This window comes from Pleurodeles waltl, chromosome 11, assembly GCF_031143425.1.
Source record: "Pleurodeles waltl isolate 20211129_DDA chromosome 11, aPleWal1.hap1.20221129, whole genome shotgun sequence".
NCBI lineage: Eukaryota > Metazoa > Chordata > Amphibia > Caudata > Salamandridae > Pleurodeles > Pleurodeles waltl.
In genome coordinates this window covers 980,270,494-980,342,582 of record NC_090450.1, presented here as the reverse complement: position 1 = coordinate 980,342,582, position 72,089 = coordinate 980,270,494, and the positions used below count along the sequence as shown (strand labels likewise).

The following is a 72,089-nucleotide window of genomic DNA, read 5'->3' as shown; positions in this document are numbered from 1 at the left end:
CGCCTGGTGGTGTCTTGAGACCACGGAACGCACCTTCCCCCGTAGGTCGTTCCACCTCTTCCTGATGTCGTCCCGATTTCTTGGGTGTTGTCCCACTGCGTTGACCCTGTCAACTATTCTTCGCCTTAGCTCCATCTTCCTTGCAATTGTGGTGTGCTGCACCTGTGCTCCAAATAGCTGTGGCTCTACCCGGACGATTTCCTCCACCATGACCCTGAGCTCTTCCTCCGAAAACCTGGGGTGTCGTTGCTGTGCCATGGGGTGGTGTAGGTGATGTGTGGGGTGGTGTGTGTGGTGATAAGTGTGGTGATATGTAGTGGTGTGTGGTGTTTTGTGCGTGGAAGTTGTGTGGGTGATGGTGTTGAGTGCCTGTGGACGCTAGTTTGTGGATGGTGGTGTCTCTCTCTGGCCTTTCAGAATTTTTTGTCGTGGGGGTTTGTGGGTGATGTGGGTGTGTGTTTTATATTGTAATGGGTGTGTGGGAGTGGTGTGTGTATGTGTATCAGGTGTGTGTATTTCGAATTGTCCAATGTGGCGGTGTTTTGTAGAAGTGTGTGTATTTTGAGCGCGGCGGTGTGTACCGCCAATGGAATACCGCGGTTGAAAGACCGCCGCGTAAATTCGTGTGTCGTGATAGTGTGTGCGTATTTCTGTTGCCGTGACAGTGTCGGTTTTGTTTTCGCCAGTTTATCACTGACCTTTGGTGTGGCGGACTTGTGTGGGTGTCTGAATTTTGTCGGATTTCGAGATGTGGGTCATAATAGCTGTGGCGGAATTCTGCGGCTGCGGCGGTGTGTTGGCGGTCTTCTGCACGGCGGTAAGCGGCTTATACCGCCAGCGTTGTAATGACCCCCTAAGTTCCTTCATGTGTTTTCTGTGTGTTTGTGTGTGTGTGGGGGGGGGCGTGATGTGATGGGCCTTAGTTCCTTTATGTGTCCACTGTGTGGTTGTGAAGGAGTCAGATGTGTTTGATCGAGGTTATCTCATGTGTCCTCTGTGTTGTTATACAGGAGGGAGATGTGCAGGGCCTTGGTTCCCTCATGTGTTGTCTGTGTTGCTATACAGGGGGGAGATGTGCAGGCTCTTGGTTCCCTCATGTGTCCTCTGTGTTGCTATACAGGAGGGAGATGTGCAGGGCCTTGGTTCTCTCATGTGTCCTCTGTGTTGCTATACAGGAGGGAGATGTGCAGGGCCTTGGTTCTCTCATGTGTCCTCTGTGTTGCTATACAGGTGAGAGATGTGTAGGGTCTTGGTTCACTTGTGTGTCCTCTGTGTTGCTATAGAGGAGGGAGATGTGCAGGGTCTTGGTTCCCTCATGTGTCCTCTGTGTTGCTCTACAGGAGGGAGATGTGCAGGGTCTTGGTTCCCTCATGTGTCCTCTGTGTTGTTATACAGGAGGGAGATGTGCAGGGCCTTGGTTCCCTCATGTGTCCTCTGTGTTGTTATACAGGAGGGAGATGTGCAAGGCCTTGGTTCCCTCATGTGTCCTCTATGTTGTTATTCGGGAGGGAGATGTGCAGGGCCTTGGTTATCTCATGTGTCCTCTGTGTTGTTGTACAGGAGGGAGATGTGCAGGGCCTTGGTTATCCCATGTGTTCTCTGTGTTGCTGTACAGGAGGGAGATGTGCAGGGTCTTGGTTATGCCATGTGTCCTCTGTGTTGCTGTACAGGAGGGAGATGTGCAGGGCCTTGGTTACCTCACGTGTCCTCTGTGTTGCTATAAAGGAGGGAGATGTGCAGGGCCCTGCTTATCTCATCTGTCCTTTGTGTTGCTATACAGGTGAGAGAAGTGTAGGGTCTTGGTTCACTTGTGTGTCCTCTGTGTTGCTATATAGGAGGGAGATGTGCAGGGTCTTGGTTATCTCACGTGACCTCTGTGTTGCTTTACAGGAGAGAGATGTGCAGGGCCTTGGTTACCTCACGTGTCCTCTGTGTTGCTATACAGGAGGGAGATGTGCAGGGCCTTGGGTCCCTCATGTGTCCTCTGTGTTGTTATACAGGAGGGAGATGTGCAGGGCCTTGGTTATCTCATGTGTCCTCTGTGTTGCTTTACAGGAGAGAGATGTGCAGGGCCTTGGTTACCTCACGTGTCCTCTGTGTTGCCATACAGGAGGGAGATGTGCAGGGTCTTGGTTCCCTCATGTGTTGTCTGTGTTGCTATACAGGAGGGAGATGTGCAGGGTCTTGGTTCCCTCATGTGTCCTCTGTGTTGCTATACAGGAGGGAGATGTGCAGGGTCTTGGTTATCTCACGTGACCTCTGTGTTGCTTTACAGGAGAGAGATGTGCAGGGCCTTGGTTACCTCACGTGTCCTCTGTGTTGTTATACAGGAGGGAGATGTGCAGGGTCTTGGTTTCCTCGTGTGTCCTCTGTGTTGTTATACAGGAGGGAGATGTGCAGGGTCTTGGTTATCTCATGTGTCTTCTGTGTTGCTATACAGGAGGGAGATGTGCAGGGCCTTGGGTCCCTCATGTGTCCTCTGTGTTGTTATTCAGGAGTGAGATGTGCAGCTCCTTGGTTCCCTCATGTGTCCTCTGTGTTGCTATACAGGAGGGAGATGTGCAGGGCCTTGGTTCTCTCATGTTTCCTCTGTGTTGCTATACAGGAGGGAGATGTGCAGGGCCTTGGTCATCTCATGTGTCCTCTGTGTTGCTCTACAGGAGGGACATGTGCAGGGGTCTTGGTTCCCTCACGTGTCCTCTGTGTTGTTATACAGGAGGGAGATGTGCAGGGCCTTGGTTATCTCAATTGTCCTCTGTGTTGTTATATAGGAGGGAGATGTTCAGGGTCTTGGTTCCCTCATGTGTCCTCTGTGTTGCTATACAGGAGGGAGATGTCCAGGGGTCTTGGTTCCCTCATGTGTCCTCTGTGTTGCTCTACAGGAGGGAGATGTGCAGGGCCTTGGTTATCTCATGTGTCCTCTGTGTTGCTATACAGGAGGGAGATGTGCAGGGCCTTGGTTATCTCATGTGTCCTCTGTGTTGCTATTCAGGATGGAGATGTGCAGGGTCTTGGTTATCTCATGTGTCCTCTGTGTTGCTATACAGGAGGGAGATGTGCAGGGCCTTGGTTATCTCATGTGTCCTCTGTGTTGCTCTACAGGAGGGAGATGTGCAGGGGTCTTGGTTCCCTCATGTGTCCTCTGTGTTGTTATACAGGAGGGAGATGTGCAGGGTCTTGGTTCCCTCATGTGTCCTCTGTGTTGTTATATAGGAGGGAGATGTTCAGGGTCTTGGTTCCCTCATGTGTCCTCTGTGTTGCTCTACAGGAGGGAGATGTGCAGGGCCTTGGTTATCTCATGTGTCCTCTGTGTTGCTATACAGGAGGGAGATGTGCAGGGCCTTGGTTATCTCATGTGTCCTCTGTGTTGCTATTCAGGAGGGAGATGTGCAGGGTCTTGGTTCTCTCGTGTGTCCTCTGTGTTGCTATCAAAGATGGAGATGTGTTGGTTCTCAGGTTCCTCGTGTTTCTTCTGTGTTGCTGTGAAAGATGGAGACAAATATGGTGTTTTCCTCATTTGTGCTCTGTGATGTGGAGGAAGGAGAAGTATTGGGTCTTATTTCCCTCATTATTCCCCTGTGTTGCTATGAAGGAGGGAGATGTGCTGGTTATCCATTCCCTCATGTATCCTCTGTGTTGCCATGATGAAGGGAGCTGTACTGGGTCTTGGTTTCGTCATGTGTCCTCTGTGTGGTTGTGAAGGAGGGAGACGTGTTGGCTCTCAGTTCCCTTGTGTCCTCAGTGTTACACTGAAGGAGGGGTATGCGCTGGGTCTTAGTCCCTTCATGTGTCCTCTGTGTGGTTGTGAAGGAGGACGATGTGTTGGGTCTTAGTTCCTTCATGTGTCCTCTGTGTGGTTGTTAAAGTAGGAGATGTGCTGGATCTGAGTTTCCTCATGTGTCCTAAGTGTTACCTTGGAGGAGAGAGATGTCCTAGGTCTTAGTCCCTTCATGTGTCCTCTGTGTGGTTGTGAAGGAGGAAGATGTGTTGGGTCTTAGTTCCTTCATGTGTCCTCTGTGTGGTTGTTAAAGTAGGAGATGTGCTGGATCTGAGTTTCCTCATGTGTCCTAAGTGTTACCTTGGAGGAGAGAGATGTCCTAGGTCTTAGTTCCTTCGTGTGCCCTCTGTGTGGTTGTGATGGAGGAAGATGTCCTGGGTCTTAGTTCCTTCATGTGCCCTCTGTGTGGTTGTTAAAGTAGGAGATGTGCTGGATCTGAGTTTCCTCATGTGTCCTAAGTGTTACCTTGGAGGAGAGAGATGTCCTAGGTCTTAGTTCCTTCATGTGTCCTCTGTGTGGTTGTGATGGAGGAAGATGTCCTGGGTCTTAGTTCCTTCATGTGCCCTCTGTGTGGTTGTGAAGGAGGGAGATGTGCCTGGTCTTAGTTCCTTCATGTGTTTTCTGTGTGGTTGTGATGGAGGGAGATTTGCTGGGTCTTAGTTCCTTCATGTCTTCTCTGTGTGGTTGTGATGGAGGGAGATGTGCTTGGTCTTAGATCCTTCATGTGTCCTCTGTGTGGTTGTTAAAGAAGGACATGTGCTGGATCTGAGTTCCCTCATGTGTCCTCAGAGAGATGTCCTAGGTCTCAGTTCCTTCATGTATCCTCTGTGTAGTTGTGAAGGTGTTGGTTCCCTCATGTGGCCATCCTCCATTTGTATCATACTGTGTAAGTACGAAACTCCCTACATGCACACCAGAGTGTGCGCTTCTTTACAGCCACCTTCTATTATAAGAAATAAAATACACTCAGAAACATGTAAGGGTGTCAGTTTTCCAGACATCAGCTGGCTGTTCCAGATATGTCAGACCTGAAACAAAAACACCTTGAGGGCAGATACAGTTGTGAGATGTTTTGCGTTCTAAGGGGGCAGGAGGGGCAGTTTTTTATTTTATTTGTGGTTCCAGAAAAGTGGGAGCTAGATAGTGAAAGCATTTTAAGGCTGTGGTGGGGACCTTGAAAGATGCTCTGGCAAACACCGGAATTCAGTGGAGTTTCCTGCAGGAGGCAGATGCAAGCCTCCTTTCTTCAAGCCTGTGATCCATTAACCTGCTTTAAGATGGGCTCCCTGTGGACGTGTAATCAAGTCTATTGGAAAACTGCATGAAACACAATACAACAGCCAATACCAGAGCTGGCAGTGGCCCCAGTCCTAAGGCGTGGATCCTCGTGTAAAATAATACTGGAGTTAGGGGATGGGATCAGGGGCTTGGTGTATCAAAGGCTTTTTTCCGTTCATACTATGGCCCATATTCATGAAAAAGTGGCACGTCAGTGCTGCGTGGCACTTTTTCTGCACTCCCCTCCCGGCACCTAACGTCACCATGGTTGCACCATATTTATAATACCGGGCACCATGGCGGTCGTTAGCACAATAGCGTCAACATTTTTTATGCTATTTTGGCACTTTGCTACACTAGCGTCAAATTTTTTGATGCTAGTGTGCAAATAGTGTTTTTATGCAATCCACTATTGCTCAAATTTCCGTTGTTCTTCTAAATTAAGAGCAGTTCATAATAATTTAATCTGAAATAAAACAAATTACCCTTAGGGGGCTGATGCTAGCATTAACCAGGGCAGGGTGGCATGTGCTTCATCTCTAGGAACATAACTGTGGCTTTTTTTTCCTGAAATTAGAGGTCCTCATGGTACGGTATTTTTGTTCTCCTTCTTATTCTTGATCTTTTGGCATCTTCATCACTCTAGACCATGGGTACTCACAAACTTTTTCTCTGGGGCCAAAATTGCAGTATGGTTTGCGGCCGAGGGCCACACTGAAGTGACAGCAGGGGTGGGGGGGCGGGGCTCTTCTATGTTTATGTACGGCGGCCCATATCATATGGTGTTTGTCCGACGTGTCCGCAGGCCGCCAAGGTAGGTCCGTGGGGCCGCTGGCGGCCCCCGGGCCGATCTTTGAGTACCACGGGTCTAGACCATGGGTACTCGCAAACATTTTCCCAGGGGCCATAAAGTTTGGTCTGTGACGCGCCTGGGGCCCGCATTGATGCCAGGGCGGTGGCGGTCGAGTGGCGTGACTAGGATGATTGGTGGCAAGGTAGGTGTAGGGGAAGCAAAGGATATACATCTAGTGGCTGAAATAAACAATGGGAAACCAGAAAACCTGGAATTAATCCCGGCTTACCCACTTTTCCAAATTGTGTGATCCTAGGCAATTGTTTAGTGTCACTTTCCCTCCTTTTTCTGCATTATCACATTTAAGATGGCCTCGTGATTCATGGTGTGCTGCACAAAACCTGCTTCTATGTTTGATTTAATAAACTATAATGTTGTTTATGTATGATAGGAACCCAGGCCACCCATAAGTGCACATACCAAGTGACTTGCCTCTTTAATTTACTACTGGTGGTGTTCTCAGGGTAAGGGAAATAATTGTTTCCAAATTTAGGTTTGAAAACAATCACTTTAAAATGAATACATCTCAATGCACTGATAAAATAAATTTTACTAAGGCGAAAAGGTTCTGCATGTTAACTCAATACACTTAATTAATTTTGAAGAGACTGTCTTAGTTTTACACTTTTGCTGCAAGATGTCTTTAAACATGAAGGCATTTCTAAAGTGCAGGAGGCCCTAGTTGCTTTTCTTTAACACCAGTTAAGTTTGAAATGAATGACTGTGTGAGTATTTAATATTTGTGTTAGTGCGGAGTTGAGCAAACAGCTGCCCAGTGCTTCTGTTGTCCCAGGGGCCGCATATAAAGGTCAGAGGGGCCGCATGAGGCCCGCGGGCCCTACTTTGAGTATCCCTGCTCTAGACCATGATATCCTCTTGAGTCGACCTGCTAACGTGCCTCTGAAGCCTCTCTAGCTTGACTTCACTCGGTCTTCAGAAGGTGTCTTCTATCCTGTTTTATTCTGCTGGTTATGACCCCAAACTTTCCAATACATTTTTCACTTATCCAAATTTCTCTGAACCACTAACATTCAATTGAGCAGATGATAGAGGTGGAATGACCGACAATCCCATTTTCCCAAATACAATGAAGACAGATCACTTTATCTAAAAAGATGATCAGTCCTTTCTAGCATGGTACCAACTTTGGTTTTCAGGAACTGGTCCATTCTAGTCAGACACCTTGGTTTGCTTTATGATTCTGGAGAAGCCATGGCTACTCAAGCAGTGCTCATCCTAAAAAGTATTTGTTTTCTAATGTCCAGAGCCCATATGTCCTAACTCATTTGCCACAGACATTGGGGCATATTTAAGAGCCCCTTGTGCCGTCTTTTTGTCATTTTCTGAGGCTAAGGTGGCGCTAAGGTGGCCATTTCCCGAAGCCATATTTATAAAGTGGCGCGATGCATGCATTGCGCCACTCTGTAGCCCCGGAGTGCTGAGCAATGCAAACACTCACCCCCAGTCACAGATCTGGGTTTAATCCATCGTTCTTTTGCTCACCATGCCACCCCAGGTTGGACCCAGCCATATGCAAATCAGTCTTGACCCTGTTCCTCATGAGAACAGTCCAGCCCGAACTGCCAGGCCAGGTCCTCCCTGGACCGGAAACAGGCATCCTTGGACCGGTTTCAGGATATCACCCTTCTTCAGCCAGGCTAGCTTGATTCCAATGGCACAGTGAGCAAGGGACCCACGTCTGGGCATACCCTTCCCACTTAGGGTGACAATAGCAACACAAAAGGATGATGGACGGAGTGCTGACAATGCAAACACTCACCTCCAGTCACAGATCTGGGTTTAATCCATCATTCGTTTGCTCACCATGCCACCCCAGTTTGGACCCAGCCATATGCAAATCAGTCTTGACCCTATTCCTCATGGGAACAGTCCAGCCCGTACTGCCAGGCCAGGTCGTCCCTGGACCGGAAACAAGCATCCAGGGACCAGTTTCAGGGTATCACCCTTCTTCAGCCAGGCTAGCTTGATTCCAGTGGCACAGTGAGCAAGGGACCCACATCTGGGCATACCCTTCCCACTTAGGGTGACATTAGCAACACAAAAGGATGATGGATGGAGTGTTGACAATGCAAACACTCACCCCCAGTCACAGATCTGGGTTTAATCCATCGTTCTTTTGCTCACCATGCCACCCCAGTTTGGACCCAGCCATATGCAAATCAGTCTTGACCCTGTTCCTCATGGGAACAGTCCAGCCCGAACTGCCAAGCCAGGCTAGCTTGAATCCAGTGACATGGGAAGCACGGGACCCACGTCTGGGCATACCCTTCCCACTTAGGGCGACAAATGCAAAAAGAACAAGTGATGGACGGAGGCAGCCTGGCGGTGAGTGAGGGCCGTCATTGGCGGCCCTCATAGTGTTCATCATGTGGCAGTGTGGTCCGCCATGCCGGCTCGCGGGTTTACTCGCCACCGCCGGCATGGCGGGCCACACCCCCATGTACATAATGAACAGTTGTAGCTCAAACGGATCAAAAGTTTCTAACCACATGTTCACACGCACTGCAAGGCCCTTCTCAAAGGGTAAATAGGTATCTTTCAGTGGCTTATTTCAGTTGTTAAACTGGTACTAATGAGGTCAAATCTTTGCCCTGACAGTATGACCATGAGTGAAAATTACAAACAAAATGAAGCAATACTATCAAAAAATGTTCTGCATGATGCAGCAGAGTTTGTCTTTTCTTTTCACATAATTTAGTGCACCGTGGTGCATAATTTAGTGATTCCTTGCCGCATAATTCCAGTGGTCCATACCTGTCGAGCATTTCAGTCAAATGACTGCGGATATTTAACTAAATATGTGAACAGCCAAACCAGACATGGAATCTTAGCGACTGGGCCTATAATGACTTGTACATGTTCTTGGACCTTAAATTGACATTAAGTTTTTGTCATCAAAATCGTAAAAAGATATAGACGACAATGTATCACATACTCGCGTCAGTAACATACTTATATTAAGGACAGTTGTTGATTTCATTTGAGCCTTTGAATGGTGAAATCTTCCTGGTCATGTTGTTATACTTGGATACTGTTGTTTCCCTGAAGAAGGTAGCCTAACATTCTTTAGGCCGTCGAAACGTGTATCAGTATTCTCCATATCCCGAATGGCCAGGACCACCAATATTCAAGAACTATGCTTACATTGTAAACGTCTACTGGTTTAGGATGCAGAAGTGGCTAAAAGTTGTTTTAATAGAATGATTGGGAGAATGTGTGTTGAATGAAAGAGGTTCCATGGGTCTGGATTTAGATAGAAGAGAATATGATACTTTTTTGCCTGATTTGTGAATTCCATATGAATATATTTAATAATCTATGTAATTGCTTCAAATATGTTTAATATTTACATATAAAAGAATAGTACCAATTTGCTTTAAATGTTAAATAAAAAGTTGTTCATTTATTTCAGTGTGTATCGATGGGACACAATATTGAGAACAAAATATTTTAAAAGATTTGACAGGTGTGTCGAGTGTTGCGCCTGCCTCGATCCATATACAGGATGCCGCATGGGCGGTGTGCAGCAGGAATAAAGCTGCTTTTGCCCGGCACGAAACTGTGGCATCTACATGTCTGCAGTTTCCTGCTGTTGGGTTTACTTACCTTTCCACTTCTGGGTCACAGCACGCCACGTTCGGTGTTGTTGGTGGCCCTTCATCGGCTTTCCTCCTGCTTCTGGGACCTTGGGATTTCAGTTGTTCAATGGTTTCCGGCCGCCCCTGCTAATCTTCCGAATTTAACCCTAGAAAGAAAAGAAAGGACAAAAAGTAATTTAAAGCTCTCTAACCTTCAACTACATCGCCATAAGGCGGGCTGCACTTGCTTGCTTAATTAACTGCATATTATTTATCTGATATCTGCATCCTACACTGGGATCTTCAATATTTTGACACTTGGAGCTTATTTCTCCTGTGAGAATTAAACAGGACATATTTAGTACTGGATCTGGACTTTTATTAAGACAGGGTACTAAGGAGTCTATGAAAGGCTTTATGCTTTTTTCTATTTTGTTTTGAGATAGATTATTACTGCCTTGAAATGAAAGTTGTAAGGTATGATTATAGGGGCAGGTTAAGTTCCTTAAGTTTGTTGCTATATAACATTTACGCTCTGTTTTTTTCTTTTTGATTACATATTCTAACTTGTACAACCGGTGTGCTGGCCACCTCCATGCCCCCCGTTTACTCCATCAGTTCCACAGGTGATTCTCTCAGAAGCCGAAACCTGTGAGGACTATTCTTAGGGGGGGTGTACTGTCGTGCCTGTCACAATCTATGTACAGGATGTGGCAGGGGTGGGGTGTAGCAGGAATAAAGATGCTCTCACCCAGCAGTAAGCTGCTTGGCATTCTAGCTACCCTTGTGCAGTTTCCTGCTGTCAGGATGACTTAATTATCTTTACATTTCGGGGTCACAGCACTCCGGATTCGGCAATGTCAGCGATCCTTCGTCGGCTTTCCTCCTGCTTCTTGGATCCTGGGATTTCGTGGTTTTTGGACACTCCTGTTAATCTCCCAAATTTAGCCCTGTGAAGAAAACAAAGGACCAAAAGGAATCTAAAGCCTCAAACCCATCAACTACATAGCAGTAACGTGTGCTGCTCTTGCTTGGTTAATTCACTGCATATTACTTATCTGATATCAGCATCCTGTATCTGGGATGTTCAAGATTTTGGTGCTTTGAGATTATTTACCATATGAGAATTAAACAGAACATATTTAGTACTGGATGTGGACTTTTATTAGGACAGGTTAAAGAGGACTCTATGAAAGGCTATATAGTTTTTCTGTTTTGTTCTGAGATATATTATTACCGCCATGAGGTGAAAGTTGTAAGGTATGCTTAACCCTCTCATGAATATAGGGGGTTGGGTTTTCTATGTCTGTTACTTTATAACACTTGTGCTCTCTTATGTTCTTTTAGATTACATGTTTTCCTTATGCAACCAATTGTCTACCAAAACGGAAGAGGGGTTTCACTCAGGTATTCTAACTGTATATGTTATCTGTTAAAACACTACACACGGTGTACTGCATCTATCTACTAGGTTGCTTACTGATTTCCTCTGGCCTTTCTAGTTCACTCAGGACGGCGTACAGGACTCAACTTGGTACATGCACTTTTCTGCATCGACTGCGTGGAACCTGTGTTTTCTCTCACTTCCACCGTACCTTCTCCCACTCAACCTTGATTGGCTTTGACTTGTGTTGATGGTGAGAGAAGTTGGGAACTTACGTCATGAACTTTCTATTGGTCTTGCAGAAACTAAGGTGAGATCTGACAGCTAGATTTTTTATACCTAACTAGACATACGTATCTATATGTACCGCACATATATCTTCGAGGTACTTAGATGTGGATTTAGGAATAGTAAACCTATTTTTTCCTATATGCACTTACTTTTTGACATTTTGTCCCTCGATTTTCTTGCACCACAAAATTCTGGGATCGATATTCTTGTACCACGATATTCTGGGTGTCGATATTTAGTATTAAATCATTGATTCTTAATTATTTACAAATCACAATTGTATGAAATCTGTGTGTATGATCTATATTTAAAAAATAATCTGTGCAGGAACAATTCATAGTTTTACAAATTCATGATAAAAAATATGTACATGTGGGTGCAGTAATGATAACAGATGTTTATCTAATTGGGCAATGTGACTGTTTTGCCTATTTTGGTGGTTCGTAGACTTCGCTCAATATTAAAACAAAATTCGATTATGTTGTCCATGATTCACTCACTAGCAAACAAGACACAGAGTGGTCCCTTGAATTTGTTGCTATGTTCTCCCACCCAGAAAAGCAAAGGGGTAATGGGTAACATGGGGCATTACTAGTACTGCCTAACCTTTCTTGCTACATTACAGCAAAGATGTTTTGATATTGAGCGTGTGACCCTCCAACGAGCGGATCATAAGAGGTGGACATGTCTTATACTCTCATGACTGAAAGCAAGAGAGCATGCCTGGCAACCCACCAGTGTCACAATTCAGTTGGTCACTCAGCCGGCGTCTGCTTTTTCCAACACATGGATTCACTTTCTTAGCTTCCAGCGGCGGCGGCCGTAATTGTCAAGAGGGCCAGGGGAGACGACGGGGATGGAGGAAAGAATAAAAAAAAGCACTTACCGTTCCACCGTTCCTGACGCGTTGCTCCTCTGCTCCTGATGGTGTCCCAGCATTCACTCGGACACCAGCACAGGCTCCCCAGCAATCCTGGCGCTGCTCTCCTGATAAACCTAGCATAAAAGCAGCGCCAGGATTGGTCTGAACAGCTTTGACTGCCGCTCACACACTGCCCTGGGGTATGAGCAGTTTCTCCAACCCTAAGTGCGCATGTCAGTTTGGCCAGCCTAAGACGGCTGGCCAAACACACATGCACACTTAGTTGCACTCCACTCCCTCTCCACTCTACCACCTCCCGTGGCCCAGCCCCGCTCCTCCCTGCACTGCTAGCTAAGTCAGCAGATGAAAAATAAAACAATAGTAGACTATTGTTTTATTTTTCATCTGCTGACCCTTAGCCAGGGCAGCGACACTCCTCCGCCATTGCAGAGGAGACACTCCTGTTAATTTCTCCTTCCCTGTTTGATGACCCCAGAGACTTCCTTACCTGATACTGTGTCCCAAACCCCATTTGGCAGCACCCTGATAGACCCACCTGCCTCCTAGGAGGCCTGGACTGGGAACTTTGCAGTTGCAAAAAAAAGCACATTTTTGCTACGAGCCTGGCAGATTACACATTTTGTTGTCATGTCTACATAATTTGATGTGAAGAAAATACTTTTCGTTCACGATTCAAATGCAAAATAAATACGTTTGTTACATTTATTTTCAGCAAATACAATCAAAACGAGTTTGCTTGTATTTAAAAAAAAGTTTTATTTTTTGTTAAACTTCCTATGCCACATCTAAATTGATTCATAAACATAAACTTGTGTATCATGTTATCAGAATAGTTTCATAATCTATGTTATCATTTTTACTTGAAAAAACACAAAACGTTTTATTCAGTTCTGTATTACTTCAGCAGTAAGATAGGGCAAAATGCGTATTTGAACTGGTGCAAGGTTTCTGTTTTGGCGATGCGTACCATTAGGGAACTGATCATAAGATAGCTTGGGCTATGTTGACTTTGATGCATGGAGCATATTTGCAAACCCCCTGCGCCACCTTAGTGCGGCCATAGCGACCCCTTGTGCCACATTATGCCTGCGTGAGGCATAGTGTATGTAAGGGGGTGTTCCAGCGCAGGGAGGCCTGAAAAAATGTCACAGTGGAATTTACAACATTTCATTGCGCCATTTTTTCCATCATTTTTAACGCCTGCTCAGCTCAAGCGTAAAAATGACGCACCCATTATATTCAACGGGCCTCCCTGTGCTTTGCTGCACTAGCGTCAACATTTTTTACGTTAGTGTAGCAAAGCGCCACAATTGCTTCAGAAAATTTTACGCAATTGTGCCAACGACCTCCATGGTGCGCTCTATTGTAAATACGGCACAACCCTAGTGTCGTTAGGTGTCGTGGGGGGCTGGGCGCAAGAAAAGTGGTGCATCGTCTATGATGTGCCGCTTTCTTGTAAATATGCCCCCATGTGTCAGTGTTTGTGGTTATGGAACCGCTAAACGTAGATTTAGGCGCTATACAAACGTTAATGTCATAAAGCACTTTAATTTCCCCCTCTCCCATCACATTGTCTTCGGAAAGCCCCATGTCCTCGTGTAGTTTATGCAGAGCCTGGCCCTGAATGGATTTTCTGTTCTCGCGATTATAAAGCCCATAATTGAGCTGAGCAGTAAACGCGCGTGTTGTCCCCTCGCTGTCAGTTCACTACAATGGGCGCCCTTCAGCTCGGAGTGCAGTTCACAGAGAATGCAATGTTTTTTCACATATTTCAAAAGCAAAAAATAATGGAGCAACAATATTGGGCTTTTTGCAAAGCTTTTATTTTGATTTCTAAAAATGGTTATTATTTAACGGAAATTCCAGTGCACAGCCAGAAACCCTTTTCTTGTGAACTACGCCGGTGTTTTTGACATTTCTAATTGCAAGGCAGAATTATTTTTCAGCTTTCTCTGCGCCTTTTTTTATCTTTGTGGTTGTATTGTTATTGTTGTCTTTTGCTAACCTTCTGTTTTTGTCTCTCCGAGGTATTTCAATTTATCTTTCAGTCAGAATGTTTTTTTTTAACTTCAAAATCTTCTGAAACGTTCTAGTCAGGCTTTTCTGCATCTATTCCTGCCTGTCAGAGGCAGGAACACTTGAAATCTGCCAGGGTCCCTTCTAGGCCACTCTTCCCCTTGCCACCCAGAGCTGTCCTCTGAACACAACCACAGATGGACAATATAGGGCAGAAGAATCCCAAGGGGAGCCATGGGGTGACAGAAGGCCATAGGAGGTCTACCGCATGTGGTCCTCTAGGCACTTGGTGCAGCACTGTCCATCGCTCTTGTTCCAGAGGAGGAAAGTTCTTGCATCTATAGGTTAAAGGACTTTTTGTTTTCTTGTGAAGCGAGTCCATGCCTGCCATGCTTTTGTGAAATGCGTTTGATATTCTCTGGCACAAATAGCCTGGGGTGACCATGAAAGAATTGGCCTGGCTCTGACCACAGGTCCGCCACTTCCATAGTTTGGGGGAAGGTAACAACCTTAGGGTGCCACCCAAGCGTCATGCTAAACATTTACTGGAAGCTCTGAAAACCTTTGCACTACTCCTGCCTTGTCCCGAGACCTACTCTGTTATACATTGGGTACGTTGAGGCCACCCAGATAGTTCCCTCCAGTGGCCAAGGTGCTAGATCCTACCTGAGACTAATGCCCATGCACAGCATCTGTGCCTACTGCTGCCTGAGGTCAGAGCAGAAGGACTTCAGTGCCTCCTGTCCTGAGGGTCCCTACATATTCCACCTGCATTCCCAGACATTTCAAGGCAGGATTGGTACGTCCAGCTTCCTAATTTACTTCTAGGTTAGAGGGTTAATAATAATTTGTTGCGTTGCACTTCATACCACATTACCACTGTTTCTAAGCACTGTAAATATTAGGTGCTAACATTGTCTCAAATTATGGCACTGTTTGCTGACTAAAGGCCAGAATACGTACTTGAAATGCTGTCACCTATGTGTGCATGACACTACAACATGCTGTTCACAAACCTACAAGTGTAAATCTCCACCCCGCTTTTCTTTCTATGGTGAGATCCTCACACATGCAGGTTTACCACTTAGTAGTAAATGTGGGAGGGACCACGGGCGTGGCTGGGAAAAGGGGCTTACTGACTGCTGGATGGGAGGGGTTCATAGTGGAGTAAGGTGGGTTTCAGAAAGGGTTAGGAAAGGGTTTATGGTAGGGACATGTGCCAACCCGCAAAAGAGTAAACCCCTTGCTATTGACTAAAGTTACCAGAGTCACTAAAGCTACTACAGCCAGAAAGTGACCCAAAACAGCTCAGAGCTGGAGTAAGTCCAACATCACACATGTCTATCAACTGGTACTACAACACCCACCCATAGAAAATAATGGTGGAAGGGACTTGAAATAAAAACCCTTACGAAATAGTGTTACATTACATTAACACAATTAAATGTAGTTAAAAATATACATAATTATAATCTAATGTTTAAGAAATGATAAAAAATATTTTTCTATTTATTGCATTTATTTATAATTATAATAAAATATTGTCACATACCCTTTTCAATTTATACACTAATGTAACCTTACATTTGCTAAAATGTAATGGTTACTTTTAATTAATTCTATACAATTCTCTTACTACTTATTAATTCATAATAAAACAATTTATGTTTTACTTTAGGTGGAAATTTATTTTTTAATTTAATTGTCAGGAAAATAATTTTTATTTAATGTGATATATTTAAATTAATGAAAGATTTAATTAAAAATTAGGATTAATAGTGCTGCAGTATTTTGTTATTTTATTCTACATTTAATATATAAAATTAATTTCTATCAATATTTAACATTAACCTATTTTTAGTAATTTATGTTAATGTAAAACTAATGTTGCATTATTCCGTAAATTCAAAAGAGGTCATTAAAAAATGTATAAATAATACCTATTGCCAATTGTGAGATTTTTTTTAAACGTTGAATTATATTTATTTAGATTTGAACTATTGAAAATAATGTTATTTATTTTAACATTTCCTATGTGATTTTATATCCCTACCTCCATTATTTTGTATGGGAGTGTGTGGCAATATCAGTAGTTGAAGATGTAGTGGACTGGACTTACTACAGTCTCTTTTTTGGAAGTAGTACCTTATGCTTTTAAATCTGGCTCCATCCTCTTATCGGGGGGCTGGAGACGTGTAAGCCTATTCTTTTGAGTAGCTTTATACTCAGAACTTGTAAACAGTCAAAAGTAGTAAAGTTACTCAAATGTGTAAGAGCAAATTACATTTGTAAATTGATCAGAAGTACAAGTTACCTTTGTCAATGGCCATGTGTGTGCACTGGGCCATCTAGTGAATAATCCCTGTGTTACTGCTCAGCAGTATTAAATTAGACTTTTTATGAAAAAATACTTTGCATGCTGAAGTGGATAAAGAACTGCTGACCCAAAGAGAGGCTTAATTGTTGAATTGGATCAATTCTGATTTGTATTTAAGTGCTTTGGTAGCCAAACAGTTTCAAATACTATTATTAAGTATTATCCCTGAAAACACTATTCGTTTCCACTTTACTGTTGCCAGTTTCATCAGGTGTTCTGTGTGCTAGCTAATAAAAGTAGATCTGTTTTTCACAAATTAGTTAGAAAGTAGATTCTTTGTTCTTTTACAATATTGTGGTTTTGACCTCAGAATCCCAGCATCTCGTAACACATCCTAACAGCAAGCCTTCAAGCTTGGCTTACATGACCAAAATGCAAGGCAAGGGCACTTTTAAATCTTTCATTTGGTTCTGTAGGATCACCATGATCAGGCTGTTGAGGGATATTTGTCTCGAACATAAGCATATTTCGTCAGCGGGGTTTCTGACACAACAAATTTCAAAGGTTGCCAACGCTTCCCAATTTTTAATATGGCTATATGTTTCTGGTGCATAAGATGTCTTGAGGTCTACCTTTATCACTGATTCTTGAGACGGCTCATGGGTCACCTATATCTCTGATGTAGTATGTAGATTATGATTCACTTATGTCAGATTTAGAGCCTCATTACGAGGCTGCGGGTCTCGAAACCGCAAGCCTTGCGGTGGCGGTCAGGACTTCCGCTGCTGTGGTGGCTGGACGGCCACATTAAGACCCTGGAGGTCAGACTTTTTGAAGGTGGGTGGAGGTCGCAATCAGCCAGGGAGGCGCTGCATGCAGCGTTGCCGTGCTGATAATGACCTAATTCTCTGCCAGCCTTTTCATGGCAGTTTTACCACCATGAAAATGCTGGCGGAGAACAGGTGCAGTGCGTCACAGGGCCCCCCCCCCGCCCAGCACCATCGCAATGTTCACTGTCTGCTATACACATGGGGGATCTCTGCCTAAGGAGGCATAGTGTGTGAAAAACAATGGCCTGGAATGAGGGCCGGAATGACTGCCAAATGATCAGATTTATTCAAGCATCCCTTCCATCACCTTGTTGCTTAACTGCTATGGATATCCCCAGATATGGGACCAGCACTCACTGTGCAACACGACTCAAGCTTTACCTCAATGATGAGGCTCAAGTCAACCAAACTGCTCTATAATTAACTCAACCATTCCCTTCTCACCCTGCTTTGGTATGGTTTACTATTCTGTCTAGTGTGCTCAGTTGGATGTTTTAGTGTACTTTGGGATAAATGTAGTACAAAACAGCAATTTGCTTAGTTGAGATGTGTAACATTAACTTATGGTGAGAAATGAACTATTCTGTTCAACCTTTTGTGCTGTGCTATGGTTGGTGTAAATGCACTTAAGATGTATTGTTGTATTTGTTTCCTCTAACGGGAGGTGTCACCTGTGACATAGTGTTCTTTGCTATGTAGCGGTAAGTTTTAGTATTGTTCACTTACTTATAGCTGTCACCATAGTCCAAACCTAGCCAGAGGGGCAGCTGAACAGTGGGCCTCATTTACAAGAAACTGATGCATCGACCTGTTGCGTCAGATTTCTTGTGCTGCCCAACGATTCCCTATCGATGCACTGGACATCTGTATTTACTATACAGAGCTCCATGGCGCAGATTTTCACAGATGCGTCAGAAATTCTGACGCATCTGTGACTCTAAACTGACGCATTGCTGGACTAGCATCAAACAAATGGTGCTACTCCAGCAATGCGAGGAAGGATCCCATAAAAAAAAGCCTTGCATCAGTTTTGATGCAGTGAAGTTGCAAAATGACGCAGTGAAATGTTGTTAATTTCACTGGGCCAGTTCTGCATGCCTTTTTGCCCAGGAACGCCTATCTTGTACACATTATACCTGGCGCAGGTATAATGTGACACAAGTCTTTACAAACATTGGGCCTAATGCATCAGTTTGTAATATACATCAGTTTGTAAATCTGGAGCAGTGTAAAGCAGTGCTTAGCGCCACCTCTGCATCAAGAAAAATGACGCAACATTGGCTCAAAGGCCTTGTAAATGAGGCCCAATGTGTGTTGACTGCAAAAGAAGGCAATCAAAGCAGGCCCAGCTACTTGGATGGTGACCTGATCTGAACCAATGCCACCTTCTAGAGGGAGGGATACCACCTACTCCTGGACATTTGTACTTAATGAGCAAACTTTCAATCTGGTGCATAAACCATAGGAGATGACTTGAGCAGAACGTACACAGCCTTTTCAAAGGCAGAACTTCACCTATTTCCCCTGGGCATAAAGATGCTTATTTTGAGCAGGTGATCAGGCCTCAAGAACACATCATACTGCCTAGGGCTGAGGGCCATCAGAATTGTGAGCTTTACTCAGGTATCAGCCCTAGCCTGATTGGCAGGAAGCACATGTGAGAGACACACACACATCTATTGCTGGATTAGTGCCCCAGAAGGACACGAATTATGGGGCCTGTCCCACATCTCCATAGACCTGTATAGAAGTCTAACGCGTTGTTTTATATCCCTGACATCCCTAGAGTGTCCTGTGAAACTGAGTTAGTATCATCAAGTCCTCCTAACATTTCATCCCATACATTTTTACTTTTGTGAGTCATGCTGAAGGGGTCTCACCTCTGTTTCCTTGGTTTTTCCAGGACATCAACATGGCACAGATTAGGAGGAAGGCTTGTTCTTCCAGTCTCAGCCCAGCTGCACTTACACAAATTAAAACTGTGACTTTTTCAAGAAATGCAAACTATGAATTTGGCAAGAAAAAGCTTAAGTTGTGCCGGATGCCTGTGTAAAGCAATGCGTGAATCCAGAAGAAAGACATTTCTTGTTGAAACATCCAGGAAGTGCTACTGAGTAGGCAGACCATTTCTGGAAAATAGTGAGACAGAGAAAGCACAACCTCACTTACAGGAAACTCTCTGAATGCTGAAAATCTCCTTATGCCGAACCACAAACTATATGATTGACTCATTTTGGGTGCGGGAGGTAGCAACTACTTGCTAAGGTGCAGAACCAGAAGCCTTGGGGTGGAACCCCAGCTTTACAGCTCCATCACTTTTTTGCGACAGTGGGATGTTACGTGACCACCTGTGCCATTTCTGTTCTAAAAATCGGAATAACACAGAGGAGTAAGTTTACTACAGTGTGCTGCACAGGAATTGCATTGCTTTTTATGAGTTTCATAGAAGTCAAAAATATATGTCTAGCTGCCTGCGCTCGGCCATGTATGGGAAGTGGTAACCAGGCGTCCAAGGAGAAGATGGGCAGGTGGTGAGGGTAAGGAGATGCTTCTGCCCAGGTCTTGTTATTTATTTGTCGAGGACCTTGGGTTCAAGACACATCATGGTGAAGACTGCCGGGATGGAGTAGTTTGAATTGCGCATGTCAGTTTGGCCGTAGCAAGGTAGCCGGTAAAACCCAGACGCGTGCTCCAAACGGAAGTGGCCACTTCTCACTGCTGCCAATCAGTAGCAGTGACGCACTGGCCCCGCCCTCACACCAGCTGGCAGAGTCAAAAATACAAGGGCAATGAAATCATTTTATTGCTATTTTATTTTCAGACTTTCTGCTCAGCAGTGTGGGGGGGGGGGGCGACGCTCCTCTGCTCCTATGGAGGAGCCACCACTGTGAGCCTTAAATCCCTGAACAATCTTGGTGGGTTAACTGAGGCCCATGGGAAAGTCCCCAAATCTGCCATTATGTCACGTTGCAAAGTTATGCAAAAGTGAGCCTGGGAGCATGAGAACAACCAGAACATGAGTGGGTGGTGTTCGTGGCTTTGGTGGATTTTCTGCTATTTCTTTAGTGCTCAATGTATCCCCACATCAAAAATGAACGCGAGGATACATTTCACACAAGTATGTAGCGCTAAATTACAGTTTTGCATTTAGTGTATTTTGTACAATTTTGCAGGTTTTGCGTAATTTTGACTTGTTACGCCAAAACAAATTACGCAGATTTTGCACAGCCCTAGTTTACTATCCCTTCCCATTCTAGAGTCTGCCCTTTGTTTCTATGCCTCTTTTTTTTCTTCATCCTGACGTCACCCCTGCTCCCCAGTCTTGTCTTCCCTGGATTTTTGATCTGGAACAGAAGAGGTGAATGCAGGGCTTAACTTTGTGCTTGTTGTTTCCGGTGCTGAGCACCGGCACTTATTTGTGAGGGCCGGCGCTTATTCTTCTGCCTCAAGCCTTTTCTGCGAGCAAAAGACACATATAGGAAAGACGGAAAAATGAAAAACGAAAAAGCGTCATAAAGGGAAAAAGTAGAAAGCTGCAGGATGAGCTGAAGGGGCAGGGGGTCACCGTAAATGGATTAAAGAGGCCTGAGATGGCTTCAGGATTACGCTGCCTCAGTATTCACTCCTGGCATGTTTAATTGCAGCAGCCACGTGTTTAAGAGGAGGGCTTTGAGCACCGGCACCTTTTTATTTACAAATTAAGCACTGGGTGAATGCCGCTGTCATTCGCAGGCTGCTGTAATTTCCTCAATTGCTGAATTGTTATCTTAACCTGGGAAATGCACCTTCATTCGTACAGTCCAGTGCTACTCTCCTGTTTCACGTGCTATGGGAACAGTGACTGGTTGTCACTCACTCCGAGAAGTGTGATTTTTGGAAGAAAGGAATGAGTCGCTCATGCATTGGTGAGTCTGCCAGTGACGTCAGATCGGACCGGATGGCTGCAGGTGGGGTCATTCCATTAATCCACCCACATTCCCTTTCGGAACTCTCCACTGTTCAGAATGAGGATTGTAGATATGACTGTGTTCAGCAACCGCCCCCCTCCCACGCACCCAAAAATAGTGTTTATCGAACTGATTTGCATGTGAGCAATGGAAAAACGTTTACAAGCAGATAGTAAGCAGGTGGTGTGCAGTATTTGTATCTGCAGAGTACCGGTACTTCCCACCAGATTCATGAACCTCTAGAACATCGCCCCCCCCCCTAGCCCCCAGCTTCCGAGCGTGATACTGATTTAACTAGGACCTGAGTCAATAGAGGAAATATGTTTTTTCCTGTGCACTTAGTCACTGGCAATGATGCTTCCCATCAATTCTTGCTTCCTGCGGAATGGTACTGTTTCCTAGGATCTGACATGATAGAATGATGCTCTCCCCTCAGTTCATGTCCTGCGGAATGTCAGTTCTTGCTTCCTGCGGAATGGTACTGGAATGGTACTGTTTCCTAGGATCTGACATGATAGAATGATGCTCTCCCCTCAGTTCATGTCCTGCGGAATGTCAGTTCTTGCTTCCTGCGGAATGGTACTGGAGTGGTACTGTTTTCTAGGATCTGACATGATAGAATGATGCTCTCCCCTCAGTTCATGTCCTGCGGAATGTCAGTTCTTGCTTCCTGCGGAATGGAACTGGAGTGGTACTGTTTCCTAGGATCTGACATGATAGAATGATGCTCTCCCCTCAGTTCATGTCCTGCGGAATGTCAGTTCTTGCTTCCTGCGGAATGGTACTGGAATGGTACTGTTTCCTAGGATCTGACATGATAGAATGATGCTCTCCCCTCAGTTCATGTCCTGCGGAATGTCAGTTCTTGCTTCCTGCGGAATGGTACTGGAGTGGTACTGTTTCCTAGGATCTGACATGATAGAATGATGCTCTCCCCTCAGTTCATGTCCTGCGGAATGTCAGTTCTTGCTTCCTGCGAAATGGTACTGGAGTGGTACTGTTTCCTAGGATCTGACATGATAGAATGATGCTCTCCCCTCAGTTCATGTCCTGCGGAATGTCAGTTCTTGCTTCCTGCGGAATGGTACTGGAATGGTACTGTTTCCTAGGATCTGACATGATAGAATGATGCTCTCCCCTCAGTTCATGTCCTGCGGAATGTCAGTTCTTGCTTCCTGCGGAATGGTACTGGAGTGGTACTGTTTCCTAGGATCTGACATGATAGAATGATGCTCTCCCCTCAGTTCATGTCCTGCGGAATGTCAGTTCTTGCTTCCTGCGGAATGGTACTGGAATGGTACTGTTTCCTAGGATCTGACATGATAGAATGATGCTCTCCCCTCAGTTCATGTCCTGCGGAATGTCAGTTCTTGCTTCCTGCGGAATGGTACTGGAGTGGTACTGTTTCCTAGGATCTGACATGATAGAATGATGCTCTCCCCTCAGTTCATGTCCTGCGGAATGTCAGTTCTTGCTTCCTGCGGAATGGTACTGGAGTGGTACTGTTTCCTAGGATCTGACATGATAGAATGATGCTCTCCCCTCAGTTCATGTCCTGCGGAATGTCAGTTCTTGCTTCCTGCGGAATGGTACTGGAGTGGTACTGTTTCGTAGGATCTGACATGATAGAATGATGCTCTCCCCTCAGTTCATGTCCTGCGGAATGTCAGTTCTTGCTTCCTGCGGAATGGTACTGGAGTGGTACTGTTTCCTAGGATCTGACATGATAGAATGATGCTCTCCCCTCAGTTCATGTCCTGCGGAATGTCAGTTCTTGCTTCCTGCGGAATGGTACTGGAGTGGTACTGTTTCCTAGGATCTGACATGATAGAATGATGCTCTCCCCTCAGTTCATGTCCTGCGGAATGTCAGTTCTTGCTTCCTGCGGAATGGTACTGGAGTGGTACTGTTTCCAAGGCTCTGACATAACAGAATGATGCTCTCCCCTCAGTTCATGTCCTGCGGAATGTCAGTTCTTGCTTCCTGCGGATTGGTACTGTTTCCTAGGCTCTCACATGCTGGCAGAATGATGCTTTCCCCTCATCTCTTACTTCCTGCACAATGGTACTGTTTCCTAGGCTCTCACATGCTGGCAGAATGATGCTTTCCCCTCATCTCTTACTTCCTGCGGATTGGTACTGTCTCCTAGGCTCTCACATGCTGGCAGAATTATGCTTTCCCCTCATCTCTTACTTCCTGCGGATTGGTACTGTCTCCTAGGCTCTCACATGCTGGCAGAATGATGCTTTCCCCTCATCTCTTACTTCCTGCGGATTGATACTGTCTCCTAGGCTCTCACATGCTGGCAGAATGATGCTTTCCCCTCATCTCTTACTTCCTGCACAATGGTACTGTTTCCTAGGCTCTCACATGCTGGCAGAATGATGCTTTCCCCTCATCTCTTACTTCCTGCGGATTGGTACTGTCTCCTAGGCTCTCACATGCTGGCAGAATGATGCTTTCCCCTCATCTCTTACTTCCTGCGGATTGATACTGTCTCCTAGGCTCTCACATGCTGGCAGAATGATGCTTTCCCCTCATCTCTTACTTCCTGCACAATGGTACTGTTTCCTAGGCTCTCACATGCTGGCAGAATGATGCTTTCCCCTCATCTCTTACTTCCTGCGGATTGGTACTGTCTCCTAGGCTCTCACATGCTGGCAGAATGATGCTTTCCCCTCATCTCTTACTTCCTGCACAATGGTACTGTTTCCTAGGCTCTGACGCGCTGGCAGAATGATGCTTTCCCCTCATCTCTTACTTCCTGCACAATGGTACTGTTTCCTAGGCTCTCACATGCTGGCAGAATGATGCTTTCCCCTCATCTCTTACTTCCTGCGGATTGGTACTGTTTCCTAGGCTCTCACATGCTGGCAGAATGATGCTTTCCCCTCATCTCTTACTTCCTGCACAATGGTACTGTTTCCTAGGCTCTGACGCGCTGGCAGAATGATGCTTTCCCCTCAGTTCTTTCTTTCTGTTGAATGGTTCTGTTTCCTAGGCTCTGACATGATACCAGACTGATGTTTTCCCCTCAGTTCTTGCTGCTGCAGAATGGTTCTGTTCCCTAGGCTGTGACATGCTGGCCGAATATGCTTTCCCCTCAGTTCTTGCTATCTGTGTAATGGTACTGTTTCATACGCTCTGACATGCTGGCAGAATTATTATTTTTTTACCTCAGTTCTTGCTTGCTTAGGAATGGTACTGTTTCATAGGCTCTGGCATGACAGAATTATTTTTTCCCTCAATTCTTGCTTCCTGCGGATTGGTAGACTCTTACATGCTAGCAGAATTATGCTTTTAGCCTTTGGTGGGTGAACCGAGCATGGCAAGAAGGGGGCAGATGAGCTGTCCCAAGTGTCTAGAGAGCATGTTGCTATCGTTTTAGGTTGTGAGCACTGAACCTATATTATTTGTTTGGGAAAAACACCACCACGTACTCCTCAGCAGGTGTGCAATGCGTTCATCTGCAGATTGCAAGCACTTCTCAGCAAGTGTGCAATATTTTCATACAGAGAATACTGGTACATCTCAGCAGGTGTGCAATGCTTTCATTTGGAGAATACCGGTACTTCTCAGGAGATGTGCAATGCTTTCGTCTGGAGAATACCAGTATTTCTCAGCGGGTGTGCAATAGTTTCATCTGGAGAATACCGGTACTTCTCAGCAGGTGTGCAATGCTTTCGTCTGGAGAATACCAGTATTTCTCAGCGGGTGTGCAATGCGTTCATCTGCAGATTGCAAGCACTTCTCAGCAGGTGTGTAATGATTTCAACTAGAGAATACCGGTACCTCTCAGCAGGTGTGCAATACTTTAATCTGGAGAATGCCAGTACTTCTCAGCAGGTGTGCAATGCGTTCATCTGCAGATTGCAAGCACTTCTCAGCAAGTGTGCAATATTTTTATACAGAGAATACTGGTACTTCTCAGCAGGTGTGCAATGCTCTCATCTGGAGAATACCGGTACTTCTCAGGAGATGTGCAATGCTTTCGTCTGGAGAATACCAGTATTTCTCAGCGGGTGTGCAATGCGTTCATCTGCAGATGCAAGCACTTCTCAGCAGGTGTGTAATGATTTCAACTAGGGAATACCGGTACCTCTCAGCAGGCGTGCAATACTTTAATCTGGAGAGTACCAATACTTCTAAGCATGTATGCAATGTTTACATCTGCAGAATAATGGCACCTCTCACCAGATGTGCAACGCTTTCTTATGGAGAGTGGAAGTATTCCTCAGCACATGTGAAATACTTTCTCAGACAAGTACCTGTACTTCTTATGTATGCAATACTTTCACCAGGAAGATACCAGCACTTTCCAGTAGAAACAGTTGCTCCATCACTCAGTGCCTCCACTTCTGTCTGCCCGCTTCAGTCGTCTGTGAATAACTTCCCTTTGTTTACTGCAGTGATGCTGCAGCAATTAGGAGTTGTGATATTAATAGCAGAGACCGCTGTGGGTGGTGATCATTTTCATTGTCCTCAAAATAACAATTCTGGGTTTCCACCAGTTACTGTTTGAAATGCTCTGCAGTGCAGTGTGAGACCACAGATCAGCAGATCCACTGACACGGGTCAGCTGGGAAGCAAGAAAATGATGCTCAGGAAAACTATAGCATATGCCAAAGATCACACAGAGCGGCAGAAGAGTGAGCCAGGACTTTCTTTTTACCACGGATCACTCCGATGCAGTGGCGTGGCGCAAAATAATGCCCACCCTACAAAATGTGATGATGGGCCCTGAGTCATTCATATCTCACAGATATTCATTGATCTTTGCCTGAATGGGGGCCCCAAAGGGGCCCTGAAGGGGTGGGGCACCGCTCCGATGATGCTTACACAGAAGTAAATAGATTAAGTATGTAAACTTACAGTACAGCCAGGGGATTGACTAATTCTTTGGTCGTCCGCTTGCTTTCCAGGGTTTGATTGGATCCGAGACAAGATGAGGAAGGCTGGTGAGTTTGTGCCATCATCACCCTCCGGAGGGTTGGTGCAGACCAGAAGGAGAGAGCGGATCTGTGCCATCACCTCCCAACCCATTACCTGTGGTTACCTGTCTCCTGAGGGGCGTACCAGAGGAGACAGCGGGTCTGTGGCGTCCTCGGCAGCAGCAGTCACATAGCCACTGTCCGCAGGGTGCCTGCTCTCTGCTCTCAGGCAGCTTAGAGTCTGGCTCTCAGAGACAGGGATGGAAGAGAGGCCACTGAGCAAGCAGATTTGGAAACAAGCATGTGCAATGCAATGGGTCTCGTGTTTGCTCGAGTTAGAGCTATTAGCGTTGTAAATTCCTAACTGGACTTTTCTTGCCATTTAAATTGTAAATGAAAAGTAAAACAGTTGATATAAGCAAGCCGATTCAAAGCGCCACGGCCGCCATGAGCCCGAAGGAAAGACACAAAAGGAAAAAGAAGTTCGCTAGCAGTCAGATGTATTGGCAAACGTGCAATTATCGCTGTAACAGGGTCGGTGTTTAAGGCGGTAACAAAACTGCCCCAAAGAAGGACAAATGTAAAGCATTTACCAATGGTAACAAAGGATTTTTGAAACGCAAGCCCACAAACGAGTGAGTGAAGGGTGTGCAGTGGGCGTGGTTAAAGACCCACAAGACTTACAACAGGTCAAAGCACTTGTGCGCTCGACCTAAACAGGAAGGGATGGGGAAGCTGACGAGTGTGGTGAGGGAGGCAGGCATACTGAGATGGAGACAGACATGGAACTTGCTCATGTAAAGTGTTTCTTCAGGCCACATACCTCTGGTCTCTTCTCGCCAAAATGCTCACTTCTACCATGGTCCTTTTCGAATTCCAGCATGTCATAGAGCACAGAAGGCTCTAGGTTGGATACACCAGGGATACCGGGTGATTTTCAAAGATTACTTAAAAAACCAATTACCAGTATATTTTGTTTAATATATAGGAAGCAAGATGCAGCATGAGCCAGGTGGGAGAGCGGGTAGGACTTCATCATGGCTCCACTCCCTATGTATAGCTGATCTACACGATCAGTTGTCCAGGGATGCTCTTATGTAGTTATACACAGCATAACATTGTTACAATAACAGGGAGTTTTCAATCTCAAGGTTCTTAACCTCTTTGCTGCCAGGCCTTTTCCCCCTCAGGTGCCAGACCTTTTTTTGGCTATTTGGGGCAGTTCGCGCTTAGGCCCTCATAACTTTTTGTCCATATATGCTACTCACGCCAAATTTGCATCCTTTTTTCCAACATTATACGGATTCTAGAGGTACCCAGAGTTTGAGGGTTCCCCTGAAGGAGACCAAGAAATTAGACAAAATACAGCAAAAATCTTGTTTGCAAAACAAATGGGAAAAAAGGGCTGCAGAAGAAGGCTTGTGTTTTTTTTCATGAAAATGACATCAACAAAGGGCTTGTGGTGCTACAATCACCATCTTCCCAGCTTTCAGGAACAGGCAAACTTGAATCAGAAAACCCAATTTTTCAACACAATTTTGGCATTTTACTGGGACATACCCCATTTTTACTATTTTTTGTGCTTTCAGCCTCCTTGCAGTTAGTGACAGAAATGGGTGTGAAGCCAATGCTGGATCCCAGAAAGCTAAACATTTCTGAAAAGTAGACAAAATTCGGAATTCAGCAAGGGGTAATTTGTGTACATCCTACAATGTGTTCCTGCAGAAAATAACAGCTGAAATAAAACAAATATTGAAATTGAGGTGAAAAAAATCAGCCCTTTTTCTCCACGTTTTACTCTGTAACTTTTTCCTGCAAAGTCAGATTTTTTAAAGCAATATACTGTTATGTCTGCTGGACTCTTCTGGTTGCAGGGATATATAGGGCTTGTAGGTTCATCAAGAACCCTAGGTACCCAGAGCCAATAAATGAGCTGCACCTTGAAATGGGTTTTCATTTTTTACCGGGTGTACAGCAATTCATTTGCTGAAATATAAAGAGTGAAAAATAGGTATCAAGGAAACCTTTGTATTTCCAAAATGGGCACAAGATAAGATGTTGAGAAGTAGTGGTTATTTGCATAACTCCGAATTACGGGGTGCCCATACTAGCATGTGAATTACAGGGCATCTCTCAAATAGACGTCTTTTTTACACACTGTCTTACATTTGGAAGGAAAAAATGAAGAGAAAGACAAGGGCAATAACACTTGTTTTGCTATTCTGTGTTCTCCCAAGTCTCCCGATAAAAATAGTTCCTCACTTGTGTAGGTAGGCCTAATGCTCGCGACAGGAAACGCAACATGGACACATCACATTTTTACATTGAAACCTGATGTGTTTTTTGCAGAGTGCTTAGCTGTAGATTTTGGCCTCTAGCTCAGCCGGCACCTAGGGAAACCTACCAAACCTGTGCATTTTTGAAAACTAGACACCTAGGGGAATCCAGGATGGGGTGACCTGTGGGGCCCTCACCAGGTTCTGTTACCCAGAATCCTTTGCAAACCTCAAAAATGGTACCTCACTTGTGTGGGTAGGCCTAGCGCCCGCACCAGGAAATGCCCCGAATCACAACATGGACACATCACATTGTGTAGGTAGGCCTAATGCTCGCGACAGGAAACGCAACATGGACACATCACATTTTCTCAAAGAAAACAGAGCTGTTTTTTGGAAAGTGCCTAGCTGTGGATTTTGGCCTCTAGCTCAGCCGGCACCTAAGGAAATCTACTAAAACTGTGCATTTTTTAAAACTAGACACCTAGGGGAATCCAGGATGGGGTGACTTGTGGGGCTCTCACCAGGTTCTGTTACCCAGATTGCTTGGCAAACCTCAAAATCTGGCCAAAAAAACACTTTTTCCTCACATTTTGGTGACAGAAAGTTCTGGAGTCTGAGAGGAGCCACAAACTTCCTTGCCCCCGGCGTTCCCCAAAGTGTCCCGATAAAAATGGAGCCTCACTTGTGTGGGTAGGCCTAGCGCGCGCCACAGGGAACGCCCCAAAGCGCAACGTGAACACATCACATTTTCCCAAAGAAAAGAGATCTGTTTTTTGGAAAGTGCCTAGCTGTGGATTTTGGCCTCTAGCTCAGCCGGCACCTAAGGCTAGAAAACTAGAGACCTAGGGGAATCCAAGATGGGGTGACTTGTGGGGCCCTCACCAGGTTCTGTTACCCAGAATCAGCAAACCTCAAAATTTGGCCAAAAAAACAAGTTTTCCTCACATTTTGGTGGCAGAAAGTTCTGGAGTCTGAGAGGAGCCACAAATTTCCTTCCACCCAGCGTTTTCCCAAGTCTCCCGATAAAAATGGTACCTCACTTGTGTGGATAGGCCTAGTGCCCGCAAAAGGAAATGCCCAAAACACGATCTGGACACATTAAAGTTATCAACTACAAAGCTACTTTTTTTGCGGGGGCACCTGCGTTTTTGGACCTGGGCTCAGCAGCCATCTAGGGAAACCTACCAAACCCAGACATTTCTGAAAACTAGACACCCGAGGGAGTTCAGGGAGGTGTGACTTGCGTGGATCCCCCAGTGTTTTCTTACCCAGAATCCTCAGCAAACCTCAAATTTAGCTAAAAAATCAAATTTTCCCCACATTTCTGTGTGGGATCACCACACCGGGACATATTTCCTACCACCCAACGCTCCCCTCAGTCTCCCAGAAAAATGATACCTCACTTGTGTAGGTGGGCGAAGTGCCTGTGACAGGGAAGAGCCAAAAACATGTCGAAACTGTGGGGGAACCAAAGCGGGTCCGAAAGGGCAGTTTGGAAAAAAACATTTTTAAGCTGACAAGTGTGGCAGAATGTTTATCAGTATAGATGAGACAATGCTGGGTGGTAGGAATTTTGTGGATTCATGCAGATTCTGGAAGGTTCCATCACAAAAATGTGGAAAAATTTGTGATTTCCAGCAAAGTTGGAGGTTTGCAGGGCATTGTGGGTAAGAAAGTGGCGCAGAGTGCATGTGAAGCACACTCACCCAGATGTTTAGTTTTCAGATATGTCTAGGTCTTGTGGATTTTTCTACATGGCAGCATCTCAAAGTACAAAAAGTGCAGCCCTCACCATTCCAAGCAAGACGATTTTAAGAGTTAGACAAGCTCTCATGGCCCAAATGTAAAACCAAAACCCAAAATAATCAAATGTCCTCTTGCTTGCCGTGGGATAAGATGTTTTAGTGTGCGGAGGGAGAGATGAAAGACTGTTACCCCCTCCAGGGGTGGGGGCATAACCATGTCCATACTGGTTAGTAGCCACCACCACACTATTTTGTTTTTTAATTCCCTGGCATCTAGTAGACTTTCTGCCCCCACCCCCTCCAGGGTGTGGATCTGGGGTAATTGCCCCATCTGCCCATTGGTGGGCAGAACAACTTTGGCCCCACCCTCTTATTTTGAAAAAATAAATCTTCCCTGGTCTCTGGTGGGCGTTCTGCCCTTGGGGGCAGATGAGCCTTTCAAAAATAGGGGGGCAGATGTGGCCAACAGTAATGTGCCCCAATGGGGTGCGACCCTTGCCCAAGGGGCTGCTCCCCAAAACAAAACAAACACATACACACACACCAATCCCTGGTGCTTAAGTGGTTTCTGCCCCCCCCCGGGGGCAGATCGGCCTAATCAATATAGGCCGATCTGCCCCTGGAGGGAGGGTGGGGGGGCAGAATAGACCTAATAAAATTATTGCCCCCAGGGGAGCGACCCTTGCCTAAGGGGTCGCTCCCCTTATGACACAAAACAAAACAAAAACAATCCCTGGTGTCTAGTGGATTTTGCCCCCTGCCCCCGGGGGGCAGATTGGCCTACTCAATATAGGCTGATCTGCCTCCAGGGGGGGCAGAAAAGACCTAATTATTATTTGCCCCCTGGGAGCGGCCTTTGCCCAAGGGGCCGCTCCCCTTATCACACAAATTTAAAAAAACATCCCTGGTGCCTAGTGGGCATTTCTACAGCCCGATCGCATCGCGATCGGGCTGCAGAAATGCTCAGAATTACATCAAAAGAAAGGAAAAGGCTTTCCTTTCTTTTGATGTCCCTGCCTGCCCCCTCCTCCTGGGCAGAAGAGAAATGCTTACCATTTCTCTTCCGCATCGCACTGGAAGCATGCTTCCAGCGCAATGGGAGGTGACCTTTGATGAGGTCAGCAAATGATCGCGTGCAGTCATCTTCAGATGTCACTGTGGGGGGTGGGGGATGCAGGGTGCAAGGGGAAGCCATTCCCCTTCCATCCCTGCCCATGGGAGGGGGGTGGGAGGCTCATTGGGGAGCGCTCGCGCTCCTCCCGTGGGCCGGGTCCAGGACGAGGTGGTTACGTTCGTGGCACCGAGCGCTGCGCCACTGGACGTAACCATCTCGTTCTCTGCACCCAAGGGATTAAGCAATGTTTCACTCTCATTTTGTATCATGTCTGTTAGAATACCCTGGTGGAAAATGATCCTGTTATTGACACTAGGGACTGTATTACCATTTTCTGCACCGCAGGGACACTGAAGTATTACATCAGAAGGAGGAGACACTTGTGCGCCCTCTTCTGTAATAGAGACAGAGCAAGTGCGCATCAACCGCCAATGCTATCCTCAGGCTGCGCTCCCTAATTGGCACGGAGGCGTGGCCCCATGCTAATGAAGGAAATACTCTGCTTCTGCGCCTGTGCGCTATTATGTACACAGGTGAAAAGGCAAAGAGGCCACAAGGAGGCACACTGACTGTGCCACAAAAAAGGTGGCGCACAGTCCTTGAGTGTGACACCCTGAAAGAGCACTAAGAAAATCCTTACCTTACAATTTTACACGTGGTCCGCTTCGGTTGTCCCACGTGCTGTTAGCTCCAACCTGTGAAGAAATGTCCTACTTTCCACTGTTTTGCTGACTTAAAGCTGCACTAAAGTATTCCTTTTAGTACTGCATGCACTCTTTTGAGATTGTAGGCATATCTTTGCAAACTGTAGTGATCCACTGCAGGAAAGTGAATTATTTATTGGGGTTGTTTGTAGGACTGGGCGAAATTTAAATTATGCCACCATAATTTGCATCATTTCACAAATTTTGCATTACACTAGTTATGTGATAATCCCGAAAGTATGCCATAATGCCTTTTCATGTAATTGCGCATCTTTTATGGTAAGAAGTTATAGCAAATAGTGCAATTTACAGTAAAAATTGACTGCAAATGCGCAAGCACAAAGGAATGCGAGCAGCAGTTGTTTAACTGTTGTTCGCGGTACTCTTGTTTAAATGCATCTTTGAGAGAAACATGATGCAAGGATGCATTCTGCCCTTAAATATAGTGCAAAATAATGGATTTGCACTTCGTGTAACTAATCGTAAATTTCTACAATTACACAAAAGCAACTTATACGAATGTCACACACCCTTAGTGGATGGTAGCATACAGGCTTAATTTAGAGAAAATGTTTAGAGCATTTAGAAGTACTAAAACAGCTAATAAGTCAAAAACACAACACAATAAAAGTCCCACTCCAATTTATAAAGTTAGAGAAAAAAAAAAAAAGAAAAAAAATGACAAAAATCCAATAAGGGGAATTAGAGATACGAATTTTTAAAGATGTAGGAGAAAACATGGCAAGAAAAATGAAAGCCTAGGTGCGATTTCAAGCCAGTTGTGATGGAGCGTGATTTGGACACACCAAGCAGGGTTGTCCCTGTTAAAGGTTTTGCCTTCTGACTTTCGGCCTGATTTAGAAGTTGGCGGACGGGTTACTCCATCACAATGGTTACGGATATGCCATCCACCGAAATCTAAATCCCATTATGTTCTATAGGATTTAGATTTTGGCAGATGGAATATCTGTCACCACTGCAGTGGAGTATCCAGTCTGTCGTGTTCTAAAACAGGCCCTTTGTCTCTGAAACAGAAATCTGAATCCGTCAACAGGGCAAGGCAGTATCCGAGAGGTCCATTCAAAGTTGGATATTAATTGAGCGGGAACCACTGAAGCTGGGTTTTTTGGGGAAAACTCCCAGCGGGGATAGTCAAGTTTTGCACCCAAGGAAGTCCTTTCATCAGCTGAATATCTTTGAAGCCTTTGCCCGTCAAGATTTCTACTTTCACATTTAGTCTCTTTTTTGCAGCTTGGATTCCTCTTATCAGGGCAAGGCAACAGGCTCTATCTGTGAAGGTCACACCAAAGTTGGATAGACTTGCTGTAGGGTCTCCTGAACTGAATTTTCAGGTGGCAAGAAGCTCAGAGAGGATCCAACCTGATTTTCTTGCACAGGGAGATCACACCTTGGGTGGAATGACTTGGATAGTTAGTCTCGGCCCTCCAGAGTTCTGGAAGTCTGAATGTTTTCTAAGTCTAAAGTTTTCAGACGTTTCAGAATATGACCTTCTGAACACCACTAATACTCCCGAGACCTAGGGACAACGGCAAGGTCTAGTCCTCTTCCAGATGCAACTGGTCACTCAAGGAATAAGATCTCTTGCAGATTCTTAGGTCCCTGTGGCCCTGCGAACTGACCCTTGGAGTCCACTTCTTTGTCCTGGGTACAATTGGGAGCAGACCTTCATGTCTCCTCACAGGCCTCAAACAGAAGATGCAGTTGTTCTTCTGTTCTTCTGCAAACCCAGAAAGTGTTCTATTTACCTGGTGGTGAGGCCTATTTTGTATAGCTCATTATCCATTGAGTGTGGGTGACTCCTGGAAACTCCCTAACCAATTGGGAAAAAAGTTCCCAGGGGCAACCCTACCGACTTTTACAGCACTCTAAGGGAAATCCAATATGGCACAGATCTTCTGCCCCTAAAGGAAATTTGTGGGCGGGCCAGGGGTGTACTTAGGGAAATGAGAAGTTCCCTTCTATTTAACTACACTGTACTATTCTAGGACCAACTCACCTTCCCTGTGGGCTAGTGCTCAACTAGTCACAGAAGTCCTAAAGAAGAATGGACTTCCTTTCCTTAGGTCTCCTCTTACACTTAACTGCGAATGGGCAGGATTTACCCTTGTCCCTTTGAGGTAAACCAAAATCCTGGATCCTCCCAGATGCTCTTCCTGGGCTGACAGGTGTCACATACCTCACCCTCATACCATTCTGTCACAAGGCCTTAGGCACTGTTTCCATTTTGGGAGCAGTGTTCCACACATAATTAAGGTCAAGCAATGGCAGGGGCCGCTGCTTGCAGCCTCATTCAAATGAACCTTCAGGAGTTTCAGGCAGGGAAAAGGTAACTTTCTAAAAGTTACTTTCTCTAAACATTTATTACAAATCTAAATTTACAATAAAATTGAATTGTAAATAAATATTAAAATGTGGATAAGTAATTTTTCTAGCTTGTTCCAAACCCAAGACAGCAGATTTAATGTATTCGTTTAATTTGTAGTCTAGTTTTCCTCATAGGACAGCCAGAGCCTTCCACAGCAAAAATAGCTTTTTGTGGGTGTGTCAATGTAGAGACATGTCAACATTAAATTTCTGCATGTCGCATTTTTAAACATGAGGCACGCTGCCTAATGGACTACTCAGTCTACTTCGGGTGCCATTATTATTCAAAAGGAAGGTCTTTCCCCTGTCAAAAGAGATATTTTGACAGGTCGGACTTCAAGTTTAAACTTCAGCAGTAAGGCTATATTTCTAGGCCTGTTTTCCTAGTCATACTAGCAGATAGCACAATAAGTGCTGCAGCCCACAGGTGACATTTAATTTTCCATGGCATTGGCGTAGTTTCTACTCCATATACTATGGTCTTACAGGAGATTTAAATATGCCAATCCAGTATTCAACCATGTTTACATGTTTTAGGGATCGGAGCATATACACTGGCCCTGTGCAGTAACCACCCAGTGTGAGAGTCTAGACACCAGCACAAAATGTGTGTAACCACACAAAAAGGAGCAATTTCTCACAACCACAGATATTCCTATGATCCAAAAAAGTCCTTTTGTTCAGGTAAAAACACTTGATTTGCAGTTTATCCACCTCGATCGAGTCCATCTCGCAACTGATCTTGAATGACATACAACTTATTTCACACCTAAACATCCCTATAAAAACATTGTTGTTCAGAAGAAGCTAACATCAAGTACACTACAACAGCCTTCTCAGTGGGCCGCGGCCAAGCTTTGGACGGCTGTTCTGAAGCCTGTTTCTAGGAAGTAGGCAGTGCTTAATTTGTGTCTGAGATTGAGGATAGTAGGCACTGGTACTCATTTCTGGACGCCACAACATAGTTTTCATCATCAGACTGATCCAGAACAGGATTGATAAAGGCAGACAATAGAGAAAGTAAGGAATAGAAAGACAGGCAAATGGTGACAAAGCGAGAAAGCAGAGACAAGAAATAACCTGCAAGAGACAAATAAAGAGAATGGAAGTGCATAGGGTGGAAGAAAGAGGCTATAGGTGGAATTAAGGCCCATATTTAAGAAAAAAGTGGCGCAACAGAGCTGATGCGCTACTTTTTCAGCGTCCCCTACCGGCACCTAACGACACTATGGTTGCGCTGTAATTATAATACAGTGCGCCACGGCGGTCATTAGCACAAAAGCGTAAACATTTTTGATGCTATTGTGGAGCTTTGCTACTCTAGCTTCAAAAATTGTCGCTAGTGTGCAAAGTGCAAGGAGGCCCATAGGTTTCTATGTGAGCGTCATTTTAATACCTGCTCTGACCAGGTGTTAAAAATGGCGCCGTGAAATCTGTTAAATTTCACTGCGCCATTTTTGTGGGCCTCCTAGCGCTGGAACATTCATGCATTGCGCCACTTTGTAGATATGGCGTGGCAGAAAAGCCACTTTAGCGCCATCCTGGCATGAAAATAATGCTGTTATGGTGGCGCTAGGAGCTTGTAAATATCCCCCAACAACTCAACTGTCTTGGTATTCCACTACCCTGGTCCCACAGCATCTGTGCTTTGCTCCTACGACAAACTTTGAGTCCCTGCAGTTATTTATTTAACAAATCATGCAAGGGAGGCAGAGGTTTTGCCTTCTACTGTCCTGAAAGTTCAACTGCTAGGGAGGTGATGGGCTCCCCTTAGGATGGAGGACCCAGAAAAGTAGGACGGCTGGTCTGGTTGGTCCTGCATGAAGAGTCAGGGAAACTAAAGGTTTGTTTTATTTTCTGAGTTTTGAGAGCCAAGATTAGGGGTGGGCTGTACCAATGCTTAATTTGTAAATAAAACAGGTGGTGCCCAAAGCCCTTTAAATGTGCGAACACGGAATACTGAGGCAGCGTAATCCTGAAACCGTCTCGGGCCTCTTTAATCCATTTACAGCCACTCCCTGCCCCTTCAGCTCACTCTTGCAGCTTTCTCCGTTCTCCATTTGAGACGCATTTTCGTTTTTCCCTTCCTCTGTCTGTCCCATTAGTACCTTTTGCGCGCAGTAAATGCTTGGGGCAGAAGAATAAGCCCGGCCCTCAAAAATAAGTGCTGGTGCTCAGGACCGGAAACAACAAGCACAAATGAAGCACTGTACCCTCTGGAGGAGAGAAGGGAACGAGGAGGGCTAGTAAAGGTTGTCCTCACTTTTGTGGAGAGGCGGAGAAGTTTTAGCTCAGAAAGTGAGCTCAGATCTGTCATTAGACACAATAACACCCCACAGTTGAAGTGAAGGCAGTCTATCGACAGGCTGCCTCGGGTCTACCACAATACCAGAGGCCCGAGTCAGACTTGTGATGTGCTCGGCGGCTTTGTGGGTTCCGGGATGGTGGCGGCTCATTGTTTACTACTGGGGGAGGGGGAACATTGTGGTGTTTGAGCCGCCTGACACTGTTGTCAGCAGTGCTACTGCTTTGGAGTAACTCGCGCATCTATAGAGACACGGCGGCCCAATGCTGATTGTCTTTAATTATTACAGGACCAATTACTTCACCCCCCCCCCCCACCACCACCACCTATTGACTTAAAGCCCCGCCCCCGTGCCTGGAGGGTGCCACTTAACGCGGAACCGACGCACTGGCCCTCCCGCTGGCAGTATTTCTATCCAATGTCGACCTGTTTGGGAGAGTATTTATAGACCCGATCCTTGGCTGCCGGCTAAAAGCAGAAACACAAGCGCTTCTGGGAGACAGTTCACTGTCATCAAACAAGCCCCGGCTGCTTGCAGTGTGGTCCAGTGAACGGGAGTACAGGATGCTGGTCGTGTGCGCCTCGCCCTGGGGAGACATCAGCTCCTGGGTTTGTCCTTCTGGAAACTCGACTCGGGTTTATTTAAACACTGTTTCCTGCTCGGAAGCCTTTCAGGGAGGGCGCCGTCCATCTGGACCTTAATCTGCTGTGATCTTTGAGCGATGGGACTGTGGCCCATCCCAGCGGAATGCGCTGTTCTGCCCTCCGACCACCAGGGCCCCGCGTGGCAGGCTGCAATTGTTGCCACCAGGTGTTCCCAGGCCGTGGTATAATCAGACCCTGCAGCCACCATATCGGAACTGCGCACAGGTCACGCGGGCCCATCACTCGGTGAGATAAAGTCCATCCAAAGAGTTGCTTCTTGGAATTATTTGGAGACTGAGATTATTGCTGTACTCCCACCCTCACCATAACATGGGACGGCGCCTTCAGAATTTTTTTGGTGTGTTGCAAAGTTGTTAATTTTGAGTTTGCCTCTATGTGAGATTTCCGCTACTTCTGTGATTTATGTGTGACATTTTAACACATTATGGGCCAGATTTACAACGCCCCAGTGCCTCCTTGCGCAATATTAGCATCATTTTTTTAAACGCTAATTTTGCTCATGGAGGCTAAAATCCCCCAGTCACATATTAACAAAGTGGCACAATGCATGCATTGCTCATCTTGGAGCCCCTTGCTCCACATTCCGGAGGTAGGAGGCCCGCAAAATGCTGCAATGAAATTTACAAGATTTAATTTCGCCATTTTTGGCGTCATTAAAAAGGACGCACCCATTGAACTTAATGGGCCGCCTGGCACTTTGCTGCACTAAAGTCAAATATGTTGACGCTAGTTCAGCAAAGCGCCACATTAGTGTCAAAATGTTTGAAGCTATTGCCCTAACGTATACCAGGGTACACGGTATTGCAAATACGGTGCACCTGTGGTGTCGTTAGGTGGTGTGTGCAAGAAATCTGGAGCATCAGTACTGATGCACGACATTCTTGTAAATCTGGGCCTATGTGTTATGGCACTTCATTGTGAGCAAAACACAGCAGTTATGTATGTGTAATAAGATATCGGAAATTACACACTTTGGGGCATATTTACAAGCCCCTTGCGCCACCTTAGGACCGCCGTAGCGTCATTTTTTGACGATAAGATGGTGCTAGAGTGGCTTTTCTTCTGTGCCATATTTACAAAGTGGCTCATTGCTTGCATTGTGCCACTTTGCAACCCTTTGCGCCACATTATGCCTGCGTCAGGCATAATGTATACAAGGGGGGGTGTTCCGACGCAGGGAGGCAAGAAAACATCACGTAGTGAAATTTATAACATTTCACTGCGTCATTTTAACCCCTGCTCAGAGCAGGCATTAAAATAACGCACCCGTTATAGTCCATGGGCCTCCCTGTGCTTTGCTGCACTAGCGTCAACTTTTTTAACGCTCGTATAGCAAAGTGACACAGTATCCTAAAAAATGTTGACGCTATTGTGCTAACGACCGCTATGGTGCGTCGTGTTGTAAAATACGGAGCAGCCATGGTGTCGTTAGGTGCTGGTAGGGGGGGATGCAGGAAAAGTGGCGCATTGTCTATGATGTACCACTTTCTTGTAAATATTTCCCTTTGTGTAATGTAATTATTTAGACATTTTCTGGGAGAAGCCAGAGCTGGGTGAGATGTCACTCACACACAAGGCACATACATACAAGGCTATGCTAAGGGCCTGTTATTCTGTGACTCCTGCTTCAGAGAGAGAGACACTCACACAGACATACACGCACACACAAACTGTAAAACTTTGCACATTATTCTGTTTAGAATGTTTGTGAAAGACGTACAACTTGTAAACATTTTCTTATCAGCGAAATAATTTTAAACTGATAACATAATTCAGTTTATTGAAGTAAATCATGACTACAATTCCCAGAATGCACAATGATGTACAAGCATCCTCATCACTTTGCCATCTATTGCTATAACAGCAGAATGTAAGTCATTACCATTAGGAGGAAATTCTACACAAATAACACAATGCAGTATCAATATTTTTTTTTTAGCTCAGATTGCTGAAAGGCAGAGTGGCCCTTGCCAGAATTTTAACCAGTGACATCCAGATTGAGTACAAGTATTTTTAGCGGCAGCTCAAACAACTAAGCTTCCTATCATAAATGGATGTCATGACATTAAATCCAGTGCATAATTTGTAAATAAAAACATACCTGCAAGTTCTCTGAAACACGCCGCTACTGCAATTAAATGTGCGAGCACAGAATATTGAGGCAGCGTAATCATGAAGCCATCTCGGGCCTCTTTAATCCCTTTACAGCCACTCCCTGCCCCTTCAGCTCACTCTTGCAGCTTTCTGCTTTCTCCCTTTGTTACGCTATCCATTTTTCTCTTCCTTCCTCTTTCCCATATGTGTTTTTTGCTCGCAGTAAATACCTGCTGCAGAAAAATAAGTGCCAGCCCTTAGAAATAAGTGCCCCCCACTGGAAACCACCGGCACAAATTAAGCACTGATTAAATCACACCGAGAACCCCACCTGCCCAAATCTCAATCAAGTGAAAAGAATTACAACTGATGTCCATGAAGCACACACTGTGATATTAAGAAGAAACGCAGACAAGGATCAACATGTGATGCACATTATGCGACAATCCTGCTATCCATAAAACCAGCTTTTAAAACAGGAGCGTAAAATCATTCTGCTTTGCTTGGCCTGGTCTCCAAGGCTCCCTCCAAGAAATACTATGCAACTTCTTTGTGGTTTTTTTTGTGCCAGAAGCACTTTGCATTGTGGAAATTCTAGATTTGTTTTTCCCCGTAAATACATGATCGTGTCAGTCCTAGCAAGCAAGTAGTGTTTCCTTAAAAAGTAAGGCTGTGCTTAAATTGCATATTGTGTCTGCATAATTTGCTAAATTTGCATAACGAGACAAAACTACATGTAATTTCATGAAATGCAAATTTGGCACTATATTTTAATACCAAATACGGCCTCACAGCAATTTTGTTTGTCGTGAGAATGCATTTTATGCTTAAAAAAAGAACAAATCAACAGAAGCACTGCGAAAAACAGGCGCTTGCGTTCTGTTGTTCCTGTGCATTTGTGGTATTTTTTTTCCTGCAAATGGCACATAATTACAAAAAGTAATGCAATGGCGTAGTTTCAGAAATTTCATGTAACCATCATAATGTGAAATTCCTGAAATTATGCCAACTATGCACCGTAAATTTCGCTCATGCCTAATAAAAGGCAGATTTGCCTAGGAGTATAAATTAGATTACGCATTTAACCCAATATAGTCTACCTGTAGACCTAACATGAAGCCTGGGGAGTTACGAAGGCTTCTGGAGTCTGATATTTCATCTTATTTATGCCGGGAATTAACAGCATTGCACATTATTCACAGTTATTGCACCATTGTTAGACCTGGCATCCTTGGCATGGTTTTCCCTCTAACTTTTTGCCTTCAGTCCTCCTGTTTTGCTAACTTCATTTTTGCTGGCTTGAGGAATCTCCACGCTTTACCACTGCACCTCGGTTCCAAAATGCTTGTGCTTTCTCCTTAAAGCATGCTAGAATTGGCTTATACCCAATTGACTTGCAAGACCCTAGTAAAGTGGCACTTCCTGTGCCCAGGGTCTGTAAATTAAATGCTACTGGTAGACCTGTAGGACTGATTGTGCCACCCACTCAAGTAGCATTTCAAACATGTCTCAGGCCTGCCAATGTTATGTGGTTTGTAAAGCGCATAGCTGCCCCAACAACGACACAGAAGACGAATGAACAGCCAAGCAAAAATGAAGGGCAGTAGTTAGGTGGAGAAAAGCCATGTCTTAAGAGATTTCCTAAAAGGCAGGTGGCGTGGGATGTTCCTGGGGTAGGGAGGAAGTGCATTACAGAGAAAGGGGGCCAGGGCATGGAAGAAGCCGGCACCAGCTCTTACGCTCCAGACTCAGGAAATAATGGCCAGGTTAAGGTCGGCCAAGCGCAGAGGCCATGAGGACCAGTACAGAATTAGGAGGTTAGACAGGGTGGGACCCCCATGGAGTGCAAGATGAACAGGGTCTTAAAATGAATGCACTTGTGCACAGGGAGCCAATTCAGCCTGCGGAGAAGGCCGGAGGCAGAACAGAATTTTAGGAGGAAGAATAGAAGCCTAACCGCAATGCTTTTGGCCAGTTGGAGTCTTCTGGTGACAGACTTGTTAGATCCTAGGTAGAGAGTGTTACAGTAGTCCAACCAGGACAAAACTACCCCCTGAATGATGGTTTGATGGGTGCATGGGTCGAAGAGGCCCAGGATGGGTATAAGGCTTCTCGTAATCCCGAAACAAGCACTGATTACCGATTTGGCTTCAGCCTCAGAGCCAGTGCTTATTTGTGCTTGTTGTTACCGGTGCTGAGCACCGGCACTTATTTGTGAGGGCCGGGGCTTATTTTTCTGCCTCAAGCATTTGCTGCGAGCAAAAGACACATATGGGAAAGACGGAGGAAGGGAAAAACGAAAAAGCGTCACAAAGGGAGAAAGTAGAAAGCTGCAAGAGTGAACTGAAGGGGCAGGGAGTAGCTTTTTTTTGGATTGAAGAGGCCCGAGATGGCTTCAGGATTAGCTGTCTCAGTATTCTGTGTTTGCACATTCAAGTGCAGCAGCCGCGTGTTTAAGAGGAGGACTTTGGGCACCGGCACCTTTTTATTGACAAGTTAAGCACTGCTCACAGCCCAAGGTGTTATCCAGCCAGACTCCAAAGTTTTTGATTGAGGAATTGGACTTGGGAGGGAGACCCAAGGGAGGTAGGCCACCAGTGGTCACACCAGACATGGGCATGTTTGCCTAGTAAAATGTATTTCAGTTTTATTTGCATTCAGGCATAGACAGTTGTTGTTCATCCACTCTGATACCATAAGCGTTCCCTTTTCGGAAGTTGGCTATGCTTTGCATGGGATTACTGGAGAGTGAAAGAACTTTCTGGGTGTCGTCAGCATACGACACCAGCACACACCCGCAACTGTACCGATCTGTGCCAAAGGTTGAATGTATAAATTGAACAAAGGAGGGCGCAATGAAGAGCCCTAGGGAGCGCCGTGGTGTAATGAGTGAGACTGGGAGCAACGAGGAAGGGAGATGACCTGGAAGGAGCGCTCAGATAGAAAGGAGGCGGACCAAGACCGTGCAGACCCACCTATGCCAATGTCCTGTAGGCGCTCGAGTAGAGTTTTGTGAGAAATGCGACGCCCAAGTCAAGCAGGATCAAAATTGATGATCTGCCTCCGTCCGGAGCCATGCGAAGTTGCTCAGTGACCGCAAGAAGTGCGGATTCCATGCCGCGTGCAGGCCTGAAGCCATTTTGGGAGGAGTCAAGGATATGATTGTCTTTCAGGGATTTGGTCAGGATGCCATTGACATGTCTCTCCATGACCCTGCCAAGATAAGGTGAAGGGGGAATGGGAGGGAAATGTTCAGGCTTAGAGGGGTCCAGAGACCGTTTCTTCAGAAGGGGGATGACTTTAGCCTGCTTCCATGGGCTGGGGACAATGGCTGATGACAGGGAGAGATTAATCAATTCCAGACAGGGAGAGAGGAGAGCATCCCGTAGCTTGATAAAAAGATCAGGTATGAGCAAATCATCAGGCAAGGAAAAGTCTGTGCTGGAGGCTTCAATGGGGTCTACTGATAACACTGGTTTTGTAACTTTTCACTAAATTAAAAAAATCTTTGACATGAATATTGCTATTGCTAATTTTATTAGCTAGGTGTTCTGCCCTAGATTTCATGATCAAATTGTGTAATTTTTGATTGCTGATCTACATTATGTTTTAAGTAAATAGTCCTATGCTTTCATCCAGAAGCTTTTTAGGGCTTCACTATGCATTTTGGCCAAGATAAGTGTCTCATAGAACCAAGAGGCAGCATGCTTCCTATTGGCGGAGCCATATAGGGCTGAGGTGAGCCAGGATTGCAGGGTGTTATTTGTGGCCTCTACATGGGGTGGGGGGGTAGCTTGGGGTGGCTGGCCTGAATAAACTGCTCAAATTCTTGGAGGTCAGGCTTCTGCCAAGGGTGTTTGAGTATCGGGATCGGGGATGACATGCATTTGGCAAGATAGACAGATGAAAAAAAGAATCATGTAATGGTCAGTTCATGTCATGGGTAGAGAGGTCATAGCCCATAAGGAGTAGAAGGGAGTACAAGGGAGACAGTAGGCTTGGGCAATGTTCGCAAAGTTCTGCTACGCGGAACTCTGCAAAGTGCCAAAAAAACTCTGACACACTACACTGAGTTCCGCAAGTGGTGGAGTTTGGGTAACTTGCGCTGTTTTCACTGATTTGTCAGCACCAGAAGTTTCTCCTGCACTGTAAAATCAGCGCAAACGGCATCACGTGGAGCGCCAGAGGACGCTAACTTTTTTTCTGTTGCTTGAATAGATTTTCTACTCGAGCAGCAGCTTCCTCAAGGCAACTCAAGTTCCTACCGCAACTGCTCACATTCACAAATCTTGCTTGCGCTCATCAATTTAGCAATTGCTCTCACTCGCCAACTTGATGTTGGCGAGTGCAAATGAGAGAAAAAACTCCGTCCTGCGTCACTTCGCAGAGTTTTTCAGAACTCCGCTTGGAGTGGGGAAAACTCTGCGAACTTGGTCGGCGGAGCAGAATTCTTCCCCCAGCCCTAGGAGACAGACTCAGCCTGCTCAACTCTCTTGCAGCACAGCGTGGCAGTCTGAGCGATGACTCCAGTGGGTGGTACGCCTGCCCCTCGAGACAGTGCACGGATTAACATGACAACCTTCCCTCCACCTCAGCATCCTGGGTGGCTATTCCTCATTAGCACTGAGCAGCAGACTGTAAACAGAGTCTCTCTTCTAGCAGTCACTGCCAAACAATTTTATATAGATCTATAAGAGACCATAAGCAATATGTCAGCATGCAGGATCTTGGGGCGTCACTACCTAACAACTGATGCAGTGATGGGGGGGAGAAAGAATGGCGTACTTTAGTGTCACTCGTGATGAGTGACACTTGTCAGGCCTGTTGGGTGTGGCTAGGAGTGGCTCTCAGTCAGTGCCCATCCCCTCTCCAACACCCCACCCTCTCCAGTGGCCCTTATTGCGGCTCAGGTATTGACCTTTTTCCATCCCTGCACTTATTTCACATAATGAAAATCTCTTCAAGGTTGACAGGTCTGTGCCATTTTATATCATGTTGGTCTTATATCACTGGGTAGGCAACCGTTATCATTTGATTCGGTTTTAGAGCTTAAAATACCTTTGCAATATAGAGTTTGATTCTCTTTAAAGGACTAGTTGGTTCCAGTGGCGTGCCCCTTTATGGTCCTTCACCCAATTCTTGCTTTTAAGCAGTTAGTTTGCATGCTTGTACATGCAGGCCCATACTGCTGTTGGACACAACAATCTGGACTACCTCAAATGATCAAATGTGACAAAGGGCAACTTGGCGGAACTTCCCTATTGTCCCTGAGAATCAAACGCTTGCAGTCCCTCATTGTCACGTCAATTTTTCTGGTCTTGGGGCTTCTTCTGGCAAGGGTGGTTTGTTTTTTCTAGGACCTCAGATGTTCGACCTAAAAAAAATGCATATTTGCCATGAACCCTCTTTGTGAAATCAGTCAGGGGCCAGAGCTGCCAACTTTGGAATTAGGGAACCAAGGGCCAGATTAACCAAAATGTCATGCAATGCAGCAAGGCAACTTTGCCATATGTACTAAGATGTGACACATTCCTGCTCTCTCCCTGCGCTCGTGCACTGAGTGCTGCCTAGCGCCAACACTGACACCCTTGCATTCTTGCATGGCTCTGCATAGTTTAGTAAATAAAATAATGGAGTGTACTTCGTTACCTTGTGTTACTTTGCGTTACCTTGCGGTAAGGAGGCATTCCTTGAGTGGAGTTTAGGAGTTCCCAGGCATCCACCTATGTTTTTTGACACACTTACTTACTTATAAAGATCTACAAACCTGAGATTGTGCCAAACAGGTGTGTCTCCCCGACTTAGGCATAAAGAGGAGAACTATCATTTTTTGTTCTTCTAGTACTTCCTGTTTGTATGTGTGCTGTATTCTTCAGCACACACACACACACACACAGTAGAATTGCTTTAAGGACTGTTTTTGTACAGGGAGGTTCTTCTTACCATCAGAGATGCCACTCTCTGAGTGGCAAAGGTTACACCAGGGAGCTATCACTGTCAGTGTGCCAACCAAGGAAACACCAGGTTTAAGACACATTTTTCAGCTATTAGTTGAAGGATTCCCAGGCCCTGTGGATGTTCAGATTCAGCAGGAAGGGGGTAAACAGTTCTTTTCCAGTGCAGCTGGCAAACATGGTCCCATGTCTAGACATGTACATTGCAGGGGAGCAAAAGGGCCTCAGCAAATGATCAATACATTTTGAGGCTCTTCGAAGGTTTCCTGCTCTCTTCCTTGGTTACAACATGTGCCTGGAGATGTCAGCATAGGAAGAAGTGCCATGTTGAAGTCCTCACAATTTTCAACCTTGAGTTTGGTCCAGATCTATGTAATTGTGGTGCTCTTCCACCTTCTTCTTAGATCACAGTCACAGCATTTGTCACCCTCAGTCCACGAGCCTTTCCATGGGTACCAAAGAGGTCATCACCATGGAGTCCTGCATCTGGACCAGTTCTACCCTTGTACTGGTCCACGAGCCTATCCATGGGTACCAAGGAGATCAGGGCCACGGAGTCCTGCATCTGGACCAGCTCTACCCCCGTCTGGTCCAAGGCCCTACCCGTGGCTGCCAAGGAGGGAGGCAGCAGCATGGGGTCCCTCCCGTGGTCCAGCCCTACCCACCATCCTGGTCCAAGGGCCTACCCGCGGCTGCCAAGGAGGGCAGCAGCAGCATGGAGTCACGCCCGTGGTCCAGCTCTACCCCCTGTACTGGTCCAAGAGACTACCCGCGGCTGCCAAGGAGGGCAGCAGCAGCATGGAGTCACGCCCGTGGTCCAGCTCTACCCCCTGTACTGGTCCAAGAGACTACCCTTGGCTTCCAAGGAGGGCAGCAGCATGGAGTTCTGCCCGTGATCCAGCTCTACCCCTTGTCCTGGTCCAAGGGCCTACCCGTGGCTGCCAAGGAGGGGGGCAGCATCATGGGGTCCCACCTGTGGTCAAGCTCTACCCCCTGTCCTGGTCCAAGGCCTACCCATGGCTGCCAAGGAGGGCGGCAGCAGCATGGAGTCACGCCCGTAGTCCAGCTCTACCCCCTGTCCTGGTCCAAGGCCTACCCGTGGCTGCCAAGGAGGGCGGCAGCAGCATGGAGTCACGCCCGTAGTCCAGCTCTACCCCCTGTCCTGGTCCAAGGCCTACCCGTGGCTGCCAAGGAGGGCGGCAGCAGCATGGAGTCACGCCCGTAGTCCAGCTCTACCCCCTGTCCTGGTCCAAGGGCAACCCATGGCTGCCAAGAAGGGCAGCAGCATGGAGTCCTGCCAGTGGTCCAGCTCTACCCCCTGTACTGGTCCAAGAGACTACCCGTGGCTGCCAAGGAGGGCAGCAGCATGGAGTCCCACCCGTAGTCTAGCTGTGGTCCAGCTCTACCCCTGTACTGGTCCAAGAGACTACCCATGGCTACCCAGGAGGGCAGCAGAATGGAGTCCCGCCCCTCGTCTAGCTCTACCACTATAATGCTCCAAGAGTGGGTGTTATTGTTTTGTATTCTGTTCATAATAGACAGGAAAGAAAGAACATCACACCATCTGCCTGAAGGGGGTTGGCAGTGAGAGGTCCTTACTCCAACAGCCTCTAATCTACTGGGCCTTCGGAGTATGTTTTCCACTGGTGGAGCCATCGGGGGCACCTTGGTGGGAAAACTGACAGTGTGCCCACCTCAGGATAAATGAAGTGCACTAGTGGTTTGGCAGACAGTTTGAATGGTGACAGATATCACGTCCTCTGAAATTTAAATCCTATAGGAAATAATGGGATTTAGATTGCGGCAAACGGGATATCCATCACCGTTGTGACAGAGTAACTCCTCTGCCAAGACCTAAATCAGTCCTTAAGTGCCAGGGCCTTTGTCAGGAAGCCACTGCAGCCTGCTACATCTATTGCCCCTCCCAGTGCTACCAACACAGCTACTAGCCATCACACTCCTGCAAGCGTGACAATTGAGGCAGTGCTTAATTTCTGCTTGTTGTTTCTGGTGAAGGGCACCAGCACTTATTACTGAGGGCTGGCACTTACTGTGAGCAAAAGACATATGGGAAAGACGGAGGAAGAGAAAAACGAAAAAGCGTCACAATGGGAGAAACCAGAAAGCTATAAGAGTGAGCTGAAGGGGCAGAGAGTGTCTGTAAATGGATTGAAGAGGCCCGAGGTGGCTTCAGGATTACGCTGCCTCAGTATTCCGTGATCACATATTTAATTGCAACAGCCGCATGTTTAAGAGGAGGGCTTTGAGCACCAGCACAATGTCACCTCTTCCTGTCATCTGTCACCTGCATGTTGCACCCTCCCTTACCCCAGCTCCCCTTTTCTCTTCTGGAACATTCCTTTCTCACTTGAATGCCATATTACCCTTCAATTTTTTACTTCATTCCTCTTCACCATTTTATGCACCTCCTATTCTCTGAACCTTCCTTATTTCACATATATATGTATTCGGGAAACATCCAACATAGCTCCTATTCTCTATTCTCCTATAGTATTTCTACACCCTTCCTTTGCCTCATTCTCTTCAACTTTCCATCCTCACATGGAGCCCTCATCCCCGCCCTGAAACTTTTTTCTTCCTAAATCTTCTCTGCCACCTACCAGTTCCTCTTGTACCTTTCATCTCCCCTGCACTTCCCCCCGTCCTTCAACATCTCACACTGCAGTCTCTCCAGCTTCTGCACCCCTTGTACCCCACGTCTCCCAGCACTCCTTTCCTAGGTCGTAGCGGTCGTCTTCCAGTCCTTGATACTTCATCTCCTCGCAGTCCCCATCACCCAGGCAGCATTTTCTTCATGCATGCTGAGTTATGCTGCAGGAGTCAGACACAAACTGTCCAAGATTCTCTTCTCTATAGGTGATAGTGCAGACCCCCACCCAGAACCCCAACATCAGACATATGTTTTTTTTTATGGCTTATAATTATTTATTGTGCACTATTTTCCTGCATAAGCTTTAGGTAAGAAAATGTTTATTGGTTACTGATGGCAGGACCGGTTTCACCCTGGTCAGGGCTTATCAGCCAGGTATAGCTTGGTTCCACTGACACAGTGTGCACATATCCCCAGTATGGACAAACCATGAAGGGAGATACGACCTGACCTATCCCCAGTGGCTGAGATGAATTCAAGCATTCCATCAATCACTTTTTTTTTTTTTTGATGCCCTGAGGATTATTATGGAGCACGTTTTTTTAACTTTTATTGTCTTTATTTTTTTGCCAGTTGTTATGCTTCAATATAAAGCCTTGGTAGTGATTTCACACAGCCCAGGATCACATTGTGTCCCAAGGTGGTTGGGCTCATAGGGTGCCTTGTGCAGTTGCATCTTCTCAAAAAATGAAACGATCACAATCTGTCAGCCTGACAGTGCACTGTAAATGAGGGCCATCTCAGCAGAAATCTGTGCTACTTCTCAGGTGAGAGGTGCTGATGGAGCTGTGGAAGTGGTCATGATGAATTTTGCAGGATTTAAATGGGCAGCTGAGAGTTACAGGCATGTATTACCACCTCTCTGCGGTCCACGTTGACAGTCGTGCAGTCACTTTTTAAGGGTTTTGGGGCCCCGTGCAAAACTTACTGTGGGGGTCCCCTGGTCGTAGTTTTACTGTCCGTTTTCTTCCAACTGAAACTCACATGATGTCAAACCAACTTTAAAAGCCTGTATTCACACAAAACAGCTGAAACATGTCTTTCTAGGGCCTCAAAAACCCTCAAGATGGCACTGGCCAAAGTGAGAGACTTCGAGGTAGCAGAAAGGAGAGAAGCTGACGTGGAAATAGACCCAAGCAAGCTAGATAAATAGAAACTTTAATTTCCAGTGGGCCCCTTGGAAGTTGGGGACACAGTGCAGTTGCCCACTTTGGCCATGCCTTAAAACGTCTCTGAATTCATGTTCCTCACAGGGGCAGGGACGGGATTGGGCAGGGCCATATTCATGGGTATGTTGTCCTTCTCTGCCATTGCTAACCTTTGACCCTAAGAGGTGAACTAGGATTGGTCAAGAAAAGGGAAGTTAAGAAACAGATGAGGATTCTTACTGAAAGTTTTAAACTCGCACCAGAAGTGCTTTCCCGGCTCGTTATCACATCGTGTTCATCACATCTGACGTCATTGCTCCACGGTAGCCATAGAATAGAACCCTTGGCAACACTAGAGGAGCCGGTGACCGGGGTCGTGTGAGCTGCTCACATGTGCCTCAGTCTTTGGGCCTTTCTGAGTCAGTGCTTAATTTGTGCTTGTTTCCGGTGCTGGGCACGGGCACTTATTTGTGAGGGCCGGGGCTTATTCTTATGCCTCAAGCATTTGCTGCGAGCAAAAGACACATATGTGAAAGACGGAAGAAGGAGGAACTAAAAAGTGTCATAAAGGGAGAAAGCAGAAAGCTGCAAGAGTGAGCTGAAGGGGCAGGGGGTGGCTGTAAATGGATTGAAGAGGCCCGCGATGGCTTCAGGATTACGCTGCCTCAGTATTCAGTGCTGGCAGATTTAATTACAGCAGCCTCCTGTTTAAGAGAAGGACTTTGAGCAGGGCACCTCTTGGTTTACAAATTAAGCACTGTTCTGGGTAAATAATTATGTAAAACAGGGGTGTATTTTCTGAGAAGTGCAGATAAGAACCACAAGAAATGGGCATTAAGCATGTGGACAAACATACTTCCGTGCCGTTCACACATGGCTACCACTGAAGACATTCTACAAAGTGGCAAGGGTTCAAAACTATCCTGGTCCCCACTAGAGATGGTCCAGCAAGTCAAAGCTTGAGTCATACACAAACTACCTGGCTGTGGTTCAGCTCGAGGTCCTCTTGGACCCTCGAGCCTAAAACGAGCCGAGCTTTCATGTGGCTTCTGTCTGCCACCCACTCTCTAACCTCCCCCACCAAGAAGTAAAGAAAAAACAGTAACCTTTGATATAAAACAGGCAAGAGAAAGAGATGCCCATCTAGTGGCCAAACGGGCACAATGAGGAAGCAGAAAACCTGGGCCCAATCCTGGCTTCTGCGCCTCACCAAGCTGTTTGATCTTTGGCTAATATTTAATCTCACAGAGCCTTCTTTTTCTCCATTGTGACATTTGGGAGTATCTGCAGATATACGGTCAGGACTGGAGCTGTACTAAAACCTTAAGTCTGATTTAATAGACCATATTGTTGCCATATGCTAATAAGGATATAGGCCACATATTGAGTGCACATGACAACTCACTTGCCTATAAGTTCATTAATGGCACTGCCGTTAAGGCAGGGGGAGGCATGAATGATTCAACTATCACTTTTAATAAATTCCTCTTAATGCATTGCCACCTAATGGACTAGGGTGAAACACTATGCATGTTAAAGAAATACACTTTGTTGGATTTTGAAGAGAGTTCATCATATTTTAATATACTGTTGGTTTCAGGATTTACATGCCAAATATTTTCAGGGCGCGGCTTGAACTTCTCCAACCCTTACCTCGACTCCCCCGGCTCTTCTTGCCTTTTCCATCTTTAGTCACCACATCTGTGGAGGGCGTACCACTTAGAAAATCACACACGCCACAAGGACCCTGCAGTGCCCCCAAATAAGGCAAAGAGCACATCTGATAACAGTGTGTAACAAGCACGCTGCACCCTACACAACGTGCCCCAGGATACTCCTTTGAGGGGCTCTACCCTTATCATCCACACCACGCCCATGGCCGGCTACCCAATACCTACCTGCTGTCCACATCGCTAACCTCAAGCAGTTTTGTGTAAACTCCTTACTCACTGAAGGTACGATACACTGCAGCTCACCAACGCTGCCACTCAGCCACAAAGAGGATTAGGGCCTGATTATGAGTTTGGTGGATGGAAAACCCGACCGCCAGACCTGTGGCGAGGAAACAGCAGTTGAGGTGGCAGTCTCCCGACCGTCCCTATTAGTTTCCCTCCTGGGCTTGGTTCCCACCCGTCCGTCCAGTGGGAGAGGTGAGGCAGCATTGCTATGGCTCATAATTGAGCCGGCGGCAATGCTACTGCACTCAGGGTGCACCAGCACCCCTGAAATGTGCACTGTCTGCACAAGGGTGCTGGTCAGGGGGACCTCTGTGCACCAGCACCCCTGAAATGTGCACTGTCTGCACAGCAGACAAGTGTGCATTTCAAGGGTGCTGGCCAGAGGGACCCCTGTGCACGAGCCCACCTGTGGCCCCCTGCACTTGTTCTCCGCCATCCTTTTCATAGAGGCTGAACCGCCATGAAAAGGCTGGCGGAGAACAAGGTTGTGACCAGCAGGGCGGCGCAGAGTTCAGAGCCGCCCTGGCTGATTACAGCCAGGACCGCCGTCAGCCCGTTGGGATCACTGATGCTGGCGGGGATGGCGATAAGTTAGCAGGTCTGCCCACCAACCTCATAATGTGGCGGGCCGACCGCCACTGCAAGGCTGGAACAAGTCCCTTAGTGAAGCTTCACTGAGGTCTGAAAACTTGCTTATTCTTTTCTTTCCGGGGGGTTACCACTGCCAGTGCTTTAAGCCACTGAGCAGTAAACACTCCCTTCTGTGGCCACTAACTCTGCCCTAGGGCCTCAGATTTATAGGACAAATACTTACAGTCGGCGAAACACTGCAGTCTGATTCCAGGGGCACAACAACCAGGAGGAACAATATGGTACAAAGAGGTCCCACCTCAAAGGTGGAATGTTCAAAACCCAGGACGCCCTCCTCGATCACGCTTCAAAGGGGTGCAATTACTAACCTCTGGAGTCACCCTCACTTCTCACCTACCTTCTGTACCCCTCAGCCAATTGAAGGTACTTTGAAGCAACTTAAGATGAGCTTATAGCGCTTTACTATAGATAGATATAAAGATATAGAGATGTGTGTGCGTATATATATATATATATATATATATTTTTTTTTTTTCTGAAGAAGCCAAAGGTTACAGGGACGTTATAGTTAGGCTCACATTTTAAATGTATAAAACCATAGAAATTCACCTGTTATAGTTAGATTCATCTCAAGTAACTATAAATCATGCCCTAAGGTAAACTATAACTCATTCCTCCGCCATGCACAGTATTTTCATCAAAAATGTTACTGCAAATATTACATTGATATTATCAATGATGTTATCAAAGGTGTCATGAGTGCTGTAATTTGTGGGGTAATTAGCAGTGCAATATATATATTTTTGACGAATCTCACAAACCCTTCCCAAAAAAAAGTTCAGCCACCTCAGAGGCTTCCTGGAAAGTTTTGGGTGATCCGTCAAAGGAGGGGGGTTTAGAGAAAAAAGGGGGGCCCAAAACATACGATTCCCGTGCATTTTCCGTAGACTTCTTTTGGCAGGCCTACAGAAAAAAACTGCTGAATGGAATTACACCAAATTTGGCAGGAGGATTATATCTTGGTCCAAGACTGTGCTTTTTGTGATTTGGTGTAAATACATTCAGTAGTTTTAGCGAAATGAAGGTTTAAAAATAATAGTATATCTGGGCGGTTGCGTCGTGAGAGGCTTGCAATTGTCTTATGGGTGCGCCGATTTAAAATTTGAGACTCTGACTGGGCCAGGGAGCTTTTTTTCCCTTGGGCCATCTCGCTCCCACGGGAGTTAGTCTCCAGTGCTCTGATTGGCTGCCAGCAACCTGAGAAAAATGCTGTTGACAGCCATTACAGGACTCTGGGAATGTAGTCCCCTGTCCTGAACTTTAAAAAAAATAACATAAAGGGACATGGTAGAGAATACCCTGCCCCTCTGTGCTCCGTGGGAGGGACAGCAGAGGAACCAACCTTGGGGTCAAAATGCAACTAAAATTGTCAAAACCCCAAAATGGTGGTCGGGTCACATTCTTCAATTATGAGCCCTGGGGAGACCACCCCTGGTGTGGCATTCCATAGGAGGAGGGGAGCAAGGGATTGTAAAGCCATCTGTAACTGACGGAAATAAAGGAATGAAGTGGTTACACACCTGGAAATTGGTCACAATGTGGAAACGAAACACTAAGAATATGAGTAATTCATGAAAGCTGGAACTTTTTGGTTATTGAGACGGATGGAATGAAACTATGACAATATTAATTAAGGGCCTGATTTAGATATTGGCGGGCGGTTTACTCTGTCACAGGTTGACAGATATCCCGTCTGCCGGGACATAATTGGATTTAGATTTTGGTGGGCGGGCTATCCATCACTGTTGTGACAGAGTAATCCCTCCACCAATATCTAAATCAGGCCCTGAGTGCGGAGACTCCTCGCAGTACCTGATGCAGCGCTTACAGGGATGTGTGTAGTTTTCCACACATGCACATGGTGTTTGAGTTTGCATCACCCATGAGCAGAGGGTGATACCCACTAGCACACTGACCAGTAGAATTTCTATTAAGTATTTATAAATTACATTGATGAGTGCACAGGTTTTCTTCTAATTCAAATGCTTATAAGCACACCTAACTATAATGCCAATTTAACCTTTATTTTATTCTATTTTTTTATCACATTTAGCTGATGCCCGTGCTGCACATGGTGTTCGGTTGATTGCAGAAGGGGGCTGGCATTAGGGTTGCACCCAACCCACTTTGACCAGGCCCTGTCCCCAACCGCTGCGTGCACCCAACTGCCACATGTGCCCAATCCACATTTTCCTTTTTTTTTTTTTTTTTTTTTTTCCAGGTACAGCGGCACTCCTGTAGTACACACCACCCAAACTTAAACAACAACTGAAAAGCTCACTCCACTTTCTTCTAAAATACCGGGACATATATTTAAAATTGTTAAAAGGATTTGGACACCAAAAAGAGCCCTGAAAACCGGGACTGTCAGGAAAATCTGGGACCTCTGGAGAGACTCTGCAGTAGGACAGCATCAGCAGAACAGCAACTGGGTCACCACCTTTCCTGCCTAGAGCAACTGAAGAAGTGATGCAGTGTCAACGCCCTGAGTCATGGTGCATCATTGAAGGAGCCAGTAAGGTACACGTTGCAGCCTGCATCCCACTTTAGAAGAGAACTGAGCTGAGTCATATGATGGAGCAGTTGGTGGTCTTCAGTGATGAGGATGCTCTTGCATGTGCAGAAGCACCTGTCCCAGCTGTTTGTTCAATTGTATGTGTCTCTGCCTGCATGTGCTCAAGGGGGTTGATTCACCAAATGCCAGGGGTAGCCCATCACCAGAATAGTCAATGCTGCCTTCCCCAGCGGATCTATCTCTCAGCCTCAAGCGCGCTACCTTCCGCTCCATCCTAACAAAACCTTAAGAGGACCCTGACAATGTTTTCAGTTTCAGACCAATCTCTCACCTATGTTGTGTTGCAAAGTCTTTGAGCAGTTGTCACCCGCCTCATTTATTCAGATCCTGTTGGGGCACAGAATTAACACTACTAAATAGTAAGAGAAAAAGTAATTAACATTTGGGATATAGATCGGCTCTCTTCCTTGATTTTCCTGGAGCACTCATCTGCATTTCACATCATTGACCAGCTGGGACTCCTCTAAAGTATGACACATTTGAAAAGAATCAGGCAACAGTAGTATCTTGGTGTACCCCATTCTTACAAAACTGCACCCATTTTGTCATTCTTTTGCAGATCTACCAACCTCATATGTGAAGTTCTCTAAGTTTCTCATGATCATCAATGCTATTCATCGTCTATACGGACTCTCTTATGAAAGTCCTACACTCCTGTGACATAGGATTTCATTAGGGATGTGCAGAATTGGAGTAATATAGTAATTCTGCGCTACTCCTGTAATGCAAAATTACTAATTAATTCTGCCATTCTGCCAGCGGAATTAAATCAGCACTGTAATGGTACTTAAACAGGGCCGAGAGGGAGAAGGTCTCTATTTAAAAAAACCCACTTCAGATTAAGAATTAATCTACAGTGATTTTTTAACATAGAGGGTTTGTTCTCTCTTCCAGCCCTGTTGAAGTACAACTGCAGTGCACATACCCCCCGATGTCCTTGCATAAGTATAGAAGGGCGGTGAGGGGTGTGCACTGGAGTGGATATCCCTCGTGCCCTTACATGGTCATGTAAGGGCACCAAGGGGTATGCACTGCACATTGTGGTGCCACTGAATTCTATGGAACTCTGCCAATTCTGCCCACCCCTAGATTTCATGTGTGTAGTGGTACATTCCATACTTGAAGAAAACACTAGCATCCAATAAAACATATCACACTGCCTATCCAGTGTTTACTGCTGCAGTCAGAAAAGCTGGCTATGCCTGATAGGTAGCAAAACTATAATCTTGCCCCTGAATACAGTCAATGGCGTCCACCTGCCTTTCTCATAGCTCAGGTTCTTGTATTTTCTCCCACATCCAATAATGAAAGCCCACAACCTTGGCATGAGATTCACATCACACAACAAATAAATACTGTCTCCAAATAATCCTTGCAGTGCTGGTCTCCCACCTTGCTTAGTGTAAAGGTTTCTAATAGACACCACCCATAAATGAATCTCCAAACTCCTAGGGGCCCAGAATCATCTTTGTCTAGTGTCTGGCTTGAACCCTTACATTATCTTGCATTTAAAGCCCTTCCATGGGCTCCCAGCAAAGAAAGAAGGAACTTCAAATCTCTGTTTCCCGTCCATAATGTGTTACATGGTCCATCACTAGAGTACTTGACTAAGCGCGCGATTTAGGGTATGGCGGTATTTAGTCTGTCTGTCAGGCTAGCAGATGACATTACATCAGCCACTCTGATGGACAAAGGAGTGCCATATTAAGAGTGATGCCTCTACCTTCAGAGGAACTTCCTTCATGGTGATTCCTCTGACGGTGCCAAATGTTGGTGGATGGTAGCCGTCGGTTTCAAAAGTCACTCACCAAAGTTTTTGTTTTCCAAGAACAAAGCTAATGGTTTGCCCAACTTACACTGGGGCGGGCCGACAGAAAGATCTTTCACAGACCCAACTACCATTTCAGGGTGATGTAGGATAACCCTCTATGCCTGGGCTAGCCTTCTCTGTTGCCTCCATTATACCTGACCTGCTGGTTGGAGGCATAAAAACCAACTACCCTGGGTCAATTTCACACTTTGCTAGCTCTTCTTTAAGGCTTTCCCAATTCTTATCAGCATATATGGCTAAAGGTTTCTGGTTGTCAATTACATATGACTGCTGATTGATTGCCAAACTGATATATCTGACCCAAAGCGCTCACAACCTACAATGAGGTGCTTTGTAATGCTTTCACAGTAACTTAAAAAAAATTACATAAACGAATCATGACAGGTCTCTGTGGTTAAACAGAAAACAGTTGTGATTTGTTGACTGCCATTCTGACCTCCAGGATAGTTATTCAACCTGTGCTATGTGCATACTTAGACTCAGACCTTCATAAATGAATAAGAGAGTCACAATCAGGACATAGGTGATGATCTCCATGGGCGGCCATGAATTCAGATCAGGAAGCAGGGGATAAACTCTGTGATCAGCCATGAATTCAGATCAGGAAGCAGGGGATAAACTCTGTGATCAGCCATGAATTCAGATCAGGACGCAGGGGATAAACTCTGTGATCAGCCATGAATTCAGATTAGGAAGCAGGGGATAAACTCTGTGATCAGCCATGAATTCAGATCAGGAAGCTGGGGATAAACTCTGTGATCAGCCATGAATTCAGATGAGGAAGCAGGGGATAAACTCTGTGATCAGCCATGAATTTGGGTCAGGACGCAAGGGATAATCTCTATAAACCGTCATGAATTCAGATCAGAAAGTAGGTGATAAACTCTATGATCAGCCATGAATTCAGATCAGGATGAAGGTGATAAACTCTATGAGCAGCCATAAATTCAGATCAAGAAGCAGGGGATAAACTCTATGTGTAGCCAAGAATTCATATCAGGAAGTAGATGATAAACTCTATGAGCAGCCATGCATTTAGATCAGGAAGCAGGGGATAACCTCTATTATCATCATGAATTTATATCAGGAAGTAGGGGATAAACTCTATGAACAGTCAGGAATTCAGATCAGGAAGCAGGGGATTACCTCTATGATCAGTCATGAATTTATATCAGAAAGCAAGGGATAAACTCTATGAGCAACCATGAATTTATATCAGGAAGCAGGGGATAAATTCTATGAGCAGTCAGAAATTCAGATCAGGAAGTAGGTGAGGAATTCAGACCAGGAAATAGATGATAAACTCTATGATCAGCCATGAATTCAGGTCAGGAAATAGATGATATTCTCTATGAGCGACCATGAATTCTTATCAGGAAGTAGAGGATAATCTCTAGGAGCAGCCAGGAATTTGTATGAGGGAGTAGGTGATAATTGATGATCTCTATGAGCAGCCAGGAATTCATATCAGAAAGTAGGTGATAGTAATCTCTATGGACATCCATGAATTCTCATGGAAACTCTAAACAAAGCTCAGACTAAAGTATCTTCTGCTTTTCCATCCATCTTTCATTTTAAGTTTGCTACAGTTCTGGTGGTAAATTAAGTTGTCGTTGGGCTTAACCGTGCCAGAGTAACAGGCAATAAGAGGGTTCCAGATTGGCTTAAATTGCAAAAAAATTGGTTTTATTATTGGGAGAACAAAGGACAAACCATATGTTAGACCTGTCAGCTCTTGGAGTTGTTTCCCCTGTCGTGTTACCTCTGACCTCCCATTTTTGATCCTGTGCTGAGTTTCGTTTTTGCTGGCTTTTGAACTCTAGGCACTTTACCACTGCTGGCCAGTTCTAAAGTGCAAGTGCACCATGTGTAAACTGTATTGGTGATTGGTTTATCACTAATCGGCATGTGTGATTTACTAGTGAGTCCTTAGTAAAGTGCACTATATGTGCCCAGGGCCTGTAAATCAATTGCTGCTAGTGGGCCCGCGGCACTGCATGTGCCACCCACATGAGTAGCCCTGTAAACGCCTTAGACCTACCACTGCAGTGTCTGTGTGTGCAGTTTTAAACTACCATTTTGACCTGGCGAGTGTAGCAATTGCACAGGCCCAAACATTTCCTTTTACTATATGTAAGTCATCCCTAAATTAGGCCCAGTGCAGTCACATGGGCAGGATGCAGTGTATTTAAAAGGTAGGACATGTACCGCTGTGTTTTACATTTCCTGATAGTGTTTTCACTATTTCAAGGCCTATCTCTCCCATAGGGTAACATGGAGATTACATTGAAATATCTTTTAAGAGTAACTTCCTATTGGGAGCAGATAGATATTGGAGTTTGGGGTCTCTGAACTCACAATTTAAAAATACATCTTTTGGTGAAGTTGTTTTTTGAATTGTAAGTTTGAAAACACCAGTTTTAGAAAATGGGCATTTTCTTGCTTGATGTTTTTGTGCCTCTGCCTGTCTGCTGAATACATGTCTAGGTCAGGAGGACAGTTGGGCTGTTTGTGCATTCAATCTAGACAGTCACATAAAGGGAGCTGAGGTGTGCCCTGCATATCCTGATGGCCCATCACCAGGCTGATGGCTCTTTCTGAGCTAAAGTGGTGGTAGGAGCTGACACCTGCACCTCAATAAGGTTGTGCCTGTCCTCAAACAAAGCAGTCTCCAACCCCTGAGGTGTGCCTGGGGCCGGGGCAGGGAAAGACAGGGTTGTGTTCACTACAAAGACTTTTCTTTGAAGTTTGCTTACTTCAAAGACAGAAATGGGTATAAGTGCTGGACCTCTGACACCACATAGTTAGAATCTTTCTGGACTGAGGACATTCTGCCAGAAAGAAGAGCTGGATGCTGTAGGGGAGACTGACACTCTGCCTGTTGCTTTGTTGTGCTGACCTGCTGCTTGCTGCTTCTGTTCTAGGATTGAAAGGACTGGACCTGGCTTTCAACATCCTGCTTTCAAAGATTCTCCAAGGGCTTAGACTGAGCTTGCCTCCTGTTAAGGCGACTCAGGGACATTAAACACTTCATCTGCTAGTGCCTGGGCCCTTCTGCTGAGAGTCCTAACTTGCCAAGTGGTATCAACTCCAGGCCCTGTCCCAACTCCAGGGTAAAGTGGTGATCTGAAGGAGAAAACCCATGCATCAATGTGCCAGAAGAATCGATGCAGCACCTGTCTCGTGGCTGAAACATGGATGCAGTGCCTGTCTCGTGGCTGCAGAATCGACACATCGCTTGTTCTGCCAAGGTCCCATCAACCCAGCACGTCTGGATTTTCCATGCATTGTTCCTCGGTGCCAATTTTCCATCAACCCCGCACCGCAGTAAGAAACTGAGGCTGTGTGTCCGGAAATTTACGCTTCGCCTTTCCTGAGAGGAAAGAATCGACGCATTACCTCCCCTGCCAGTAAAGAACCGACACATCGTCTCTTCTGCAAGGGAAGAATCAACACTTCACCTCCCCTTATCAGTAAGAAACCGACGCATCACTTTGGTTTTCCAGCGCCTTACCTCCCCTGCGGACCGATTCGTCTTTGTTTTTGACGCATCCCAGGTACTTTGTGCTAAAGAGATACGTCCATTCATTCCTATGGATTAGGACTTGCCTAAACTTTTTTAAAAAATAGATATTTTGACTTGTGTATGCTGGATTTTTGTCATTTTGGTCTTGCTTTACTCAGATAGATATTGGCTATTTATCCTAACTGGTGTGGGATCCTTTTGTGGTGTGTTCACTGTGTTACTGTGTGTGTACAAATACTCTCTACTGTGACCTCTTTGTTCAGATGAAGTAGCAGGACTAGGCAACAATGTACCATCCAAATCCTTGCATTCTGACGTTATCTTGACCCTAGCGTAAATGAAGTAAATGGTTGCAAATGAGTCATGATGCAACAGCAATTGTGCCTTCTTGAAATTTATTATTTGAAGATGATGGGTGGCCAAAATAATAAGCAGTGCTTCAAAATCCATTGATGGGAAGGTGTGACCCAGTTGCAAATTGCAGCTTCTAAAAGTTAAAAATGCTTTTTAAAAAAAAAATTGTATAAGGAGGGGCGCAGCACATATAGGGGTAGGAAATAGGTGAGGTACAGGTTGGGAGAGCAACACCTGGTAGTGGTGTTTTGTGGGGTGTGAGGCAGCTCTCGGGGGAAAGGGGCAGAGAGCAAAGAAACACATACATTCCATTGAAGTGCAAAAGTCAATTAAAAATATTTCCTGAATGTAAAGTAGTGGATGTACACAAGTCATCCAATCAAAAGAATCGAAAGCAAGCTATGGTCCAGGATAGGGACAAACACAAGAAGAGGAAGGAAGGTGTTACAAGTAAACTCCGTAACAAAAGTAAGAAAAGTTGTTTACTGCCAAACCACCAACCAAAGCAGGCAGCCTTAATCCAAGCAATACATCAACTGACTATTCACAGAACCCTGGGCTCCTAAAGTTCTTTATTACATACCCAGGGTCTGTGCCATAACACTAGAAGGTAATCCTAACAGAAGGTCATTGAACAAGAAGCAGCAAGCAAATGAGATTGACAGGAAAGTCAATCAATGATTATGGGTGGGCTGACCCAAAGTCCACCATAAAGTATTTGTACTTTAAGAACAGACAGCTTTGGCTGAACACACAGCCATGTCTGCCTGTTGTGGAAAGACCTATGGTGGAAACTACCAAGGTAAAGGTCTCTGTAGCCAACACCAAAAATGCCTGTAGACCCTTGTTACTATGGCTGGTATTTTCATGTTCTCATGTTTTTTTATTAGACATTGTCTGTCAAGCAAATAATACTAAAAATATTTACAAACATACATGAAAACTGAGGCAAATAAAATGTGTCCTAAGTCAAAAGCAACACCAAGAAGACGTAAATACAAACACCATATGCTCAAAAACAAAGTTTAATTAACCAACAAATGTAAACAAACATTGACAAACCAGTAGGTCTCACCTTTCAGACCTACTGACTTTGCCCATACTTTTTGCCTAGGCTGTATGTGCTGACGCTGTTCAGTATCAGATAAATAAATTTAAAAAAAGGCTGATGACATGATTGATGCTGTCAGCCACGTCATTACAATGGCACATGTTGCAAGCACACACGAGCGTATCGACTTATTTGCGTGCATGAGCTAAAACGCATGCATGCTAGCGGAATGACGCAGGTGTTATTTACTTTAATTTTTTGTTTACCAATCCAAGATGGTGCACATCACCTGGACCAGTGAATTAAAAAAATGATGGCCTGATTACAACTTTGGCGGAGGGGGTTAATCTGTCCCAAATGTGACGGATATCCCGCCAGCCGTATTAAGAGTCCATTATATCCTATGGAACTCGTAATACGGCAGGAGGGATATCCGTCACATTTGGGACGGATTAACCCCCTCCACCAAGGTTGTAATCAGGCCCTATGTTTTTTTGCATCAAAGGGCAAATTTAAAAGAAGGATCATGAGACGGGGAAGGTAACAGAAGAGAGAAGGTGGGGAGCGGGAAAAAGCATCGCTTGAGGGTTAGAGCAAGAAGCATACATGGAGAGAAGAATACAGAGCACGTGGGACATGAAAAGAAGAACAGGGAGCACGGGGGTGCGGGTAAGATGAACAGGGAGCGCATGGTATCGGGTGAGAAGAACAGGGAGGACCGGTGTGCGGGTGTGAAGAACAGGGAGTATGGGGGTTGCAGGTGAGAAGAACAGGGAGCACAAGGGATGCGCGTGAGAATAACAGGGAGCACGGGGTACGGGTAAGATGAACAGGGAGCACGTGGTTGCGGGTGAGAAGAACAGGGAGCACTGGGGTGCGGGTGAGAAGAACAGGGAGTGTGGGGGTTGCGTGTGAGAAGAACAGGGAGCACAGGGGATGCAGGTGAGAAGAACAGGGAGCACGGGGTGCGAGTGAGAAGAACAGGGGAAACGGGTGTGTGGGTAAGAAGCACACAAGAGCAGTGTTCGACTGGCCTACAGGGCAACCAGGCAGTGTCCAATGGGCTGGTCTGACAGATAAGTATGTGGGCTTGTGTTTTAGCGTTTGTGGGCCTGCTTTATGGCAAGGAGGGCTCTTTTTACTGTAGATTTTCCAGATATTAACAGAGGCATTGCCTGCAACAAACACAATACACGCAGTCTCCTAAACCTTGTAAAATACCCATACAGCATGTCTTTACAAGGTCAAAACTGAACTGATTCGCAAATATGGCCCACTTTCTTAGCTATCTGGTTCACTAATGGGGGCCATTTTTTATTTTTAGTGCCCTGGCCTATTTTTTGTCACAGTCTGACCCTGCTCAAGACAGCGACAAGCACTCTAAAGTGAAAGCAAAACTGGTGGGGTAGACATTTGTGAGAGTGCACAGGGAGGGAAAGAGGGAGCTGGAAAACACATGCACTCTTATAGTGCTCATCACCAAAAAGAAAAATAAAGTTCTATAAAAGCGAGAAGTGGAAGGATGAAAGAGAGCCAATCAGAGAAAAGGAAAAGAGGCTAAATACTAGCAGTAGAGACAAACGCAAGATGGACAAGCCGGGGCCGGGAATGCCAATTGATAATATGCAAGCAAATAAGAGTGACAATAAACCCAACCAATTGTAGGCAATGGGCAGGCTGTAAGCTCCTGTAAGTTCCTGCTCAGCCCACAGTAAGGCCCTGATTTATACTTTTTGGTGCAAAACTGCACTAACACAGTTTTGCACCAAAAAGTTTAGCACCGGCTTGCACCATTTCTGTGCACCAGCCGGGCACCATATTTATGGAATGGTGCAAGCCGATGCAAAGGGAAGGCTAGTGTAAAAAGAAAATGACGGTAGTCGGGTGGGGATGGCGGTATGGAAGAAGGGGGTTTTGCACCAAAGAGTGATGTTAGGCAGGTTAGAGTAAAAAGCAAGCATTTTCAATGCAACGGGTCTCGCATTTGTTTGAGTTAGAACTAATAGCGTTGTAAAGCAAAATAAAATGCAGCGCGGTCGCGCTATGTAAAATGCAACGCAATCGCGCTGCGTGGAAAATAAACAGATAAAGTAGTCTGGACTACAGGCTGAAAACATCGAGCCTCGTATGTTTCTGGTACTTTACCGGTGCTGTGTAGGTGGGCTAAACATTGGAAAAGGCATGACGTATGCATGCCTTTCGCAAATGAAAGGAAGCGATTTTAAAAGGCAAGCCCATGAACCAATGTAAGTGGCTGACATGGCATGAGCGTGGTTTCAAGCCCAAAGAGAGATTACAGAATGGACGGAGCACTTTGTGCTCCCCCATAAAAATGACTCTAACCTGCCTAGAGTCATTTTCTGACGCAAAACCATCCATACCACATGAGTCCTGTCTTAGAAAAGACAGGACTCGTGCCCACCACCACATTGGCCATCACAGGGGACCAAGCTCCCCTGGGCATGGCCATTGCACCCGGTGCCATGTAGGGGGGCCCATTACAGGGCCCCCAATGGCACTTTGAAATAAAATAAAAAATACTTACCTGTATACCTGGGATGGGGTCCCCCATCCTCCGCTGTCCCTCTGGTGTGGGTGGGGGTGTCCCTGGGGCCTGGGGAGGGCACCTGTTGGCTTATTCCATGGTGTTCCACAGGACAGGAGGATAACTAAGGCGCTAATGCCTTAGAGTCATTTTTTGCCCGGGAACGCCTACCTTGCATCTCATTGACACAAGGTAGTTTTCCACATGCAAAAAATGACTAACTCCAATATTTTGGCGCTAGACATGTCTAGCACCAAAATATAAATATGGAGTTAAGATTGCGCCGGATTTGCATAAAACAAATGACGCAAATCCGGCACAAACAGGGTGTGCCCCTAAGTGTTTTTCAAACAGAAAGCTCACACTGTCTGACAGGCTCCACCAAAAAATAGAACTTCTTCAACTAAGTGCAAGGACGGATGCCTCAATTCTCCCTTATTAAACACTGGAATTTTAAAGTTAAATCCCCAGGGAGCTATTCCTATTATAAGCAGGAAAATGCTCTTCTTAGATCCACACATGGGAGCCTGCCAAGATATGCAAAAACCTTCAGACTCCCCAGTGAGTATAAGGTCATTGACACTCATCTTTTATCTCCTGCTTTGATGAGATTCATTTAGCAGACTTCCTTGAAAGCATCCATCCCCTTTATTATATTGGCCCTTAGATGCAATATCTTTAGGTATAAAACCTACATATTTAGGTAACAAATGCATAATATTTTTATTACAAATTAGTGCAAAAACCAAAGTTAAAACAATGAGCTATGGAAAGGAAGAAAGCAGCATGACCTTAATGCCTGCAAGATAGCTGCACTTGTGACTGCCTGTTTAGTAGTAAAATATAGCAGTATTTGGTGTCTAGAGGGGTCCTTCGAGCTGTTGGCCCCGGTGTCACTACACCTGCTGCACCATTCAAATCATTACCCCAGTGTCTGCAAGGTAACTGCACTTGTGACTGCCTGTTTAGTAGTAAAATTTAGCAATAATCTGTGTTTAGAGGGATTCTGACACCTTGTGGCACCGGTGCCACTGCACCTGCTGCCCCATTAAAACCATGATCCTAGTGCCTGCAAGATAACTGCACTTGTGACTGCCTGTTTAGTAGTTAAATATAGCAATATTTTGTGTTTAGAGGAGTTCTGACAACTTTTGGGCCTGTGCCACTGCACCTTGCATGACCCTAGTGCCTGCATGATAACTGGACTTGTGACTGCCTGCTTAGTAGTAAAACATTGCATTATTTGGGGCACAGAGGACTTATGACAACTTTTGGCTCTGGTGCCACTGCACTTGCTGCACCATTCAAATCGTGACCCTATTGCCTGCAAGGTAACAACACTTGTGGCCGCCTGTTTAGTAGTAAAACATTGCATTATTTGGGGCACAGAAGACTTATGACAACTTTTGGCTCTGGTGCCACTGCACTTGCTGCACCATTCAAATCATGACCTTATTGCCTGCAAGGTAACAACACTTGTGGCTGCCTGTTTAGTAGTAAAATATAGCGATATTTGGTGTTTAGAGGGGTTCCTAGAGCTTTTGGCCCCAGTGTCGCTGCACCACTAAAATCATGGCCTTAGTGCTTGTAAGGTAACTGCACTTTTAGTAGTACAATTTAGCATAATCTGTGTTTAGAGGGGTTCTGAGAACTTGTGACTCCCATGACACTGTGCATGCTGCTCCATTAAAACCATGACCCTAGAGCCTGCAAGATAACTGCACTTGTGACTGCGGGTTAATAAGTCATTGAGGGAAAAACAATTCGAAATAAAACGTCATCCAATTATACAAATGACTTTTCTTTAATAAAAATGAGTGAGTGGTAATTTAGGAAATGAACAAACAAATAAATGTAATAATTACAACTGTTACTCATCAGAAATGTAATTATTAAGTAATGAAAAATACAACATAATGAGCCCACTTGCTGCTTGCCTTACATTTGCACTCATTATTCCATTGCAAGGTTGCTGACATGTTTACACACATTCCAACACAAAATTACTTGCATCCAGTTCATCTTTTCGCGTACAAACACTAACAAATAACCATTCACGAAAAACCAGAAGGTGTACTTCGGCCATGCTTCATGTGATGGCAAAAGCAGAACAGAAAGCAGAACGAAGGAGCAGGAAGTGACCTGCTAGCCAATAAAAAGCAAGTAAAATCATGCAACATTTCAATGAACAAACGGGAAGTTCAGGTAAGCAGGGAGTGAAGTAGGGGTGGGTTCTATGGGCCAAATGTAGGTAGGTTTCCTTTTGCGAGTTGCGAATTGCGAGTCCCAGCGACTCGCAATTTGCAACTCGCAAAAGGAAATGCAGAAAGGTGTTTGCGACCCCATAGCGAGTCTAGGCACTCACGGGGACAGCAGACCACCATGTCCGTGACTGCTTTCTTAATAAAGCAGTTTTTTTTTTCTTTTTGCAGCCCGTTTTCCTTTAAGGAAAATGAGCTGCAAACAGAAAAAAAAAAAAAAAAAAATTGTTTCGGTTTTTTCAGAGTAGGCAGTGGTCCATAGGACCACTGCCTACTCTGAAAAAATATTTTTGTTTGCATTCACAAAGGGGAAGGGGTCCCTTGGGGACCCCTTCCCGTTTGCGAATGAGTTACCATCCACTTCAAGTGGATGGTAACTGCGAGTTGATTTGTGACCGCTTTCGCGGTTACAAATCAACTCTACATTGCGATGCAGTCGCAAATAGGAAGGGAACACCCCTTCCTATTTGCGAGTCGGAATCACATTTTGCGAGTCGGTACCGACTTGCAAATTGTGATTCTGCATCACGTAACGGCTTTTACGCCTCGCAAATAGCGTTTTTCGCCCTTTTGCGAGGCGCAAAAGCCTTCCTACATCTGGCCCTAAGTCCTTTAAAGATTTTTGATTGTAACAAATGACCTTGCAAGCACAGCGCAAGCGATGTGCAAGCGAAACCTAAAAATTAGTTGCTCCAATGGTCCAATGGCTTCTCGTCTATTTAGCAAATGCCCATTTTCAAAAGACTATGGGTCACCAGATGAGATGTGGACCACTTTTCCTCAGGTAAGTTCCTTGTATCAGAAAGAGATAAGTGAACCCACCCAGGTTCAAGTGTAAGGATCCAACCTTCAGAAGCAAATTTTCAATCAATATCAATCAATCAATTGGTGATCCAAGAGTATTTTATTACAAAAACATTAAAACAACAGCCAGCCGACACGTGTTTTTCCCCCAGATGGTTATGAATCCGGGGCACCTAAAAATGGTCTGCTGGTGCTCAAGGCCGCCAGACTCGCAGTGGTGGTCAGACCACCGCAGCTGTGGCGGTCCGCCGACCACATTTTAACCCTGGTGGTCGAACCTCCAAAAGACCATTGTCTCCGCCAGGATCTCTGATCCTGACGGGCTGATAGCTGCCTCGATTGTGATCTGCCGGGGCGGCGCTGAAGTCAGCGCCACACTGCTGATTACAACCATATTCTCCACCAGCCTTTTCATGGCAATTCAACCATCATGAAAAGGCTGGCAAAGAACAAGTGCTGGGGGCCACATTTTCGTGGGCAGTGGAGGGGCTCGCCTCACTAGCACCGTCGGAATGCGCACTGTCTGCTCAGCATTCCGAGTGTGCTAGGGATGCCCCCGGTGTGATGGCATTGTTCTCGGCTCCATATGGAGCAGAGTTCAATGTCGCTGCACATTTTCCTCTGAGCTGAGTGGCGGAAACCTGGTTATCCGCCAGTCAGCCCAGTGGAAAACTCCTAAAAGAGCAGGTGGGGAGACTGCCAGGTCCACGGAGGTCGCCTCACCACGGCTCTGGCGGTCGTTTTTTCCGACCGCCAAACTCATAATCAGGCCCACTGTGTTTTGATGTGAAACCCAGTCCGGCTACCTCAGTAGTTTGGGCTTTACGTCAAAAAATATGGGTACTTGCCTTGATCCACCAAAGTTAACCTAAGAACTCCTTCTTGATGCACAGCAGCGCAAACCAGCACAGAGTAATATTTGTGTTGAGAAAAGAACACTTCTCCAGCGCATAATTACTTTTTGATCTGGAAGGTAAGAACCCTTACAAGACTTTGCCCTGCTTGGTAAGACTTTGCACTATGTTAGGTCTCATGGGGGCCCAGCAGAGTATTCAAATGTTATCATTTGGGCCACCACGCAGATTTTTGTCATTGATGACCAAGAGATAAGACTAAGGGCCTGGTTTAGAATTTGGCGGATGGGTTACTCCGTCACAAACGTGACGGATACCCCGTCTGCCGTATTATGATTTCCATAGCATATTATGGAATCGTAGTACGACGGACAGGATATCCGGCACCTTTGTGATCGAGTAACCCCCTCCCCCAAACTCTAAATCAGGGCCTAGGGTCTCTTAGAATTGTTTGAATTGTGTTACTCTATGCGCACTAAGGCCCATATTTATACTTTTGTAGCGCCGCATTTGCGCCGCTTTTTGACGCAAAAATGGCATAAGCTTACAAAACACAATTGTATTTCACAGGTTTGTGCCGCTTTTGCGTTAAAAAATGACAAAGATGTGGCGCTAAAAAAGTATAAATATGGGCCCAAGTAACTTCCACAGCCTCCCAATGTACCTTGCTATGCAAGCAAATAATTTAGCACCAAACAGCAACAAGGGTCTAGTTTTCCCCATAAATGCAGAAGTTACGATGAATAAAGATTTTCTCACAATTAAACATTCACAACCTAACAATAGATGCTTATGCCCGGTTAAGGAATGAAGAAAAATTGACTCTTCAACTATGGCTGTTTTTAGATCTATGACTTATGTGAAGGACATTCCTCAATAGACATTGATAGAATTTTATGATTTAATATCACTGCTGCTCTCAAAAGCCATAGGATCTAAGGCTCTTATATTCTAGGGGATGTGTTTACCAGCTGAAACTGCAAGACTTGACTCACCAATGTGGTAGCTCTGTTATCTAAGCCTTTAAGCTGCTTTCCTTAAAGGATAGCTCATCTGTATATATCCCTAAATTGTGAGGTATGCATAACTTTTTATTTTTCCATCCTGTCATTCTAAGCACATTTTCACTCATAACATATCCATAAAGCACGATTTTCTAAAAATATTGCTTGATGGTGCATGATCACACGGGGCCCCTTAGCCTTGTGTTAAAGCTGTGGTTGCCTACTTTGCCCTAGTTTGCAATTTGTTAATGGATATAAATAGAGCATATATAACAAATAAACACATAATATTGTCTAATATTTACTTACCTAATAACCTCACCCTACCTTATCCCCTCCTTTTTTCTTTGTAAAAAAGGGGCTGGCTGTTAAAACGTTTCCGTAGCAAATATAATAGTTTTGAGTTAGTCCCAGAGTGCATCTGTACTTGAAACACACAAAAAGTACTTAGGCAGTCATTCTGACCGCGGCGGGCGGCGGTCGCCGCCCGCCATGCGGTCACCGCCAAATGGCCGCTCCGCGGTCAGAAGACCGCGGATGCCATTCTGGCTTTCCCGCTGGGCCGGCGGGCGACCGCCAAAAGGGCGCCCGCCGGCCCAGCGGGAAAGCCCCTGCAACATAGAAGCCGGCTCCGAATGGAGCCGGCGGTGTTGCAGGGGTGCGACGGGTGCAGTAGCACCCGTCGCGATTTTCACTGTCTGCTAAGCAGACAGTGAAAATCATGGTGGGGCCCTGTTAGGGGGCCCCTGCACTGCCCATGCCATTGGCATGGGCAGTGCAGGGGCCCCCAGGGGCCCCACGCCGCCCGTTCCCGCCATCCTGTTCCTGGTGGTAAAAGCCGCCAGAAACAGGATGGCGGGAAGGGGGTCGGAATCTCCATGGCGGCGCTGCTTGCAGCGCCGCCATGGAGATTCAGCCCAGCAAGGGGAAAACCGGCGGGAAACTGCCGGATCCCCTTTTCTGACCGCGGCTTTACCGCCGCGATCAGAATGGGCTGGGAAGCACCGCCAGCCTGTTGGCGGTGCTTCCGTGGTTCCCGGCCCTGGCCCCCTTAGTATTTAAAATCCCGTATTTATACAAGAATAACAAAACAGTAAGCCTCAGAAGGCAATGTAATACGAGCTGAAATGACAGCACTGGATTTAGGAAATCTATGTTCAGCAATGAGTCGATATATCATCGGACCGATTAGCTTTTCCGTTTATACTGATGCAAAAATGTTAGCCTTTTTCAATGGTTGCAAGAGAGGGGGTTCTGGAATTTGTGGAGGCCCTGTGCCCCAAATGGAAAGGTCCAAGCTGGGCCTATTTTTCCACTGTTTCATTTCCAGTGCTGCACTATCAAGAGCTGGAATTGGTTGGTGAAGCAACGAAGGAGAGCACTGTTGAGTCCGTCCACCTCACGACAGACATGTGAACCGGTGTCAAGCTACAGACTATATGTGCCTCACTTCAGAGCGGGTCTCCTTCAAGGGAGTTAGGCAAAGGGTATTGTAGGAAAGTACCATCTTGCCTGGCATGTTACCCCCATTTTTCACTGTATATATGTTGTTTTAGTTGTATGTGTCACTGGGACCCTGTTCACCAGGGCCCCAGTGCTCATAAGTGTGCCTGAATGTGTTACCTGTGTAGTGACTAACTGTCTCACTGAGGCTCTGCTAATCAGAACCTCAGTGGTTATGCTCTCTCATTTCTTTTAAATTGTCACTGACAGGCTAGTGACCAATTTTACCAATTTACATTGGCCTACTGGAACACCCTTATAATTCCCTGATATATGGTACCCAGGGTATTGGGGTTCCAGGAGATCCCTATGGGCTGCAGCATTTCTTTTGCCACCCATAGGGAGCTCTGACAAATCTTACACAGGCCTGCCACTGCAGCCTGAGTGAAATAACGTCCACGTTATTTCACAGCCATTTTACACTGCACTTAAGTAACTTATAAGTCACCTATATGTCTAACCTTTACCTGGTAAAGGTTGGGTGCTAAGTTACTTAGTGTGAGGGCACCCTGGCACTAGCCAAGGTGCCCCCACATTGTTCAGGGCCAATTCCCCGGACTTTGTGAGTGCGGGGACACCATTACACGCGTGCACTACATATAGGTCACTAGCTATATGTAGCTTCACAATGGTAACTCCGAATATGGCCATGTAATATGTCTATGATCATGGAATTGCCCCCTCTATACCATCCTGGCATAGTTGGCACAATCCCATGATCCCAGTGGCCTGTAGCACAGACCCTGGTACTGCCAAACTGCCTTTCCCGGGGTTTCACTGCAGCTGCTGCTGCTGCCAACCCCTCAGACAGGCATCTGCCCTCCTGGGGTCCAGCCAGGCCTGGCCCAGGATGGCAGAACAAAGGACTTCCTCTGAGAGAGGGTGTTACACCCTCTCCCTTTGGAAAATGGTGTGAAGGCAGGGGAGGAGTAGCCTCCCCCAGCCTCTGGAAATGCTTCCTTGGGCACAGATGTGCCCAATTCTGCATTTATTTATTTATTTGTATTTATTTAATGCGTTTTTATATAGCGCGGACTTTACCCGAAGGTGTCAGAGCGCTTCACAATAGGCAAAGTAAAGATACAAGAGGAGAAAAATTACAAGTGAGCCTGTTACAAAAACAAGCGTTACATTACAAGAGGCAATCGTGATAATTGTGCACGTATCAAGAGCAAAAAATAAACGAGGTAGCAAACGATACGTTATGAGAGGAAAAAGTGACGTGTGCAGGTTACAAGAGTAAATAAAGTACGAATAGAGGTAAAAAAAGTTGCAATCAATGGTAGACACTCAAAGCACTAAAACAATAGTTACGTTACATGAGGCAGTGGTGGCCGTTGTGCATGTATCAAAAGCAAACAAGATATAAGAGGTAGCAAATGATACGTTGAAAAGGAAAGGTGCCGTGTGCATGTTACAAACGAGTACAAGATACAGGTAGAGGTAAAATACTGCACTAAATGGCAGACACTCAAAACACAAAAACACCCTGGGAAGGCACTTCTATAGGCATGGAGAACAGAATATCCTATAATGGAAGGACTTCCTTCTGAAAACAGAGGGCTTGAATTAACTTTGGAAGTGTCTTTGAAGGAGGAGAGCTTTGAGGTCAGTTTTGAAGGCCTGGGAAGAGGTGGTGGTCCGAAGCTGAGGCGGAAGTGAGTTCCAGATTCTCACTGCGTTGCCTGAAAAGGATTGGGCCATCAATCTTTCCTTCTTGAAAATGGGAGGTTCAAGCAATAACTTTTCTGCATTACGTGATGGTCTGGAGCCCCCAGAGAGTTTCAGTTTATTCACCAGGTAGCGAGGGGAGGAGGAGTGCAAGGCTTTGTGGGTGATACATGCAGTTTTGTAGATAGATCTTGCCTCTATGGGAAGCCAACGGAGGGTGGATAACATGGGTGTGATGTGGTCGCTTCTTTTGGCCCCATATATGAAACGAGCTGCTGAATGGAGAATAGACTTCAGGGGGGAAAGGTGGGATTTGGGAAGGCCAGTAA

At 45.7% G+C, this 72,089-nt stretch overlaps 1 long non-coding RNA gene across 1 annotated transcript; it reads left to right on the top strand.

Annotated features, from left to right (window-relative positions):
• Positions 1–37,129: 37,129 nt before the first annotated feature.
• Positions 37,130–60,238, top strand: LOC138265355 (uncharacterized). The gene is made up of 3 exons (XR_011199349.1): positions 37,130–37,642; positions 54,003–54,301; positions 59,112–60,238. It is a non-coding gene; the product is annotated as an uncharacterized lncRNA (long non-coding RNA).
• Positions 60,239–72,089: the final 11,851 nt, after the last annotated feature.